Source organism: Lepidochelys kempii, chromosome 1 (assembly GCF_965140265.1).
Source record: "Lepidochelys kempii isolate rLepKem1 chromosome 1, rLepKem1.hap2, whole genome shotgun sequence".
Lineage (NCBI taxonomy): Eukaryota > Metazoa > Chordata > Testudines > Cheloniidae > Lepidochelys > Lepidochelys kempii.
In genome coordinates this window covers 10,180,169-10,241,116 of record NC_133256.1, presented here as the reverse complement: position 1 = coordinate 10,241,116, position 60,948 = coordinate 10,180,169, and the positions used below count along the sequence as shown (strand labels likewise).

At 47.0% G+C, this 60,948-nt stretch overlaps 1 protein-coding gene across 1 annotated transcript; it reads left to right on the top strand.

Moving 5' to 3' along the window:
* The first annotated feature begins 217 nt into the window (after positions 1-217).
* Positions 218-35,376, top strand: CHRDL2 (chordin like 2). Its single transcript, XM_073329130.1, has 11 exons — positions 218-269; positions 597-709; positions 2,008-2,101; positions 3,546-3,688; positions 11,097-11,190; positions 13,236-13,291; positions 15,288-15,459; positions 16,780-16,974; positions 22,410-22,592; positions 27,831-27,923; positions 35,297-35,376. Exons 1-11 carry the CDS (start codon positions 218-220, stop codon positions 35,374-35,376), a joined length of 1,275 nt encoding a protein of 424 aa, XP_073185231.1.
* Positions 35,377-60,948: the final 25,572 nt, after the last annotated feature.

The following is a 60,948-nucleotide window of genomic DNA, read 5'->3' as shown; positions in this document are numbered from 1 at the left end:
GCATCCAGGATGAGAGAGCGTGACAAACAGAGCTGGTCGGAACATTGCCAATGAAATGGAATTTCACCACAAGATCTTGTTTCATTGAAGCCTAAACGTCCAGAGATTTTAGAGTGACAAGGTGGGTGAGATAATATCTTCTATTGGACCAACTTCTGTTGGTGAGGTAAAAGATATGACCTGCCCCACCTTGTCTCGCTAATATCCTGGGACCAACATGGCTACATCACGGCATACGTCCAGAGATATATCGGTTTCAACAGTTTCTGGTAAAAAAGACTGATGTCGCATGGTTGAGGGGTTAAGGCCCTGACCTGGGATGTGGGAGACCTAAGTCCCTGGTGTGCCTGATTTAGAGCAATTTGGGATGGAAAACTCTGTTCTGAAGCAGGCAGAGCAGGGACTTGAATGTTGGTGTCCCACGGGTCAGTGCCCGGACCGCCAGGATACACATTCTGAATCGAAAAGCTTGGGTTTGCATCTTAACACGGACACTAGAAAGTATTGGCTCAACCTTGCTGATTGACTGGGGAAGGATAATGCGTTTCTAAGAGCGCTCCCTTCTCATGCATAACGTCTGCCTGTTTGATTTTCAGGTCCGGATATGTTCTGTGATTTTAATGGCAAGAAGTACGGTCCAGGAGAGAGCTGGCATCCCTACTTGGAACCCCAGGGGCTGACGTACTGCATCCGATGCACCTGTTTGGAGGTATATCGTCACAGTCTAATCTGTCGTGCTGATCTACAATATGAGAACAGGTGTCACTGGTTACCAGACTTGTTTATAGTGGGCTGCTGGGCGTTAACCTTGCTTTGGCGGCCTTTAATCAGCCCAGTTATGATGGCAAACTGCAGTTGGCTTAAGGGTAACCAGCTGCTGGATTAGCCTCATCCTTTCTGGAAACTCATTTCACAACTGAATCCCCCGGATGGCGAAGCTTTATCACTGGCTCTCACAGCTTCGTAAACTGCATTCTCCCGGGAAGCCATGCTGGTGGATTATGGGTGGAGTTGTGGTGGGGTCCTGACCCATTGAGGGCTTTGATGTTCAGGGACAGGGCCCTGGACTAGCAATGGAAGTGGACTGGGAGCTAATGGAGGGACTGGAGAACAGGGGCTGATGGCCTTGCAGTAGCCCATCCTGCTGAGGAGACTTGCTGGAGCTGGAGCTTCTGCATCTTCTGCTATGTTGAGTCCTCCTAAACACAGGGAGAGCCTGTCTGGAGTGACAAACACACGGGTCCCTGGGGCCAGGGCCAGGAGCAAAGGATGACATTCCCCAAAGAAGACTGAGGCTGCATTGTGCTAGGCCCTGCACAAACACATAATAAGAGAGTCCCATAAACCTGACAGTCCAAATAGGCATAAGAACGGCCATGATGGGTCAGACCAAAGGTTCATCTAGCCCAGTGTCCTGTCTTCCGACAGTGGCCAATGCCAGGTGCTTCAGAGGGAATGAACAAAAAATCATCAAGTTATTTATCCCCTGTTGCCCATTCCCAGCTTCTGGCAAAGGGTGGGAGGGGAAGCAATGGCACAGAGACGGGAAGTGCCTTGCCTAAGGTCACAGGGAGAGCGAGGAGTAGATCTCAGGTCTCCTGAGTCCCACAGCAGTGCCCCAGGTACAAGACCATGGAGCCTATTGGATCAGATCAACTTAGTGAAGAGTCAAGCAATGCTGAGGCTTTGCACTGTTTGGATGAACAGGGAGCTCTGACAGGATCGGGGCACGGGGCAGAATGTTTACAGGCCAGCTGGTCCCTCTAGTAACCGGTCAGACAGCCTCATAATCATTGTACTTGTCAAGGATCAGACGCTGGTTAGCAGCTCGCGGTGGTACCCAACAATTTAAATACAACTGCCCAGACCCTAAGCTGGGGTAACTCAGCCTAGTGCCTTCCACTTCTGGCTCAGTCCAAAAGGCCAAATAAGGCAGCATCTTCATAAAGGCCTGGGGGGGAAGGATTTTTGTCCCTGAGCAGCCCTGTTCTCTCTCCCTGCAAACAGAATGTGAATGTGAGCTGTTACCAAATCCAGTGCCCAGCCCTGCATTGTGTAAAGCCTGTCACTGACCCACAGCAGTGCTGTCCTCGCTGTGCAGGTAAGTGGATTTCTGGAGCAGATTTCTTTGTTCCACATTTCTGTTTCTCTGGGAGCTCAGTTTCTGTCGACGCTTCTGCTTCTGGACAGTCAGGGCGTGAGGGAAACAGTAATCATAACAACGCTCTGCACTTATAACATTGTTCTTAGCTCTAAATATTTATATTAGGAGAGGGTCCAAAAGCCCAATCGGGAACGGGCCCCCCGTGTGCTGGGATCTGTACAAACCCAGAGGAGACAATGCCCAATAGAGCCAGATCACCGACTGGTGTCAGCATGGACATTAAGGGAGCTGTGCCAATTTCACCAGCCGAGGAGCTGGCCCACAGAACCCCCTTTGCCCCCAGCGATGTCAAAACACTTGGTGAAAGAGGGCAAAAATGGTTGTCCCCATTTCACAGCAGCACAGGGTGGCCCTGAGACCGGCTCAGTGCCTCACAGCGTGGCAGGGCTGGAAATAGCTCCTGGATCACATGATATTTTGTGAGGAGGCCGTGGGGACACGCCCACCCAGGTGAGGCTGAACTGGGTGCGCGGACCCAGGTGCTGGTCTCCTGCATTAACTCTGCGACGAAGACACACCCTTAGTCTCTCTGTTCCAGTGTATCCCTCTGCAAAGTGGAGACCATCTCTCGGGGGCGCTAGGATTACTGTGTGTAACGAGCTTTCGTGGCCTCAGAGGAACGTTGCTGTAGATGTACAAACTATTATTATTCCACCTCACTACTGGAAACAGACGCGCCGTCCGGGCCGCTGCATGACAGGACAGGAAAACATAGAAATCTGAGCTAAATCCATCAAACCCTAGTGGTTTTTGTCACCCCCCCCCCGCTCCAAACGTATAGCATTGCATTGTGGCTTAGACAACGTGCTCACATAGGGATGGATATGAGGTGTTCAGAATCCTCCCTTACACCCTTGTGCAGGCTACCTGGGGCAGGTGGGCCACATCTGGTGCATTGGTCGGGGTAGGGAGCAGAATCCAGGCTCTCCTCATTCCCTGCCCCCTTCCCTGCATTGTGGGGAAGAAAGTGCTGTCGGGGCAGGGAAGTAGCCTCTCACCACCCTCTGAAGCCAAGGGGAGAAAGGGAAAAAGTGTGGCTTCCTTATCCACAAGTCCTTCCCTTTTACTATGGCGTCTTTGGCAATCTAACTCTAATTTTAAGGTTAGCAATAATCTGACAGAGAGCCAGAGCAAACTGTCTTTATGGGCTTCCTTCCAGCCAGAGATGGCCCAGGCCAGGCTGGATCCGGGGCTGGGCGGGGGGCTGATAAAAGTGTTCCGTGTTTACATCTCCCCTGGAAGATGGTCCCAGCTTCCCATTATTCAGAGCAGCGTCAGCAGAGAGGATCTGTTTAGTGTCAGGGTTTCAGGTCCTGCATGCCGGGCCTGGGAAGCGACGAGACTCAGCGGAGCTGTTGCTGTTCCTCCTCTCTCCCTGTAGAGCCGCACACGCCGTCTGGTCTCCGGGCGCCTGTGAAGTCTTGCCAGTACAACGGGACAACCTACCAACCAGGGGAGATGTTTACCACGAGCGAACTCTTCCCTTCTCGGCAGCCAAATCAGTGTGTACAGTGCAGCTGCTCCGTAAGCTATTTTTGAATCAAAGGGAGTCGCAATGCTTTATCTGTCAGGTGGGCATGGGTTTGAAGGGGGAGGACGTGGTCAGGGAGTGCCAAATCTTTGTGTTTTAATCTTTGTGTCGCTACAACAGCATCACAATAATCTGACCAGCTATTCCAGCTCAGCTCCGTAAGGGGTGCTCCCACTGGGCACGGCTGGCATGGCAATGTTATTCCCCATGAGCTGATTCTGGTAGCCATCCTCATGTTGAATAGTACCTCGCTCCATGAGGAGTCCCATTGGCTTCCGTAGGACTATTCAGTGGCGTCAGGTAGTGTATCAGAGCCTGTCCCTTTGGATAGGATTCTGCTCTTACCCTGGTGTAATCTGGAAGATCTTCCATTGTAGTCAATGGAGTCACAATGGAGTCAAACCTGCATAAGTGAGAGGAGATTTGGATCCTTCCCCATTACATGAGAACGATCAGACTTGATGAGAGACAGGAGTTCTCTGGCCAACCGACACCTAGGGCTGGATTCTGATCTCTTACACTGGTGTCAATACAGAGTAATCCCATTGACTTCAGTTGAGTCTCTCTGGGTTTACAATACTGTGTTGAATCAAGTTCAAGGTCTTAGTCCTTGTCTTCAAGGTGCTCGCTCAATGGCCTGGGCCCATGTTATGGGGCTGGTACAGCCTGCAGTTGAGTCTGGATGTCCGCCCTTGGCTTCTGAGCCGTACAGTCTAATGGTCGGGGTCAATAGGGTGCCCTCCCTTGCAGGGCTGCATGGCCTAGTGGCCAGGGTCAATATGGCAGCCCTCCTCATCAGGGCTGTGTGGCCCAATGGTCAGAGTCCATAAGGCTGCACCTTCTCACAGAGATGTGTGGCCTAATGGCCAGAGTCAATATGGCTGCCCTCTTCATCAGGGCTACGTGGCCTAGTGGTCAGAGTCAATAGGGCTACCCTGGACCAGCAGGGCAGTGTGGCCTGGTGGCAGGAGTGGTTGGAGAGGTGGGCTGTTGCCTGGGGTGGGTGGCAGTAAGGGTAGGGGGATCGGGCCCTCCCTACTCCACTGGGTCCCAACTCAGGGCCCTGGTGGTGGCGGGGTTGCCCGCCACCTGCTCAGCGGGGAGCCTCCTGAAACATGCTGAGCCAAGCCCTGGTTCTTTGACTGTTTCCCTGTTAAGTTCCCCCGGGCTATTTCCTACCCGTTCCTCCACAGCTAGTTGTCTTGGGAGTCCCACGGCCTCTCCTCCCTCTGCAGCGTTGGATGCCTAAGCGTCACTGGTCATCGCTGGCTGGCTGGCCACCGCGAACTGGAGTGTTGGAGGTCCCTCTGCAGGAGCATGCAGTGCACCTCCGTTCTCTTAGTTAGTGAGCCCTGACTGAGCTGAGTTGCTCCCTTTAATATCTAGATTCCAGCTGGAGCATGCCCAGCAGACATGCGGGGGCATGGCCTCCTTGGCACACAGAGTGTGGTGAACCCCTGCTGAACCAGTGTGGGTCTGGTACACCCCGTCACAACCCAGGATATCTAAAAGAGCCTAAAGCTCCAGGATGAAGACCATGGTTGAAAACTTCACTCTGGCTCGATAGAATTTAAAGCTCATCTATTCAGGAGACAGAACTTTCTCAGGCGTTGGTCCGGGACTGTGAGATGAACTCCCCCAGGATCTAAGAGTGATCGCAAACCTCACCACCTTCTGCTCCCAGTGCAAGATGCACTTCTTCCACTTGCCTTCTCTGACATGAACACAGAGCAGCATGGACATTGCAAAAAATGCTCCCATAACACCCCCAAACAAAACACTGCACTGCACACACAATTCTCCCAATGGGGAGAGGTTGAGACAGAGAGAGAGAACGAGTCACACGTGACACATGTCGGTCACATCACTTAATGCACGACTGGAAGGCGCTCAGACACTACAGAGATCAGGGAGGGATATGCATCAAGATAGAACAGAATAGAAATCGAATAGTAACCAAGATCAGAATCTGCCCACTGAGTGTGAAGATATGAAGACTGTATTAGGACCAGATTTTAGCTATCCTGCTTATGCTTAGTATTTTCCTTCCACAAGCAGCCACCATTGATTTCTATGGGACTACTCGTGAAGTAAGGTGCCACTCAGCGTGAGTAAGGATGGCAGGTCTTGGATGGCAGGACTTTTCACCTGGGAAGATGAAGGGCCCTCCAAAAACTTCTGACCACACCCTGACTAAATAATTCCTTCCTAAAAGATACAAAAGATCCACCCTGCTACCAGTGCAAGATTGCTCCCTACTGTCCGTTTTCTAGTGCCTCGTCCATCTAATTGTAAACATCCAAAGTTAAGACCAGCAGAGGGGATGGCTTGGAATCATCCATTGGAGTTCACCACAGAGACCTTGCTGGGCTAGAAGCATTACTGTGGAGATGGAAGCACTTGGAAGAGGAGGCTTGGCCGTACACCAACACCTTTGCAGCATGGCTCCTGTGTGCTTAGAAATCCACTGAAGCCATTACATTACCAAGCTAAAGAGCAGATTTCATCCAGGAGCAAGTTACTGAAGCCCAGAGCAGCACTGCATGCCTTAGTAAGTTACATTGCTACCCAGGGTTTGCCTTACAGCCGTGAGGTTGGGACCATTTGTAGCAGAAAACCCTGCAAGAGTCTGTATCTTGTGCTTTCAAGGCAGATTCTGTAGTGAACTACTGTGATTCTCCTCAACTAGTGACCCCAGTGTTGTGGGTGTTATGACCCACTGTCATTATGAGACATTGGCTGTGAGCAGACTCCTGTCATCAGAGATAGTCTTAGCTACTTTGTGTAATCTCTGTTTAGCTGCTGAAGAGCAAATCATTGGTAGTGGATCATCTTGTTTTTCAGTTTGCAAACATTGCCAATGGGCATTTGATGAATATTTTTCTTCCCAGAAAGCCTGAAAGCCTGGGAGCAGACTCAGACAGGGACTTGGCTCGACTCTGGTAGCCTTCTGCCACAGTGTCTTACCCTGTCTTTGCAACAGATAGTGTTAATGGCCTGTTGAAAACCGTGTCCCAACTCCTGTTTGCTTTTTGAACTCTACTAGACTGGCGAGCGCACAGTTTGTCCATTGTAAGGCCCAAAGATGGATGTCTAATGTGTGATGATTCCAGGGCTCAAGATGCCAGTAAGCTGAGTGTCTGAGGATAGATTGAGTGGCTTCTTCTCATCTTTCCTGTTTCTCCAGGAGTAGAACATAAAACTGCCGAGCAACGACCACTCTAAACTTGGAAGGCGTGTGGTAACATTCCAAGCATCAATAACCTCTCTCTGCATGTCCCAAAGCCATAAAAAGGAGAGTTCTGTACAGAGATTGCTTTCATTCCATTTATTATATAAAGATATTAAAGGGGGCCAGATGGCTTATGGGGTTGTAATTGGGTGTGGAGCCTTTCAACTCCAGATCAAGTTCAGCATGAGAGCGTCCAGAAGTCGTTACTACCAGAAGGTTCTTGGGAAGACTACGTGGAATGAGTTATTGGTCTCAGACCAATTCCTAATGGATGGGTCTCCTCATCACAATGGACACTGGCTCCCTTGTTGGAAGTCTCTGTGGAGGAGCCAAGGATTGAATGAGCCCTGGACAGTGGGGATGGTAAACTAGTGCTAGTACGGCCCGGGGCTTAGTCTTCAGGACTGATAATTTCACATCGATCAACTGCAGTGAAGTCACGCAAAAATTCATTTGAAAAAATAGGAGGGCTTGATTTGTTGTCGTCTTGCACCATGTGTAGTCATTTACCCCTGTGCCAACAGGGCCAAGTCCTCGGTCCTCACTAAGGTGCTTTACACTTCAGCTGACATACTCAACATGAATAAGGATGGCCAAATCTGGCACATAGAGATAGACAGATAGACACGAGTTATACAAAATATATAATTGATGGGGCTGGTTCTTCTCATATTTACACCAATTGTATACCAACATAACTCCTGTTTGATGCCCTTGCTGAAGAGAGGAGACCCAGACCCAAAAGTTTTGTATATATTTGTATGTGTGAAATATAAACAGATGGAGAGGGATGCTTCCGTCAACAATTATATATCACTGCAGAGTTTGGTTTTACTGTCTCATCTGCTTTATGTGACACCGCTGATCAAGAACTCCCAGGTTTGTATGTACTTGCTGGATGCGTTGGATTGCTTTGCTCTGGTTCTCTGTTTATTCAGTGTCTTGGACACTAAGGGGAAAATAAAATGATCACAATGAAGCCAGCCACCAGTAAGATTGTGATTGGTCGTGTCTAATTTTGCCAGTTGCTGAAACAGCTGCACGAACAGCTGGTCTAACTAACCTCTTTGAAAACTGCACCAAGTGCATGGTCTTTGGCATAAATTCTTTTATTTATGGCATTTGCCTCTCTTCCACTTGGCCCATACACACGCAGTTCTAAGCAGCGACCTGACATTCTCAAGGGTAAATAAGGAAACAGTCATCCATGACCTAAAAACAAGCAAGGGCCAAATTCCAGCAGCACTGAAGTCAGTGGAGATAGTCTGGATTTACACCCCTGACCCAAGAGCAGCATTTGGCTCAAGCCTGTCTTTGTTGAGTGGAGTCCCAGGATATTAGAGAGATAAGGTAATATCTTTTATTGGACCAACTTCTGTTTTAGGTTGGTGTAGTTAGGTCGATGCAGTGTCAGTGTAGACGCTGTGTTGACTGTTCTGGCTGTCAGTCCCTGGCACTTGACAGCCAGAGCCCCGCCATCTGGGGCTGACAGTCGGAGCTGGGCAGTGGGGCTCCAGCTCCAGGGTAGCAGCCCGGTGGGGCTCCAGCTGTCAGCCCTGGGCGGTGGGGCTTTGGCTGTCAGTGCCCCGCCATGCTCCACACTGACATCCGGGGCATGTGGGTCGCGCACTGCCGACAGAAGGAGCTAGTGTGGACATGCGAAACCAATTTAATTACTGCGGGGGCTGTATATCGACGTAACAAAGTCAACTTAGTTTTGTAGTATAGACGTGCCGAGTGGTTCAGTTTGGATCCATTGATTCACAAGACTTGCTTCCTTCTTATTTCCATTCACCTACACACAACACCCTTGTCTTTTCTCACCTGGCAGTGGAAGAAGCTGTCAAAGGATCTAGAGACGTTCACAGTTAGTTTAATTATCCTCAGTTGGGATACTATAGGTACAATGAAAAATATCCCTGACCCAATGCAAGGGGGAGAGGTCCCTGATATCTATGGGGTCTGGATGGTATAAAAGCCTCATACCAGCTCTCTCTGATTTCTACCTTGCGTTCTGCATAATGGACCAAATTCAGCCATGGGGCAAATGAATGAAACTCCATTGTCTGCAGTGGAATTGTGCTTGCTTACACCCAGGCTGAAGTTAGCCCATTATTCAGACTTATCCATAGAGCGCTGATCTTTTCCAGGCACCTCCCTACCAATAATAAATATTAGTGAGTCTAAACCACAAAATCCATCTCTGGATCCAGATTACAGATTGTTGGGAGCGCTTGGTTCTGCGGGTTTGGATTGACCCAATTCAGAGATAGAGCAGAGCTGTAAAATTCGGATCCGGATCTGGGCTCAGATTCCAAACTCCATTTCCCATCTGGCTTCCCCACAAATTTGGGGGTGAATGGATATGGAATGAGAACTTGGCCTGCTATGATGCTGGTTAAACATGGCTGTCACTAGCAGGAGTCTAGCCTGGTTTCCCTAGTCAACTGGGCACAGACTGATTTGGGCACAGACTCATAAATATGAGACTCAGTTTTCCCCTGAGAATCATGCTAATCAAACCAGGCTATAATCAATTCCCTTCTTAATCCATAATGCAGTTTTCATAGCATAGTGCTCAAGCCCAAGATCTGACCACACTCATCAAAAATATGCTGGGACCCTGCTAGTGAAATCTGTTTATACAGTCGCACGGTGGCAATTGTTGTTTGGCACTGTTCACACACTGTGGAAGATCAACACTGTCCCTGCCCCAAAGAGTTTACCATCTCAGTGTGGGCTGGGCCCTACCACGCACACTCATTTGAGCATGTGCTATATAATACAATGCAACACTGCTTGATTCTGGTCCTGTCTGGTGGCTGGGGACTGGTCATGATTTCTTTCCCTAGTGGACAAAGACTGCAGAGCCTGATCCTTAGGTGGTGTCAATCAGTGAAGCTCCATTGAAGTCAATAGTGTGCTATCAGTTTACACCAGCTGAGGATCTGGCCCAGGGCCGGTGCAAGGATATTTTGCACCCTAGGCGAAACTTCCACCTTGCGCCCCCCCCCCTTCCTTTCCCCTCCCTCTGGAGCATCGCTTATTATAAACTTTCAAAAATGAATACCGCATAATGGGGCATTGTTCATTAGAATTAATACACGTTTGGCTTGAAAAGTTATTCATTTCATTATTTAGTCTTCATATTTAACAAAAATAAATGAATAACCGGACAGTGTTGACATTGTTATCGTTTTCGCTTTGCACAGCATAGCTACACACGTGTATTCGCACGCGATAAACATGTACACTCAAGTACTGAACATACCCACACAACGGACACACAATAGCAGCGAAATGACGCAGCAGCACTTGCCAGAGTCTTAGATCTGAAACAGCTCAACAAAACTAGTTAACCTCAGTCAACAATCTCCGAAAACGAGTCAGCTTAGCACTATAAACAGCCTGTCAGAACGGGGGACGTCCTTGCCACTTTGTACCCTGGTGAAGCAGTACGCTTGTGCCCGTGACACAGCGCTGGCATAGGCTATAGCTGTAATGTACGAGAGAACGACAGGTTAAAATGCAAGTTCAGCGACGTTTCTCTTTTCTTCATTCATTCGTTTTCCAGCAAGAGCGTAAAAAAACATCGGGGGGCACCGCTTTTTGGCATCCCCAAATCTTGGCGCCCTAGGCGGCTGCCTAGTTCGCCTAGTGGTTACACTGGGCCTGATCTGGCCCAAGGACTGTACACTTAGAGACAAAGCTGGGGAAGGGTGCTCCAATATGACAGTTTCAGATACTTAGCTCTTCTATAGCACTTTTAACCACTAGATCTCAAAATGCTTCACAAAGGGGGTCAGTATCATTAGCCCCATTTTACAGATGGGGAAACTGAGGCACAGAGTGGCAAGCAACTTGCCCAAGGTCATCCAGCAGGCCAGTGGCAGAGCTGGGAATAGAATGCTGGTCTACTAAGCTATGTAGATTGAAGCTGGAATGGAGTAATTGCAAATTATACAACAGCTGCCCTTATTGCTATAGCAAATTGAGGGCCCTATCAATCCAACCATTTTTAAGAACTTCCCACTGAAATCAAATAGTGAAATCTGCTTAAAAATCAATGGCACAATTTGGCCCCTGGCTACTAAACACTAAGGGTCACTGTACTTGTCCGGACATTGTTAATGCAGATGATGCATCAGGTTGTTTTTTGTGCTTTCTAGGAAGGCCAGATTTACTGCGGCTTGGTGACCTGCCCTGATCTGTTGTGCTCCTCTCCTCTAACTGTGCCAGACTCCTGCTGCCAAATCTGCCAAGGTAACATGGGAACCAGTCCCTGCTACTAAGTGAGGTCTGCTGTCAGGTCAGTGGATGGGAATCACAGTCCTGGCCGTTAGCCAGGAGGGGGAATGTCGCACTTATTAAATATGACTTTGAATATCCATGCTGTAAATTGCACAAATCTCTGCCTCCGGGTCACCAGCAATGGTAAGAGAGTCTGACACATGCAAAGCCTCTTGGGCCAAATTCTTCTCTGTTCCAGCAGTGCCCCTCCGCTGTGTCTTTGTGTGGAGTGTAAGTAGGATCAGTGTCATGGCCTGAGTCGAACTCCTTGTTAACTGGCGCTGTTATATTATGTTAGTGACATGAAACCCTCACGGAAGTTCATTTGTCAGGCTCAGGAGAGGCTGCTTTGCTGGTGGAAATCAGACTGGGTATCACTATTATTGTCATCGCTCGGATAAACTGGTGAAAATGCCACAGTGGCATAGTCATTCTCAGGGGATAAGGACACCCTGAGGTTATTAAGAACCTCAGTGGCATTTTATGCTTGATTCTCTAGCTCTAGTGACTTTACTGTCATTCATCGAGATTTACACCAGGGTGAGTGGGAAGACAATCAAGCCCCGTGTTTATATGTAAAATTCAGAGCAGGGAGTCAGACTAGCAGTTTCACATCACGCTGTTGCTGTCTACTAAAATGATAAACAGTTAGAGGCCCAAATTTTGCTCTGTTACACCAGGGTAAATCTGGAGTAACTCCACAGAAGTCTGTGGAGTTCCTCCATATTTAGAGCAGTCTAACTGAGAGCTGAAATTGGCAGACGTGTTGCCAGCAGCCACCAGAAATGGTGTGAGACAAACAGGGTTTTAGACAGAGTGCCACCGTCCCCTTTTCATGTGTAATTATTGGGGTTACTCTGTACCCCAAACTCTTAAGGAGCCAGTAGCGTTCCCAGTGTACCATGTCCTGGCGGCAAGCACTATAGGTGCTTCAGCTAGGCTGTGTAGGCATTAGCCCTGGGGGTCTCCATAACCACTCAGCCACACGGCTCAGGGAAAGGTTTCTGATAGATGGGGCTGGCAGGGAGAAGGCTGTAAATACCCTAGGTGCAGAGGTTTAAAGGTACTGTTCAAAGTGAGCAATAATGGCTCCTGTTTGCGTCCCTGGGGCAGTCCAATTGAGTGAGGGTCAGGGCTTTTCAGGCCTAGTGCTCAGGGAGCCCCTTCCCATCCAGTCTCTATTCAAGCCAATAAGCATTGTGGGTTTCCAAGCCAGGCTCTGTTAGTCTCTCACTGGGGCCCCTTTGCAGTGGTTCCATGCCCATCTGCTGCTGCTCCCCCATAAGTCTCACCCAGACCTGTACCCAGCTGTGATGTCTAGCAGTCACAGCCTGTTCTGTATGTGGCTCTGTCCACAGTTCCTGGGGTCTCTCTCCAGCTCCCTGCTGCCATGCAGCTCCCACCCACAGACAGCCTGGCCACTTCCTGCTTCAGGACCTTTCCCGTCCCTGGCCAAGGGTAGGCAAGTGCTATGGGGATGGGGCTAATGGGAACATAGTCCCTTCTTAGCCAGGAGGAAGGGGATGTACAGTGGGGAGGGAGCTGCAGTCCCCTGCTTTGCAGATCCATCACAAGTGCTTTACTGCACTCCAGTGAGGTTTTGACTAAGGTGACTGTATTTACAGAATCAAAAACCTCTGGGACACTTTAGGGGCAACATTTTCTAAGGTGGTGGAATGCTCGCTATAGCAATACGTTTGGAACCGACTTTCATAGCTAGAAAGAAAAAAAACTACAAAAGTTTGGACTGATGAAATGAAAGAACCAGGACATTTCAGGAGTTCCTGGGATGTGGTGACACAAGGACTGTCCCCAAAACCAGGATATATGGAGACTTTAGTGGAAACTAATATGCCATCCCATTGATGCTCACATTGTATCTGTGCCCTGCGGCGTCCTTTAGTGACTAGAGTGTCGTTCTCGTTTTGGGAGTCTCCTACACCAGAAGCCAGGTACTTGCTGAGAGTAATTCCCATCTTAACCTTCTGCGTTTCCTGTTGTAACTTTGTGTTTTACAGACGGTTCCTATGAGAAGTCAATGGAAGAGGAGCCCCTGCAGTTAAACAGAGGTGTTGTACGTGATGTTTACATTTTAACAATCCAAGTGTCCCTTCTAAAATAAACCACATCGCCAATTCATGGAAATCCATGTTTCTGCAACACTTGCCCTTTAAGCTGTTCTTCTACCAAAACCCAAACCAAACCCCCAACAGTAACAACAACATTTACCCCAGGCAGAGACTTTATCCCAAAAAGGGAGACGTGTCAGAGACTCCATGAAATCCACTAGAGACTCCATGATGCTATTTATTTTACATGGAAGTTGCTCGGATACTGTGGAGATGGGTGGCAGGATACAATCCTGGAACCAACAGTGACCTTCACTCATCAGAAACGTCTGGAAGCCCTTTCTGAATGCAAAGGAGCATAGAGATGATGGCCCAGTTTTAGCTCTGCTCACCACTCCAGACCAATGGTCCATCTAGCTCTGTATCCTGTCCTCTGACCGTGGCCAGTGCCAGATGCTTTAGAGGGAATGAACAGAACAGGGCAATTATCGAGTGATCCATCCTCTATCGTCCACTCCCAACTTTTGGCTGTCAAAGGTTTAGGCTACCAAAGGTGTAGGGACACCCAGAGCATGGGGTTGTGTCCCTGCCCATCTTGGCTAATAGCTATCAATGGACCCATCCTCCAGGAACTTGTCAAATTCTTTTTTTAACCCAGTTATACTTTCAATGTAACGTGGGAGCGGAGAGGTGTAAGTAGTTGCACACGTGGTTACTGGTAGGGCTGGGAATAGAAGCCAGGTCTCCTGACTCCCAGTTAAGTGCCTTACTCACTTTAAAGCGCTGCTGGCCACTGGCATAGTCACCGTAGCTCTGAGCAGGTTTAAATGATATGGTGGTTTAAATGCCAGAGGCAGTCGGAGCCTTGTCTACCTTGGTGCTGCCCCTGTTTTGAGTGGCACCAGGGTTAGCTGCAGAAAACAGCCAGGGGCAAACACAATCTAGTTCCCGGGCAGTGGCAGCAACTGCTTTTGCTCAGAATACTGGTGTCTCCCCTTTCCTTCGTACACATGTAGCCCATTCCCCAGCAGCATGGCAGCCAGAGCCTGAGCGGGATGGGAGCATGTTTTCCTGCTGCCTCGCTGGCTAGTCTTTGTAGCCACACTACTAGGGAGGAAAAAGTGAGCTCCTGGCTCCTTTAGGTTGATTCATGACTACGTTTCAAGTTGGATGACCAATGCCAGGTTTGCGGCATTCGGTCACTTATAGCTTCTTGTCCTTACTCTTTCCAAAGCCCTGTGGATGAAATGCCAGGACCACACCTCTCCAATCTATAAAACTCCAGAAATAGCCACAAGGAAATCCTTTGTGCTATGTGTCTTGTCCCATTTTTCTCTGGAATCCCAAAGCCAGGAGCAAGGTATTCCCATGCAGTGGAGGATTACCAGTCTTGAGAGAACATTGACTTTTCTGCTGGCCTACGGCCTATATTGACCTCGGGGCTGGGTGTGTGTGTGTGTGTTCCGGGATAAACATGGAATATGACCCATTGTCTAGGTTTAGAAGCCAAGAGTAGCTTTGCTAATGTCAGACATGGTATTTGACTTGACATGTCTTGTGGGAGTGGGACTGAGTGGCAGGAATCGAGGAAGGGTAGCAAATTTCAACTCTACCATTATTGAGAGTGTTACGGTCACACTTAGAGGCCCCACTGAAGATCAGGGCCTTATTGTCCTGGGCGCTGTACGCACATAGTAAGAGAGAGTCCCTGCGCCAGAAAGCCTGCAATCAAAACAGATAAGACAGAAGGGGAAACAGAGGCACGGAGAAGTGAAATGATTTGCCCATGGCCACCCAGTGGCAGAGCCAGGAATAGCACCCAGGTCCCCTGATTTCTATCCATCTCAATGCACTCTCCACTAGACTCTTTAGAGGCTAAGCATTTCCCCTTCACAGCCCATGTGCGTGTGACTTGGAGCTAAACTTTCCCATAAAGCGCCGCAGACAGAGCAGCCGAACTGCCTGGTCCTCAGTAGTATCCTTGTTTCCGGCCTTTCACAGAGACATTCTCAAGACCAGTGCTTGGGGGATCCGGTGAGCAAGAGATTGCTTGGCGAGACTGCTTCCGCTGTGATCAGTTCCTCACTGGAGTTCCTTCCCAGGGGCTTCAAGCCAAAAGGAGGCGGAGTTGGCACCACCGTCAAATTCATCTTGAAAGAAAAGCACAAGAAAGGTGACGGGCTGTTTGTTCCTGGGGGCGAGGTTTCTGTGTGTTCCCTGGGAAGAGGGCATGTGACCTCAGCTGGCTTCCGGAGCGCAGCAGAATCCAGTTAATTGGCAGCCACATAAATGGCAGACTGGGTGGTGTAGGGTGGGGGTGTCACGTCTGCCCAGGACGAGTCAGATTAAATGCCATGCCTGGGTGGTGAGCCCATCACATCTCTCTTAAGGGGTCAGCTCATTACTGGTGCCTCCCAGATGCATCTTCCATTCAGGGAACTACCTCTTTCCAGGCAAAAGGAGAGTTTCGGGGGAGGGTTAGCTTCTGTGGCCTCCTGGGACAGGGATCCTTTCAGTGGGGACGAACCGGTATGGGGCACAAGGTCCCTCCACAGTCTCCCTGGAAAACCTGCAGAAACATTTACACAGCCTGGGCTGGGACTGTAGTAACTTTTCTGTGGAACTGCCCCTCGCGTTAGTGGCAGAAGTGGGCTAGTTCCTGTCAGCACAGCCCTGCTTGGGCATCCTTCTCCAGGGGAATCTCTGGGGATACTAGAAAGTGGGGTGAGGGAGTGAGACAACCCTTGCGGCCTCCTGGAACTGTGTGGGAAAACACGGGTAACTTGGGGGTGTTTTCCTTCTCCAGCTCCGTCCTGGGTATTTGTCTCTAGGAGGGGACATTCTGGCCCTTGGATGGGAGACCGCCAAGGAAGAGTCAGAGTCCACAGCAACTTGTGTGGCAATTCAGTAGGTAAAAAGAAAAGGAGGACTTGTGGCACCTTAGAGACTAACCAATTTATTTGAGCATAAGCTTTCGTGAGCTACAGCTCACTTCATTGGTTAGTCTCTAAGGTGCCACAAGTACTCCTTTTCTTTTTGCGAATACAGACTGACACGGCTGTTACTGTGAATTCAGTAGGTGGCGCTCTTCCCTCGGAGTAGTGCTGAACAGATGCATGTTATTAAGGAGCCCAGCATTCTTCTTTCAGATACAGTCCTGACAACTCATGCTCATTAAAGATCTCAATGCACCTGGCCAAATTCCAACTCTTGTGGCTACATTCTGCTGCTTAAATCCCCCTTGCAGTTTCAATGGGCTCTCATTTTCATACTCACCTTCTGTCCTGAAGTATTCTGTGATATACTGCTGCCGTGTTGTGCCCCAGAGGGGGATGCATTGCAGTGGTGGGTGTTGCAATCCCTTTGACATAGTTTGCCTGTTAGTTTGGTAGTTTTGCAAAGTGCTTTGAGATCCATTAGGACGAAAGGCACCGTACAGAGGTACAATATGATTATTATTATTTATTGTTCCCCTTCTCTCTTTCTCTTTCAGCTTGCGTTTACAATGGGAAGACCTACTCCCATGGAGAAGTGTGGCATCCTGTCTTCCGACTATATGGAGTCCTACCATGCATCCTATGTACCTGCACGGATGGGATCCAGGACTGCCAGAAGGTTACATGTCCCAAGGAATATGCTTGTGAATATCCTGAGAAAGTAGAAGGGAAATGTTGTAAAGTATGTCCAGGTACGTGGGAGAACAGATAGACTATCCTCCCCAGCATTTGCTGCTCTCTCCTGGTGTTTTGACTTCATTTATTACTGGCTTCTCTTTCCTTTGGCTAGTTTTAATGCCCCGATCCTACCTATGCACTTGCCGAACTTTAAACAAGAGTAATCATGTGACTTCAGTGGAATAAGCACACGTATGTGTTAACAAAATTAGGGCCTTACTACGTACATGAACACATGGACTTTTGTGTCTCCTGATTGGCTTCTGGTCTTTTTGTGAAAGCTTTCTGGCTTGAATCATAGGGATTAGATGAAAAAGAACTGAGGCCACCTGATCCGCCCTCCCCCCCCTTCGAATGAAGGAGAGTTTCCTAAGTTATGTCCCTCTGTACTTCATTTAGCTTTACAAGTTTAAGCAAGGGAACTTCTCCCACTTCTGTAGGAGTCTATTTGGAACCAAGGAGCAGGAATTGCTGAGTGAAGTTGTATGCGCTGTGTTCTACAGGAAGTCAGATTAGATGATCACAGTGGTCCCTTCGGACCTTGAAATCTATGAATCTCACTGCTAGGAGCTTTTCCCCAGTGAACGTTTACCGCAACTTAAATACTTTGCCGCAGCCTAAATGATTCCTCCGAGGCCCTTCCATTACTCGTAGGCTGTTATCACATCCCTCCCACTTTATCACTGGTTAGCCATGTCATATGATTTTGGTATTGACTTCGGTGAGGAGAGGTTGGGAGCTAGGGTTCGTGGGTTCTAGTCCCAGCTCCGCCACTGATTCATTGTGTTGTCTGGGGCAAGTCACATAATTATTCTGTGCCCTAGGCGCTCCCATTTGTAAAACCACGCTGTGCCTCAAAGGACTGGTTGGGAGGCTTGCTTACTTGTTGGGCAAAAGCTCTGAACGGCACAACAGGGGTGCAATTTGCTATCATTGGAATCAGTGCAGTACAGATGGTGATGCTATGCCTCCTCTATTGGGCCATCTTGGTGAGACATACACTGACTTTAGTGGGGGTTTTGCCTGCTTTAGGACTATGGAGGCCAGTGTTGGCAATGGTGGTGGAGGAGGGCAGGCTGGGTACACCCCTGTTAGCATCATGCTAAATCCAGACAGCTAGCTGAATGCTTATGGTATGGTCATTGCAAAACACCCCTCCGCTGTTCTCTCTCTGTCAGGATGACGATGTCATTTACATCAGTGTAAATCAGGAGGAACTCCACTGCCATGGAGGGAGATACACCAGTGTAGGACTGGTGTGAGAGCAGAATCAGACCCCATATTCTCACTCCTAAAATAAACTCCCTGTGTTTATTTATAACCAGACTTTCTCTGGAGTAGTGTGAAAAGCTTACCAGCCAAAAGGGCGAGAGAACAAGGCTAAATTCAGCGGTGGGAGGGAGCTCCTCTGAGTTCCAGGAACCTCAACCAAATGCAACAAACTGGCTTCCAAATATGAAAGCGAATTCTTAATTACTGCAGAAGCCAAAAATTGACGACGCACGTTCGCTTGGGAGTGTTAAAAATTGCCCAAGGTTGTAAATATCCCTCCAGCCACCACCCTCCCAACTGACAAGGCAGACCAAATTCAGAGGTGACGTGTAAGGGAGAGTGGGTGACACCTCAATAAGTAGGTGTGAGTGAATATAAAGGGGGCTGATTCTGATCTCACTTATACCTGGGGCCTGATCCTGGAGCTACACTGATACTGTCATAAATATAAAGGGAAGGGTAAACCCCTTTGAAATCCCTCCTGGCCAGTGGAAAGCTCCTCTCACCTGTAAAGGGTTAAGAAGCTAAAAGGTAACCTCGCTGGCACCTGACCAAAATGACCAATGAGGAGACAAGATACTTTCAAAAGCTGGGAGGAGGGAGAGAAACAAAGGGTCTGTGTGTCTGTCTATATTCTGTCTTTGCCGGGGATAGACCAGGAATGGAGTCTTAGAACTTTTAGTAAGTAATCTAGCTAGATACGTGTTAGATTATGATTTCTTTAAATGGCTGAGAAAAGAACTGTGCTGAATAGAATAACTATTTCTGTCTGTGTATCTTTTTTGTAACTTAAGGTTTTGCCTAGAGGGGTTCTCTATGTTTTGAATCTAATTACCCTGTAAGGTATCTACCATCCTGATTTTACAGGGGGGATTTCTTTATTTCTATTTACTTCTATTTTTATTAAAAGTCTTCTTGTAAGAAAACTGAATGCTTTTTCATTGTTCTCAGATCCAAGGGTTTGGGTCTGTGGTCACCTATGCAAATTGGTGAGGCTTTTTATCCAACATTTCCCAGGAAAGGGGGGGTGCAAGTGTTGGGAGGATTGTTCATTGCTCTTAAGATCCAAGGGTCTGGGTCTGTAGTCACCTAGGCAAATTGGTGAGGCTTTTTACCAAACCTTGTCCAGGAAGTGGGGTGCAAGGTTTTGGGAAGTATTTTGGGGGGAAAGACGCGTCCAAACAGCTCTTCCCCAGTAACCAGTATTAGTTTGGTGGTGGTAGCGGCCAATCCAAGGACAACGGGTGGAATATTTTGTACCTTGGGGAAGTTTTGACCTAAGCTGGTAAAGATAAGCTTAGGAGGGTTTTCATGCAGGTCCCCACATCTGTACCCTAGCGTTCAGAGTGGGGGAGGAACCTTGACAGATACGCACCAGCCAAAGGTCTAGCCCCTGCTTTACTTTGGGGCCATCCCACTGGTTTAATTGAAACTATTCCTGATTGGCTGGGGAAAGTGAGCTCACAAACCGGTCCAGTGAGTCTGAACTAGTGTAAATGACCTGCCAATGGGCCAGAAGAGAGGGGTGCAGCTGGAAAAGTCCCTACCAGGCAGGTGTCGGGAGGTGCCAATTCAGAATAGCTATGCCCAGGCTAGATTCCCCTTTCAGATACAACTATTTAAATCAGGAGTCACCCCACTAAAGTCAATGGAGTTACCCGTGTAAAGCCAGTGTAAGAAGCCCAGGGGAGGATCTACTTTAATATACATCTTCTGACACCTTCCTCTCATTCACTGATCAGGACAGGAAGATTTGCTTTGTTTTCCTGGAGCCCATGCCCAAAAAGCATGAGTTGCCCCAATAATAACACTGTACAGAGCACTTAGAATCATAGAATCATAGAATATCAGGGTTAGAAGGGACCTCAGGAGGTCATCTAGTCCAACCCCCTGCTCAAAAGCAGGACCCATCCCCAATTAAATCATCCCAGCCAAGGCTTTGTCAAGCCTGACCTTAAAAACTTCTAAGGAAGGAGATTCCACCACCTCCCTAGGCAACGCATTCCAGTGTTTCACCACCCTCCTAATGAAAAAGTTTTTCCTAATATCCAACCTAAACCTCCCCCACTGCAACTTGAGACCATTACTCCTTGTCCTGTCCTCTTCCACCACTGAGAATAGTCTAGAACCATCCTCTCTGGAACTACCTCTCAGGTAGTTGAAAGCAGCTATCAAATCCCCCCTCATTCTTCTCTTCTGCAGACTAAACAATCCCAGTTCCCCCAGCCTCTCCTCATAAGTCATGTGTTCCAGACCCCTAATCATTTTTGTTGCCCTTCGCTGGACTCTCTCCAATTTATCCATATCCTTCTTGTAGTGTGGGGCCCAAAACTGGACACAGTACTCCAGATGAGGCCTCACCAATGTCGAATAGAGGGGGACGATCACGTCACTCGATCTACTCGCTATGCCCCTACTTATACATCCCAAAATGCCATTGGCCTTCTTGGCAACAAGGGCACACTGCTGACTCATATCCAGCATCTCGTCCACTGTCACCCCTAGGTCCTTTTCCGCAGAACTGCTGCCTAGCCATTCGGTCCCTAGTCTGTAGCTGTGCATTGGGTTCTTCCGTCCTAAGTGCAGGACCCTGCACTTATCCTTATTGAACCTCATCAGATTTCTTTTGGCCCAATCCTCCAATTTGTTTAGGTCCCTCTGTATCCTATCCCTGCCCTCCAGCGTATCTACCACTCCTCCCAGTTTAGTATCATCTGCAAATTTGCTGAGGGTGCAATCCACACCATCCTCCAGATCATTTATGAAGATATTGAACAAAACCGGCCCCAGGACCGACCCTTGGGGCACTCCACTTGACACCGGCTGCCAACTAGACATGGAGCCATTGATCACTACCCGTTGAGCCCAACAATCTAGCCAACTTTCTACCCACCTTATAGTGCATTCATCCAACCCATACTTCCTTAACTTGCTGACAAGAATACTGTGGGAGACCGTGTCAAAAGCTTTGTCTTCTAGAGTCTCAGTGCCCCTCTCCCTTCCCTGGCAGGGAGGGCCAGCAGATGACCTGCAGATGGGGACTGATCAATCCTATGTGGTAGGCCAATGTGTTACATTGAAATGAAATGTAAATGAAAAGGCCAGATGAAATGAAATGAAAGGGCCAGAGCCCCAGCTAGTGTAGACAAACATAGCTTTGCTGGTTTCAACGGAGCTGTGCAGATCTACAGCAGCTGAGGATCTGACCGAAAGATTGGTAAATCATCCCCCAAATTCAAGAGTGTTCAGATCCAGGGATTGGGTTTGAGCCCTACTTTATCCCCGCTGAAGTCAATGAGGGTAGGTCGATGCAGCATTTTAGAGCAAGCCTCCCAGCGTGGGTTGACAGACTTGGGCGAGTGGGGCTTGTGCTCATGTGCTAAAAACAGCGGTGTAGACAAACTGTGTAGACAGCACTTGGAAGTTGCAGCTCGGGTTCTGAAGCACACACCCCCCGGATATACCCTAAGAGACCCTTATGGGTAGGGAGAGCGAATCAAGTTGAGCTCCACCGACAGGATCTGAGATAAGAATTTTGCTCCGTTTTGTTTTGGGCAGGTTTTCAGTTTGCTGCTATTTGACCCCTACCATTTTCTGTGTACAACACAGAGGCTGTGAATTGGAAAAATAATGGTTTTTAACAATCCACATGGCAAATAACAGAGAACTTAAAAAAAATCTACCTTCACCATTGCTAACGCTAGGGTATGTCACTATCTCAGCATTCAATAGCAATACGGTCATGGTCTCCGTCCACTTACAGAAAACTCAATGGTCTCCTTTTAAAACTCATCATAATATTCGGTGCTCCTTATTTTCAGATAAGTGCCTTAAGACTCAATTATACTACAGTCAGAGGTGTGATTGGAGCTTGGGTAGGCATACCCATGCTAGTTTTGCTCTAGCTAGCATGGCTAAAATTAGCAGTCAAGACACAGGCATGGATCCTGGCATGGACTAGGCATGCGAGGACATGCTCAGGGTTCTGGGTGGGCTTGGACAGCTATCGGTACGCATGCTAACTAGATCAAAGCTAGCTCAGGTATGTCTACCTGAGCTGTAATCACACCGCTAATTGCAGTGTGGACTTGCTCTGAGTCCTGGTCTACATTCTCTGCGCCGCTCTTATTGGCTACAGAGCTGCGAAACAACTAATGCTGACTTTGTTTGTGTTTAGATGCCAAAGTCAAGCCGACTGATGAAATAAATACCCCCAGATGTGCCCAGAATCTGAATAGGGTATTGGTCTACATGTTTGTGCCACCCGGTTCCGAGAGCCCACAGGAAAACCTGAGAAAAATTGCAATCGAGAAAGACTCTTCTGAAGAGGTGGAAATTTACAGCTGGAAACTGGTAAAAGGTGAATCTGGTGAATGAAACCAGCAAATAATTTTTAAGGGTTATTTGAAGGGTCATTGGCTATACCTGTTTAGTCTCCTCTCTAGCTTTGGCAGGAGAATCATGTTTTTGGCTTCTTTCAGCAATGCTCCTACCTAGGTAATCTCAGTCTGCTGATTTGGAGACATCTCCATGGATAACATTGATTGTAGGTAGATGTGTCTAGTAACCCCATTGTAAGACAGACCTGATGCACAGTAGTTGAGTAAACCAGTCTGGATAAAATCTGACCCTCCTTCAACCACTGCCCTTGAATTCACACCAAACCCAAGGTGAACTCTTTCTGACATTCAGAAGAGTTCCATTCATTCCTTTTCATTTTTGCCTGATCCGTGTCCTCTCCATCTTCCACCCCAAACTGAAAGAGCAAAGATTGCAATACTGCAATAAAACACTTCTCATGGTATACTGACTCAACAGGAAACAGCAAACACTGGAAATCAACATCACACAACATGTCCAGTTCTCCAGACTTGATGGATTTGGATCCAAACTTCTGAATACAGATCTGACCCAAAGCTCTCAATTTTTGAGGTTGAAGTATAGCTAATAAGCAGTAAAATGAGAGGAGACCTCAGATTAAACAATATACATATAGTATGGTACCATGCAGTTTCCTCAGCTGGTTAAGTCAGCATCACTCCACTGATCACTTCACTTGATCTACACTTCAAATGATCTACACCAATTTACAATAGAAGAGGACTCAAAGTCCCCTTTTCAGTCCTACATCCTATGTTCCTATTGACACTGGATCTGTTAGCCACTATCCACTGCCCATTGTAATTCAGATTCTTGATTTAGTAGATGATTGCTCTGTGGGTCACCCATAATAAACTGGAGCGGGCTAGAAGGCTCTGGGTGCTTGAAAATAGAGGGTATTATTATATCAGAAGATCTCCATTTCAGTTGTTCCTTATGGTTCACTAAGCCCATATTCTATCCATACCCATAAACGCCTTCTTTCTTTCACTGGCCAGGTTCTTCTTCCTCAGGTGACCTCTATAATATATAATATAATATGAAGGCTGTACCTATCTAGATTTTAATAAGGACATCCATCACCATGGTATCTGAGCTCCTTCACTGGAGTACCCATCCTTCCTAGGCCTGGCTCTGTTTCCAGCCAGGGCTGCTGAGATTCACAGGCACTGAAGGACTGTCACAGTCTGAGACATTGACTCAGGATATCAGGCCAAGTTCATTAGCAGACACTAGCTGCTCATCATTGGTTGGCAGGGGTCATTACCAAAACAGTGCATGGTGTGGTCTTCCCACCTACCAAGGCCAAATGCTTCATGCCTCCAGGGAGCTTCCAGCCCTGCCAGCCAAGACAGGGAAAGTCCTCATCCAAGAGCCCAGCTCTGCTCTTTTGCTTGGCAGCACAGAGTGTTACTGCTGGGAGACTGTGTGAGCACAGTCACGTATGGATTCCACCACGGCACTGTATTTCACTTGAGTAACAGAAGAAGACTTGTGGGTGGAGGGAGGCTGGGAGCAGACCACTGGAGTTCATCCACCTCACTATTGTGTGTGACCTATAGTATTTCTCACCCCTAAGCGGCATTATCTATTCCTGCTTTGGTACAGGCTGTGTCTATACATCACTTCAATGATAATAGTACAGGGCCTGATTCTGGGCCTGTGGAAATCAGTGCAAACTTTGCCATTGATTTCAGAGGGCGCAAGAGGACACTCTTCATGTGTTTCATCTGAGGATCTCAAAGCACTCTGTAAATATAGAATCACAGAACTGTGGGGCTGGAAGGGAACTCCAGAGGTCATCTAGTCCAGCCCCCGGTGCTGAGGATTAAGTACACCTAGACCTAACATCATCTTAATTTAGTAAGCGTGGCAACACCCTTGTGAAGCAGGCAAGTGCTGTTATTTCCTAAGGCATTATAAAGCACTGACATTGCTTTTTAAATCTGTTTCTATGCACTGGGGTGGGGCTTAGAGCTGGGGGCAGAGAACAGGAAGAAGTGGACTTTGAGGAGACCTTCTCTTAGCCCCCTGCCGCCATTGCTGTCACTCCGTAGCCGGACTCCTGGGGAGTAGATAGATGAGCTGAGCCCCGTAGTCATGTCACAGGGTGGCATGCACATACTGGCTTTTTCTGTCCCTGTCTCTTTTTATTCAGGCTGTTGATAAGACAGTTTTACGGAGCATTTTAGCAGATTTCTCTGTCTCCCCCCCCCCACGCATGTATGCTGCTGTCAGGACTGTGTGGCACTCTCTATAGACACACACTCGGAGCTGTGTCAGTTCACAAACAGACACGCACATGGTTTTCTCACATGGCTAGGGCTGTTGCCTTTGCCCATTAGGAAAGGTGAATGAAGGAGAAAAGCAGCAGCAGCAAGGATCCCCTCAGGAAGCTGAGCTCCTTAAGAGGACAGGACATCTGTCTCTCTCCACCTATCTGCTAACCCCGCTGGATCCTCTTAGCCCCTCAGACAGAAGACTTCTTCTCTGTGAAGCCCCTCTGGGTCCTACTGAAATGGATGCTCCAGTGTGATCCATAATCTACTCTGATCTTTTATAGCTAAGGAAGTTCAATGTTTTCTAGTCATCTAACTAAGGTACTTACATGGCCCCCATCACCAGAGTATCCGAGCAGCTTCAAACTCCCAACTGTGAGGTAGGGCAGGGCTGTTATCCCCATTCTCCAGATGGGGACCTGAGGCCCAGAGTGGCTAGGTGACTTGCCCAGGGTCATATGGGATGTTTGTGTCAGAAGAGGAATCAAACACAGGTGTCCCACAGCCCAGGTGAGCACCCTATTCACTGGACCATACTTCATCAAGTCATTAATTAAGCCTCTAAGCACTCCGGTGAGGGAAGTATATCCATTTTACAGAGAACGCACTGAGGCTGCCCAAAGCCACAGATCAATTCAGAGGCAGAGCCAGAGCCAGAACCAGAAATGGAGCCCAAGAGTCAGGGCTAAGGCTGGGTGACTTTTTATTTTGGCTAATAGTAAACTCACCAGAAAATGCATTTCTCTGGGCGCTGAAACTATTTGTGAATTTAGGTCAAATTCGGCAAGTAGCTTCAACTGAAAAAAACTGAAAACAAGAATTTTGGAAATGTCCAAAACGGTGATCTGAAATGACATTTTTAAAATGTTTCATTCGACCAGAAGGAAATGTTTTCAGGTTTTTTATTTCATTGAGAAGAACTGAAAAAAAACCCCAAGACCTCAATTTGGATTTGAAATTAACCGTTTTTTTCTTCGATTTTTCAATTTGGCCACTAAATCGAAAAATCAGACATGATTCCCTCAGTTCTAGTCATGCCTTTGAGTCTTCTGCTTCAACCACTAGCTGACACTTCCTCTCACATACCAGACCAGTGGAAACAGAGGTTGCCCTTGGCTGAAGAGAGGCTAAGTGAGAGGGTGAAGAAGGATGTTCCAGGCATACCTGGCATGTTTGTCAGTAGTTCACTACTTAAGATGAATGTTATAATACCTAATCCATCTTAAAGGTCATTTCCATTGCTAAATACATGTTCTGGTTTTCTTGAATTAAACAATTGACTCAAACGCCCCCGCTCGCAGTCTGACTCTGGCACAAAAGAAGCATAACTCTATGTAGAAATATTTTTATATTTCCTAGTCAAGCTACATTGCTAAACTGGGGGATTAAAAGAAGTGTTGGCTGCTGAATGCCTAGAAAAATGAAATATGGATCAGCACCAGCCAATGCCATGGACACGGGAACGAGGGGCTCTGAAAGGAGGGGTGCGGAGATGAGGCTGGAGGTGTTTGTCAGAAGGGCCATGAGAGAGAGGGTCCTGTTGTCATATTGTTATTGTCTGTGTTATGGTAGTAGCTAGAGGCCCCAGGTGAGATCAGGCGCTAGGTGCTGTACAGCACAATGGGGCCTGGGCCTTGGCCTTGGCTGCGGTCTCCAAGTGCTACTGTTATTAGTTATTCCTATTATTACAGAGATATTTTGAAATCATGATAACTCAATGGAAGGGTTTTTGTACCTTCCTCTGAAGTATCTGGTATTGCGATTCTCGGAGACAGGACTAGATAATGGGGTGCGAGGCATTACAGAGGGATCTCTCCAAACCGGGTGACTGGGCAACAAAGTGGCAGATGAAAGGCAATGTTGATACGTGCAAAGTTAGGCACATTGGAACAAATAATGCCAACTATACGTATACAACGATGGGTTCTAAACCAGCTGTTACCATCCCAGAAAGAGATCTTGGAGTCACTGTAGATAGTTCTCTAAAAACTTCTGCTCAGTGCGCAGCAGCAGTCAAAAAGGCGAACAGACTGTTAGGGACTACTGGGAAAGGGATAGATAATAAACCAGTAAATACTGTAATGCCGCGATATAAATCCATGGTGCGCCCACATCTTGAATACTGCTGCAGTTCTGGTCGCCCCATCTCAAAAAGGAGATAGTGGAACTGGAAAAGGTTCAGAGAAGGGCAAGAGAGATGATCAAGAGTATGGAACGGCTTCCATATGAGGAGAGACAAAAAAGATTAGGGGTGTTCAGCTTAGACAAGAGAGGACTAAGCGGGGGATCTGATAGAGGTCGATAAAATCAAGACTGGTGTGGAAAAAGTCAATAGGAAAGGTTTATTTACTTTTTCCCACAATACAAAAACCAGGGACCACTTGATGAAATTAATAGGCTGCAGGTTTAATACAAACAAGAGGAAGTACTTTTTCATACAATGCACAACTAACCTGTGGAACTCATTGCCATGGGATGTTGTGAAGGCCAGATGTATACCTGGGTTCAAAAAAGAACTGGATAAGTTCATGGGGACAATGGCTGCTAGCCAAGATGGTCAGATGTGCAACCCCATGGTTGCGCTAACCCTAAACCTCTGACTACCAGAAGTCAGGGGTAGAAGACAGCAGTAGATCTTTCCATAACTGCTCTGTTCTGTACATTCCCCTTGAAGCTCTGGTAAAGGCCACTGTTGGAGACAGAATACTGGGCGAGATGGACCATGGTCTGACCCCGTATGGCAACTCTTGGCTTTTTATTAGATGGACCACAGGTCTGATCCAGTCTGGTGCTTCCACTGTTCCTATGCTTTTACCTTTCTAATTAGCTAACGAAAGAGAAGGTTTTTTTCCTTGGTGGTGGTGGGGTTGTTCTGTTTTAAAATGGAGCTAAGATCGAACTAGCTGTAAAATGTTCATGCCGATCATCTCTGTCCCCAGGAATATTTCATTTGATACAGGTCAAGAAGATCAGGAAAGAGGAGTTCAACCCAGAAGCGCAGAACTTTAGGCTGGTCACCAGAACAAATGAAGGTACAAATAAAGGGTAAATCTTTACTTCTGTAACCTCCTGGCAAGAGCAGACTGGGTTCATCAGCCATCCCATAAAGACCTTTTGTACCCCCCTGAGCAAAGAGGGGGAATGAAATGTGGTGCGAGCAACCTGATTTGTCTACGCTTAACAAGGGGCACAGACTAAATGTCTTTAAACATGCCCAGTCTGCTCTGTTACCAGTCACTCTTTCACTTTATGACGTTTGGAAAGACCAGCCAAATTCCTTAAAGTGGACATGCAATTACGCAACCCAAAGGTCACATCTCTCCAAAGTCCGTAAAACTGTTTGATTTTTATATCTAATCCATCTGGCATTACCGGAAAAAGTGATGCAATGGCTTTGAAAAAAATCTCCCCAAAATATTGAAGCTCTCCTTCGTGTTCCTGGAAGTGTGTAAATGTTGTAATAATTTGGCATCACCAGGCCACATACTGACAGAGAGTGGTTGTGGCAGGCTTGAGCTGCGTAGTCATTCACCGCTTGGCCCATGCCAAGACTGATCGTCTGATAGCTGCTCAGCAGCCTGTGTAACATGAAAGTGAGGGTCTCAGCTCAGTGGAGCCGTGGCAGAGAATCATAGAAACGTAGGGCTGGAAGGGACGTGAGTCCAGCCAGGAGTGGAGGGAGCTTCCTAAAAGCGGCCACCGGCGCCCGAACCATGGCCCTGCCCCCTAAGGCTCTGCCCTCACACCATCCCTTCCCCCCAAGACCCCACCCCCTGCTTTCTCATCTCTGGCCCCCTGTTGCTCGCCCTTACGGCCAGTGAAAAGTGGTGGGGCTGTGGCCCCCTGGTCCCCCCGCTCCAGTGCCTTGCTTTGTGGCAGGACCTAGTAAACCTAGACAGTCCCTGACAGCTGTTTGTCCAACTGTAGCGAGGCGCAGCTGGGCCCCTCTAGCTTCTGCCCCGCTGCCCTCACAAACCAGTCAGGGACGCCTCGGGTTGATGCAGTCGCCAGTGTATTTTATTTATATCTATTTCCCACCACCACCTTACTATCTATATACAGGATTTTACAGCCAAGGTTCACAAGCAGCAGACCAGAGCCACCAGTCCCTCTCAGCCTCTGCCTCCCTCCCTCCCAGCCTTTATAACCCCAGCTACTTAGGTTGGCAGGTGTTTCTAGTTGCCAAGCAGGCAGGGCTATTCAGCCAGTCCCGATCCATTCCCCTTGATTGGGGCTGGCGTGGCAGGGGGCTGATTAAGCACTTTGTGCCCAGCACCCTGTCACACCAACCTGATCTTAAAAACCTCCAGACTTCAGAGGGTTTTGAAGCAGGGTTGTGTGGGACTACTTGCCATCTGTTTGGTGGCTAACTAGAGGACTTTAGTCTCTGAGGCCATCAGTCCATGGTTCCCTCCTGGTCATTTCACGTATCCAGGTAGAGTTCCCCTAGGCATCGTCGACTGACTCCATGAACTCCATTGCAGAGCAGTGATGCTGTCGGGAGAGCTCGTTTTAAACCTTTGATCCTTGCTCCTGTCTCTGATTTTTATTCTTTGTCTCCAGTGCGCGCTTAAATCCTGGGTTATCTGGCCCATCCCTCACCTGAGGAGACAGGGTCTTTTGTTGCTCTGGTGAGCTCTGCTCACAGTCTCTGGATTTAAATAGACTGGCACCTTTTGTGAGCACTCACATTCTTGAGTCATGCATAATGCACCATTGTTTAAAGTCACGCACAGTGTAGATTTCAAGAACAAAAATTAATTGGGCTGCAAAATGTCCAAGGCAGACATGCCTAAAATAACTGTTTAAAATTCCTTTTGTTCATCCTTATTTCGCCCACACAAGGATTAACACCATGTCATTGTAATCCTGTTTTTCCCGATGAAGCTTCCGATGACCTAAACACCCTGCTCTCTGCAATTTCACAAGTGCACTGCTTCGAAAGGGACTGTGGTGTGAAAAAATAGCAATGTTGTGAAATCACCAATTACAGTTACCGAGGTTTCTAGGAAAGCCTTGGCCAGCAATTGTCCAGTGACAGGAGACTAATTCAGCTAGAAAATATTCCTCCTGGAGATGACAGCATTAGGGATACACAATCCTTCCTGGGATTAAAGGTGCTGAGATCAGCTACTGGGAGAATAAGGAAGGGTTCAAAGTACTGTATAGAATATTGGAATCAGAAACTTACTAGCAATACAAAAGACAGCTTCCCCAGCATCTTCCGTGGCTGATTTTTCGATGGGTGTACAACAATTATTGTAAAAAGAAAAGGAGTACTTGTGGCACCTTAGAGACTAACCAATTTATTTGAGCATAAGCTTTCGTGAGCTACAGCTCACTTCATCGGATGCATACTGTGGAAAGTGTAGAAGATCTTTTTATATACACACAAAGCATGAAAAAATACCTCCTCCTACCCCACTGTCCTGCTGGTAATAGCTTATCTAAAGTGATCACTCTCCTTACAATGTGTATGATAATCAAGTTGGGCCATTTCCAGCACAAATCCAGGTTTTCTCACCCCCCCCCCCCCCCACAAACCCACTCTCCTGCTGGTAATAGCTTATCTATAGTGACCACTCTCCTTACAATGTGTATGATAATCAAGGTGGGCCATTTCCAGCACAAATCCAGGGTTTAACAAGAACGTCTGGGGGGGGGGGGTAGGAAAAAACAAGGGGAAATAGGTTACCTTGCGCTATATTGATGACATCTTCATCATCTGGACCCATGGAAAAGAAGCCCTTGAGGAATTCCACCATGATTTCAACAATTTCCATCCCACCATCAACCTCGGCCTAGACCAATCCACACAAGAGATCCATTTCCTGGACACTACAGTGCTAATAAACAATGGTCACATAAACACCACCCTATACCGGAAACCCACCAACCGCTATTCCTACCTACATGCCTCCAGCTTTCACCCTGACCACACCACACGATCCATCGTCCACAGCCAAGCTCTGCGATACAACCGCATTTGCTCCAACCCCTCAGACAGAGACAAACACCTACAAGATCTCTACAAGCATTCTTACAACTACAATACCCACCTGCGGAAGTGAAGAAACAGATTGATAGAGCCAGAAGAGTTCCCAGAAGTCTCCTACTACAGGACAGGCCCAACAAAGAAAATAACAGAACGCCACTAGCCGTCACCTTCAGCCCCCAACTAAAACCCCTCCAATGCATTATTAAGGATCTACAACCTATCCTGAAGGATGACCCATCACTCTCACAAATCCTGGGAGACAGGCCAGTCCTTGCCTACAGACAGCCCCCCAACCTGAAGCAAATACTCACCAGCAACCACACACCACACAACAGAACCACTAACCCAGGAACCTATCCTTGCAACAAAGCCGGTTGCCAACTGTGCCCACATATTTATTCAGGGGACACCATCACAGGGCCTAATAACATCAGCCACACTATCAGAGGCTCGTTCACCTGCACATCCACCAATGTGATATATGCCATCATGTGCCAGCAATGCCCCTCTGCCATGTACATTGGTCAAACTGGACAGTCTCTACGTAAAAGAATAAATGGACACAAATCAGATGTCAAAAATTTTAACATTCATAAATCAGTCGGAGAACACTTCAATCTCTCTGGTCACGCGATTACAGACATGAAAGTTGCAATTCTTCAACAGAAAAACTTCAAATCCAGACTCCAGCGAGAAACTGTTGAATTGGAATTCATTTGCAAATTGGATACAATTAACTTAGGCTTGAATAGAGACTGGGAGTGGCTAAGTCATCATGCAAGGTAACCTATTTCCCCTTGTTTTTTCCTACCCACCCCCCTCCTCAGGTGTTCTTGTTAAACCCTGGATTTGTGCTGGAAATGGCCCACCTTGATTATCATACACATTATAAGGAGAGTGGTCACTTTAGATAAGCTATTACCAGCAGGAGAGTGGGTTTGTGTGTGTGGTGGGGGTGGCGGGGTGAGAAAACCTGGATTTGTGCTGGAAATGGCCCAACTTGATTATCATACACATTGTAAGGAGAGTGATCACTTTAGATAAGCTATTACCAGCAGGAGAGTGGGGTGGGAGGAGGTATTTTTTCATGCTTTGTGTGTATATAAAAAGATCTTCTACACTTTCCACAGTATGCATCCGATGAAGTGAGCTGTAGCTCACGAAAGCTTATGCTCAAATAAATTGGTTAGTCTCTAAGGTGCCACAAGTCCTCCTTTTCTTTTTGCGAATACAGACTAACACGGCTGTTACTCTGAAACCAACAATTATTGTGATATTTAACAGTAAAATAAATCCGAACCAATATACAACAGCACTTATTTGTTATAGTGTGTCCCCTAGCCATCTGAAATATATATATAAGGCCCCTTTTCCATAGCCTCTGAGCACCTCACAATTTGTAATGTATTTATTCCCTTAGCACACTTGTGAGGTAGGGATGTTTTATTATCCCCATTTTACAGATGAAGGAGTAAGGCACACAGAGACTAAATGACTTACCCTAGGTTATACCGAAAGTCTATGGCAGTACTGGAAGTTGAACCCAGCGATTTCGGATGTCGGCCTACTGTCCTACCCACTGGACCATCCTTACTCTCTGACTCAGCTGACACTCTGTATGAGTTTAATGACAATAAGAGCTAGGCAAATACTTAAAAATATTTTCCACTTGAATATTTAATCTAAGGTCCTTCCCAGCCCTTTGTACAGCCGCATGCCAAGGTTTTACTAGCAAGAGTGTTTGCCGAAAAGGAATTTTAAATTTGTAATCCAGAAATCTAGAAGAAAAGGAATTACACTTAGCCAATAAGAGGCCAGAGAAAAAACCCATCACAGGGGGGTTATGACCAATCACAACAAGGTTGTGGTTTGTGACCAATCACAACGAGGTAACAGAATGTGAATTTCAGATTTCCAATGATGAGCTGGAGAATTAACAAATTTCACCCCCAAAATGTGTTGAATCAGTTTTAATAATGAATACATCTGAGAAAACTGTGATACTTTCTTGGATGCTCCGTGAACACAAAAAGAAGTGCAATTCTTCCAAAACCCACACAATACGAATGATTAGTACTTAACTAATACGATTAATACTTAACACTTCTATCACTTACCATACTGAAAGTGCTGTATGAAGGTAAAGGGCCAGATCTTGAGCTGGTGTAAACTGCCTTCACCAGCTGAGGATCTGGCCCTAACTAATTAAACTGCCCAGTACTTTTCGGAGGTAGATGAGGATTATTCAATCCCCATTTCACAGATTGAGAAACCTTGTAAATTGGGCAATTTGCCAGAGATTACACCAGAAATCTTGGGCAGATTGAAACCACATCTCCTGACACCCACACGCTATTTTGCGTAGCTGTATTATAGTAGTGCATAGAGGCCCCACTGACATCATGGCTCCATTATACATGCATGGTAAGAGACAGTCCCTGCCCCTAAGAGTTTATAGTCTAGATAGACAAACCAGAACTAAGAGGACGAGGAGAAAGAGGCACTGACATGTGAACTGACTTGACCAAGGTCACACAGCAAATCAGTGGCAGAGCCAAGAATAGCATTCAAGTCTTCTGAGTTCCAGAACAGTACCCTAGCGCCACACTGCCTCAAATCTGCCCTTCCTCCCAAGGATCATGGAATAGGTTGGAGGAAGGTGGACGATTTTAAACTGGAATGACCGGGAGCCGCTGGAGTATGGGTATGGGGGGGATGTGATTGTTTCGTATTGTGGGTGTATTTCTGGGAAGCAGCTTGCTATATATGCTTGATTCTAGAGGGTGGGGATCTAGGGGGCCCAGAGTGGGAGGAATCTGTGCATAGCAGTTTATTTCCATGACAATCATGCATCGCCTCCATCGCTATTCAGGTTGAAAACAGGAAGAAAACGGTAACGACATAAGGACCCCTGGGGTGCTGGTTTTCTCTCGATTTCCTTCCTTATCTAACCCCAACACTAACCCTAATCCTAAACCTTTCACTGTAGCTTTTGGGCAGGGGGGCTAAGGTCTTTTTCTATTTTGGGTTTGCGGTTCCAACTGAAAATCATAATGGAAAACTGATGTGGAAAGCCCCTAAAATCACCCCTGCAGGGATGGTTTCAGCATCTCCCCCCTGCGTTTGAAATCCCCATGCTCTGTGGAATCCCAAAATGGAGTCAGGGTTGATGGGGCACTACGCTAATGCGAATAAATAAAAACTAACGATAATGTAAGTTCACTGTTGGCAGGTCTCTCTGGTGAGATCTTACAGACGTAAACATCCTCGATGTAGCATGGATTGTAAAGACCCCAGAGCACAGATTAGGAGTTTAGCTCTCATCTTCCTTAGCCACCTTTCTCCCAACGTAGTTTTCTGAATGCTACCCTCTGCCCTGTGGACGGCTGAGTTTCAGAGGTGATGTGATCCATGGAGATATTTGTCTTTACTCAGACACCACTCCCCTTGTGCCTGAGCACAAACTGCAGGATCAAGTCCATAACTTCATCGATTTTAAGGCCAGCAGGGATCACTCTAGTCTGACCTCCTGCTCAAAACAGGCAACAGAATTTCACTCTGCAGTGGAAGGAACTATTCTTCTATAACCGAATCCTTTGCAAAGTCCTCTCCTTTAGGATCTTTCAGGATGGAAGGTGCGACATTAATGGTCTCATTGTTTCACTGCTAGGGCCCTACCAAATTCACAGTCCATTTTGGTCAATTTCATGATCATAGGATTTAAAAAATAATAAATTTCATGATTTCAGCTATTTAAATCTGAAATTTCGTGGTGTTGTAATTGTAGGGGGCCTGACCCAAAAAGGAGTTGGGGGGGGGGTCACAAGATTATTGTAGGGGGGTTGCGGCCCTGCTAGCCTTTACTTCTGCACTGCTGCTGGCAGGGTGCTGCCTTCAGATCTGGGCTCCCGCCCAACAGCTGCTGCTCTCCAGCCACCCAGCTCTGAAGGCAGAGCAGAAGTAAGGGTGGCAATACCACAATCCCCCCAGAATAAACCTTGTGACCCCCCTGCAACTCCCTTTTGGGTCAGGACCCCCAATTTGAGAAACTCTGGCCTCCCCTGTGAAATCTGTACAGTATAGGGTAAAAGACTAGATTTCATGGGGAGGAGATGAGACTTCACAGTCTGTGATGTGTTTTTCATGGCTGTGAATTTGGTAGGGCCCTATTCATTGTACTCCCCCATCTGTCTCTTGTCTTATACTTAGACTGTAAGTATAAGATAATACTCTCTTTTTGTTCTGGGTTTGTACAGCACCTAGCACATGGGGTCCTGGTCCATATCTAGGGATCCTGGTGCCATGATAATACAAATAATAATTATTTATTAGTATTACATTCCCAATAGGGCAAGTTTCAGAGAGTCATCTGTAGTGAATATACATCTGTCTTCTCTTCTCATATAGGTCACTGGAACAACTTCAGAGCCCAAACATCAGGGCTTAAGATGACAGAGAGTCCAGAGAAAGAAACAAAGAACTTGTAAAAAAAAACACAAACAAATATATATATATGAAAAAGTTGCATTATTAAATAAACTCGCACAGCAATAAAAGGAAAAAAAGACGGATGTAAACTAAAAACTCAAGCAATCAAACCAACGACGACAACAGATCTGAGTCTGAAACACGGCTACAACCATGGATGTGACACCCTTTGGAATGTTCCCAGAGATGGGTTGGGGGACTCAACCCCTTGTCTCTTGCTCGTCAACGATTTCAGGTGTGCCAAAAAAGGAGGAGAAGACAGGAGTGGTGCACTGTGAAGAGAGAAAATACGGGCTCTGGTTCCTATCTGTTTTGTATCTCTAGCCAGTATCATGGGCGACCAGTGAAACAGTACAGGAGTCTTATTCCTTCTACCGTTATCATCTTAAAGGAAACCTGCAAAGAGACAAAATCGCCTTTGTTTCCTTTTTAAGCATCGTTGTGATGTACAAAGCATTTGTTTTGTTTAAAATACAAACCAGCTATATTACTTTAGAAATATCAGCTCTTGAATCTGTTTTAGCTGGAAGACTCCTTGGAGGACTGGAGAACTAGTGATGTTATAAACCCATCATGGCAAATTTCCCAGGGATGTAGCCTCTTTGCAGACTGACCTAGGCCCTAATTCAGCCAGGAGTTCAAGTACAAAACATTAATCCCGTGAGTAGTCCCACTTCCTTCAGTGGAACTATTCATGTTCTTAAAGTTAGGTGACATGCTTAGGGTCCTGGCTGAATCAGGGTCCTAAATAGGGACAACAGAGAGGGAAGAGGATTTTTAGTTCAATTGTTTACAGAGCTTTATATTTCCTTTGATTTACTTACCACCTATTTCACTCAAACTCCTGACAAAGAGGAAGGAGGGAAAACCCTCTTTGTGAAGGATTCGAACATCCTTCACCCTCTGTCTTCAACTGAGAGACAAAGAAGCTCCCACTCCAGTTCTCTCGTCCTCGAAGGAGACCTCCAGCGACAAAATAGAGATGACAAGAGTTGACAGTCCTGATGTTTCTAAGGTGGGAAAGGGGCATATTTTTCTGGAAAACACTACGGGTGGAAGTGGCTAGGCCTCCTTTCTGCACCACATAGAAAAAAATGCAGAACCAACAGATTATTTTTTCTCTTTGCAGGCCACATACATTTACTTTTCAAGGCCATACGGTGATGGGCACCTTCAGGCTCTAAAAATTAAAACCCATTCATTATAGTGCTTAGAAAGCCCCAGGATATCCAAGGGCCCAATTCATCCCTAGTGTAACTGCACCACCTTCAACAGATAAATTGGTTAGTCTCTAAGGTGCCACAAGTACTCCTTTTCTTTTTGCGAATACAGACTAACATGGCTGCTACTCTGAAACCTTCAACAGGGTTACCCCAGGGTTGAATATGGGCCAAGGTGTGAATTTCCAACCCCCTATGGTTTCCCTGTGCTCATTTTTTTACTCTCCCCATTGAGAATTGCCACTGGCCTAGCGCTTTTGTTTGGTTTTATGAACTGTAGGGAGTTCCCTGCATAGCTGCCCTCCCAGATAGACATTATCTAGGCAAAGCACCGGCTAACACAAGGATGGGCCCCTGATCCTTCACACAGCTTTTGCTCCGGTAATCCGACAAGAATGTTCCCCCACCGCTGGGGTGTGGCCAGGCTAACCAGACACCATTGTCACTCCTTTATTGTCAGTAGGTTCCTTTGTGCACCTTTCGCACCCCCCTACTCCCCCCGAGCACACAGGTGATACAGTGCAAACCATACTCTGCTGTCAATGACACTTGTGTAAATCCAGAACAAACCTACTGAAATCAATGGAGCCACTGCAGATTTACACCGGCGTGGCTTGGAGGAGAAGCAGGGCCATCACCTGTGCAGTGCCTATATGGCTCCTAGGGTAGTAGGTGAAGGCACTTGACAAAATGAATGTCGCTGAAGTTCCTCTGCGGTTGTTAAGTCCAGACCGTGAGAGGGCAGCAGAAACAGTTCCTTGTATCCATCGGCTGGGAGGTACACGTGGTAGAATGGGACTTAATCAATTAGCACAGCCTTCCACGTGGTAGCCAGACTTGGATATTAATAATGCCAGTATAAAGCCAGGGCAATGACATTGGCAGTGAGTCTGGCCCATTGACTGTAGCGGGTACATTACCAAAGCCTCTTGCATGGATGCGGTGTCAGCCAAAAATGTTCAAACTTGAGTGCCTAAAGCCAAGCACCCAACTCCGGGTGTTCAGGAGTGCACAGCACCTCTGCTTGCTATTGCATCCATGTGCGGGCCAGAGGAGTTAGCACTGCACTAGTCGTATCAGGCAGGCTCCTAGGTTACTGGGGTTGCCTTAAATCACCAGATCCATCTCACTGCAGTTCTAATCCCGACTTCAAATTCTGGGGAACCAAAGGCAGTTAAAGGCACCAAAATGAGCAATAAATGCCTCAGCACCTGCCAGCGATTCCCTGAAAAATTCAGCGTTTGCCAACGATAGTGCTTCCTGCTACTATCTACCGCATTAGGCTAAATCCTGAGGCATGTCTGATACCGCTGGGTGGTCACTGGTGGCTTCTTACTGGGAACCACAATACCCACCTGAATGCATGACAGCAATTTAGACACCTTCGCAGGTTCTTGCTGGCACATGTTTGCAAATGAGACGAACAGCACCACCCTGAACCAGCCCCATATTTCACCCCCTTATAGTAAGGGTCTCTGGGAGTTCCAGTCCCCGCTTTCCCCTGGCTCCAGGGGAGCAGTAAACTCGACCAGCCTTTCTCCTAGTGCAGGTTACTCCCCACTCCGGGCAGTGCTGGCCATTGCCCTGGGCAGGGGCAGCTAAGGCTCTGCCTACTCGGGAGAGATGGGGAATTGAGGACCATCAGTAGCTGCCCTCCCCTCTTGCAGGGTCAGGAGACATGTAGACAGGGGTGTGAGGGGGGAGCCTTACATCCCTTTCCTCCCCTGCGGGGGCTTGCAGCCAGGCTCACACTTGAGCCCTGTCAGCTTGCAGGTGGAAGGAGATGGCGCTTTGCCTGACACACAGTAGCTGAGCGTGAAGCGCTTTCCCCTTGTCCCCAGCCTCAGGAGCTGCCTCTGACGGTAACCGCAGCCCCATACTGACGACCTCGCACACAAGGAGCATAGTCATCCCAGGTGCTCAGAGTCAGTCGGAGCTGAGGGTGCTCAGCGCTTCACGGGATCAGGCCCTGTGGAAGAAAATGCTGCTTCCCATCCCCATCGCCCATCCCAGTCAAAATGGCCTGGAGGTCCCTGCTGCTCTATCTTGTTGCTTAGGAACTGCCAGGAAACATTAAGGGTGGGGCCAGGGAAATCCTTCCTGGCAGGGGTGCCCGCAGTATGTGAAGGGGGCTGATGCAGCCCATGGTGTCATATAAAGTGGCACCCAGCCGTGCTCTCCCTGTGGCGGCTGGGTGAGGACTAAGCCGATCAGCAAGCAGGTTTGCACTGCTGACGACTCCAAGCAACAAGCAATTGCTGGTCCTTGATCCAGGCTGATCGGGGCAAACGCTATGGTTGTACTTATTTTCTATTGAAACTTTATGTTAATTTATAGGCAAATTAGGGGGCTGATCCTGCTCCCACCGAAATCAATGGCAAAGCTCCCAGTGGCAGAGGCACTGAGCCCTAGGCGTGGCCCCAGGGAGCCTGGTAAAATGCCACAGCCCTTGATGCCACACAGATTGGACATCCTCTCTTGGCTTATACTTACACGTCAATGAAAAACATTTCCTTGCTAACATAGCCTGCAAAGATGTAACCTCTGGAGTTCTCAGAGCTCTGGGGCTGAGATCTAAACAATGCACTAAGGTAGCTCTTAAACACATTATTATGCCGGCATATATATATAATCTATCTCTCTCTATATATCTTACATAATATCTACTGACTATATTCACAGGAGGGAGCATCTCCCAAAGGGAAAGCGGAGCCATTTCTTCTCTGTCCATACAAGGATGGTGCTCGGTAGCACTGACGTGTACACTGACCGGCAATAGCTTTGGGGGATTGTCAGATGGTTTGGTATAGGTATTTATCCCTGGGTTTGATTTTGTTAAATCTATTTATTTGGAGATCCATATCTGTCTGATGAATCTGATTAAAGTGTTTCTAAATCCACATTCCTGGCACCTTCTTTTGTTTTCTAGGGTTGCTACGGTATTTTTCACCTATGCATCATAGACTCCACACTGCCTCTATTTAGCCAAGGCTCCCGTTGCCATGGTACCTGAGCACCTATATGACACCATTGCTATAGTATCCCCATTGTACAGATGGGGAACTGAGGCAGATAGAGTCTAAGGCCCAGATCCTCAAAGATATTTAGGTGCCTAACTATCATTGAAATCAGTGGCAGTTCAGAGCCTAAATGACTTGCCCAAGGTCACACAGGATGTCTATGGCAGAGTCGACAACTGAACCCAGGTCATCTGCATTCCAAGCTAGTGCCCTGCTCACTGAACCATCCTTCCTCTTTATAAAATGTAGATAACAGAGACTCTCCTTTGCCGCATGTGGTGGGGGCTTGGTCCTGGGTGGGGTGGGTGGTTAAATTCTTTCCCTGCCTCTGCTTTGGAGTTCAGAGTGGCCTACATGTAACACAGCAAGATCACTGAAGCTCTAAGGGCTGCAGGGCTTTGCTGCAGTATTTTGAATAAAGAACAGGAGAACTTTATAAAGTGTGCAGAAAACGAGCACGGTGCATGGCATGTCCATTGCTAGCAAGGGAAATCTGGCTCAGGATTACAATTAATTATAATTAGTATTAGAGGCGCTGCAAGCGGCCCCACCCCAGATTCAGGATGCCATTGTGCTAGGCACTGTACATATGCAGGAGACAGGCCGCGCCCCCAAAAGCTTACACTCTACAAAGCCATGACAGACAAAGGCTGGGAAGGGGAAAAGAGTCTCAGAGAGGAAGTGGCTTGGCCAAGATTACACAGGACGTTATTGGTCAAGCCCAAGACTAGGACCCCAGTCTTCTGCGTGCTAGGCTAGGAGGATGCAGTACTGGGCATACAGTCTGATGTGAGGAATGGCAGGAGCAAGCTGCAGTGCAAAGGACACATGATCCATTCCTCAGTGACGCCTCCCAGCATGCTGGCAAGGGGAGGAAGATTTGCTTAGCCCATTCTACAGATGAAAGAAGTGGGGCATAGCCAGACTCACGGTCTGAACCTTCCACCACTTCTTAACCTCCCAGCAGCATCAAGAGTGACGTGTGTCCCTTGTCAGTTCTATGCACCAAGGAGGTCCTCTTCACTCCAGGGCCAGCCAGAACTCCTCCCCCTCGGGGCTCTCACTGTGACCATCCGTATGAGGGGCTTCTACAGCGCCCATCACCTGAGTATCTAGTTTGTTGAGATACTAATGGATAATAATGGAAATGAACTAGTAATAATGACAAAGAAAAGACAGCGTATGCTTTGAAGAGAAAATTGATCCAGGGTCTGCTGCATTAGCCATTGCCTTGGCCATGGATCTCAAACTCAGGCCCGTGGGAGTTGTAAAGTAAGAGCCTTACCATCTGCATCGCCGCCTTATATGCTCAGATGAGGAAGCTGCAGCAGGCATCCCACACCCGGGGGCTACAGCCCTTGACTCAGTGGGATCAGCTGACTAGCAGCAGACTGCTGATTGGACACCTCTTAGTATAAAGCTTCCTGTACTTGCCCCACCCCTTGTCTGAACAACTTGTCTCGTAGGCCTGTTGCTGCCCACCCATCCCTCATCTCCCAAGACCAAACTCCTGCTCATCAAAGCCAGTCTTCTGACCTGCCAGAAGCCCAGCCTGCCAAGCCTGTCCTGGGGTCTGCCCGTTCCCCATGTTGGCCAGCCTGTCCCTGCGCCTTGCCTGCTCACCCACTGCCTTTCGCTCCTGGACTGACACCCAGCGGCTGAACCTGTCTGCACCCCGGACTGTGCAACCCCATTCGCCCTTCAAACAGCAACATCTCACTGATCTCTTGATGAGCCCCAGCTGCTCCCTACCCACATGCATCGAGCATGCCCACCAGCCACCTGGCCTCAGCCCAGGGCTCAACCCCATGACCCAGCCTGCTCCTAGTGAGCTGTGACAGTGGACGTCACCGTTGCTGCACTCATCCATGAGTGTACGTAGGCCTTCTGGGGGCATGTGCCATTGGTCCTCGCGCCCCAGTCCGCTGAGCCACTCTATGATTCTCTCTCAGTGAATGGCAGGAGAATGTACGTGTCTTTTGGGGCACCTGGGGGGAATTGTGGGAAGGAATAGGAGGACTATCAGCCCTCGAGTGGCTTAGCTATGTCCTCACTCCAACGTGGGTGGGTTACCAGTCTGAGTGAAAGCAGCACCCCAGCTGTAACCCATCCCCCCAGTCAAGGCAGCTAGTCTGGGTTGAAAGTCCCAAACTCAGGTGAGAAGGTTTTGTGTGGGGACAAGAGGGGGATTGCGGGCAATCCCCGAATCAGAGCCCAGGCTAACTCTGCAGTGAAGACAGACCCTCAGGGAGAACAGCTGAGACCCACAGATTCCAAGTCCAGAAGGGAGCATGGTGATGATCTAGACTAACCTCCCGCATAACCCAGGCCATTTCACCCAGTGATTCTGCCTCCAGCTCATTAACGTGTGTTAAACTAGAGTCACCTAAGTTTGATGTAAAGGATTCCAAGTGGCAGAGAAGCCACCCCAATTCCTAGGAAAGCTGTCCCAGTGGTTCATTTCCCTTGGTGCTAAACCTGTGAGCTTTGGGGCTGCACCAAGCAGGCTGAGGGCTCGTCTACACTTAAAGCGCTGCACCAGTGCAGCTGCGTCGCTGGGTAAAATGCAACCTGTGCTGAAGGGAGTGCTTCTCCCATTGGTGTAGGCGCTCACCTCCCTGCGAGGTGGGAGCTGTGTCGACGGGAGAAGCCCTGCAGTAGACACAGCACTGTCGACACCGAGAGTTTGGTCGATATAAGTGTCTCTCGGGGTTTCTCCACACGCCTAAGCAATGGAGTTGTACCAACATAAGTCTGTAGTGTAGACCAGGGCTAAGTCAAGATCTAGTTTGCTGGGAGCCGCGTGTGAGGCTGAGGTCCCGGGACAGGGACCCCGCCAGCTCTCTGTGCGAAGACAGCTCCTCGCAAGTAAATCTAGTCTAACTCTCAGATTGGACACTTCAGTAATTGACACTGAAGTAAATGCCAGTTTAAAAAACGTCGTAGCTGACATTTGAAAACTGGGTTTCCCGTTTGACTCCCAGGTGTAGTCTTGTAGCCAGTGGAGAGTCAGCACAAACATTTAGCTGTTTGATCTAAATGAGATGTCCAGGGCTGCCACACAGCACCTAACGACATTCTGTACCTGAGAAGCAGGGTGCTCTTTCTTTACTGGGTAGCCCTTCATTCGCTCAGTACAGTGTGACATTTTACTCATGGCTTCTGAGGTAGCCTTGCAGGGTACAGAGCAAAACACGCTGTACGGGCCTTGCAAACTCCAGGTCATCATGTATTCTAATCCACTCAGCAGATCCAAAACTAACTGCCCTTTGCTCCAGAAGCCAGTAGTTTCAGATAATGCTATTTAATGTCTAAACACATGCTCCATTCCATGGAACTACAATGCCACCGTCTGATGTATTCAATTGGAGATACAATAGGAGCGTAGGAATGGCCAGACCAGACCAAACGGGTTGTCCATCGGGGCTTGTATCTCTGACAGTGACTGGTAATCCACAGGAAGTTTGTAAGAAACCCTGCAGTGAAAAATTATAAAATAACACATCCATAGAGGAAATTTCTTCATAACCTCCATCATTTAGTGGCTAGTTTATTCCACCAAGCGTGTGGCTTTATATCCCTTCTAAACAAAAATATTGTATCCTGTCTGGTATACCTGTGGAGTCTCATTATCTGTATAAATGACAAATCCTTCTCAGAAACCTGCTAAGCTTTTGTCTTCATTAGCATGTGGCAGTGAGTTCCCCAGGTTAATTATGTATCGTGCAGCAAAATATTGCCTGCTATCCATTTTAAATGTCCTACCTTTCAATTTTGTTTGGCGCCCCCTTATTCTAGGGTAAATAGGAGAGCATGATTTACCTTCTTGTCCCATTCATTATTTTCTCTTCTTATTTAGCTCCTCTCTTAACTAAACAGTCCTGTGATGAAGCAGAGAAACTGCTTGCCAGCACAGCAGGGGTTAAAGAGAGCCTTTGGCCCCAGCTAGCCCCGTCCCAGTTCTAACTGGAACCAATGCCAAGTCTGGAGGGGGAGAAAAGGAAAGAGCCGGGCTCAGTTCGGGGCTGACTGGCAAAGAGGCAGGAGCTAGCTGCCTCCCTGCCTGAGGGGAAGGATCACTAGCCTGCCGGCCAAGGCAGGCCCTGGGCGTAAGCCCTGTCTCCCCAACCGAGGGAGACTATGGAGGAGACGGAGCAGCCTCTGACAGTGAAGACAGAGACACTGGGGGGCTTGGCCTCACCAGCTTGCGGCTGCCCCACTCAAAGGAGTCCGGGACCGTGGCAGGGCGCTGCCCAAGATCCACGAGAGGGCGCTGTGGGATGCAAGCCACTCAGCGAACGGGACTAGAGGGGCCATGCCCCAAACTGAACAGACACTGGTAGGAAGTAGCCCAAGTCCGTGGATTTAGACTCCCTGCCACTCCCTGGTCAGAGGTTGACGCACACAGAGTCCTGAGCTGAGACCCGGTGGAAAGGGGGGCCCGAGTCCACCTATCCTCCCCGGCCTTAAAGACTGAGCTCCTTGACCAAGCAGGGAGCTGAAAGCCAAGCACTCTAACCACTAGGCCACCCGGCCCTCCAAGCCCCCTGTCACAAGTCCCAGTCTTTTCAGTCTCTCTTCATGTACCATACACCCTGCATGGAACATTGCACAGAAATTCAGTGTCACTCCATGGTACATTCCATGGAAATACAATGCCCCTGCATGGTATATGCTATGGAAATAGATGTATCTATTATTAATTATTAGTTATTATTATTGATTATTATTATTGCAGCCCCAGCCCTGGACCAGGACCCCATTGTGCAAGGCATTGCACAAATGCAGAACAAAAAGTCGGTCTGTGAAGACTCTAATCATGACTTTTGCACTATGTAACTGATGCTGTAACTAGCCCATATTCCCTCACGGGTGGAGCTTTCTTTATTTTCTAGCTTCATTGCACGGCCATTTGCTGACTACCCCAAAATTGCATAGTGCTTTCTGTGTCCCCGGCTAACAGAAACCTGCCTTGGGACCCTTGCAACGCTGCCGCCAGATCTCTGTTGCCTTGACCTCAGCTGCTGTGATGTGTTTTATTTATCCTTTTATTGCAGCCATACCTTGGGATGCTGTCATAAAAGCCACCCCATAAATTTTATATTGAACAGTAAAACACTTTCCTTTTGGCGGCCGTTCCCACCGTTCTGACATGGTAAGGCAGGCCAATGAGCTTGCGCTGTGGTGCACACATTAATCATGGACCTGTGCTCGCCCCCATAAACTGCTATAGTTTTGCTACTTAACAGCTGGCAGGTTATCTTGAGCCTCGACTCACGCTGCATTTGCACAATGGAAAAAAACCCAAGACATCTCTGGGGTTTTTTTTAGGAGCAATCCTGACAGCTAATCACTTGGCACCAGGCAGCTATAAAATGGAAATTCAATGCAGGGAATCATCTTGCTGCACCAGTAGGGTTACGGACTGCCCCTGGAAGAGTACACAGATGAGCTCTGTTTCTCCCCACTTGGCCCCTTTGCACTGCCCTACTTCATTGGAGCTGGGGCCGTCCCTGTTATAATAATGATCAGGCCACGCAGACATACAGAGACAGCAGACGGGTGTTCATCTGTCATCAGAGCACCGTTAACGGGCTAGAGTTATTTGGATGAAAAATTCCTGAAGTGGGGCACCCCCAGGGACACACATCTCGAAGGACCTCAGTTCCTGCACAAAGTGAGTAACCTTCTCTTCTTAAACAGGGAATGTACTAAATTAAACTGAAGACGATCACCACGTGCAGGCCGGTAAAGGCCTTTAGGTTCCTTAACAACTAGGTGGTTCACTAGCTCATTGATACTATCTTAGTAAATAAATAGTCTCAGGAACGGGCTAGAGAATATGCATAGCTCTGCCCTCTAGTGCATGGAGGCAGAACTGTACAACTGTATGTGTATGTCATAGGCTAGTGGGTTCTCAGTCTTCTCCATGTGCAACCCCTCTTCCGTACTGGGACCCCACAGCCTCGTAGCAATATGGGATGGGTATGCCGGTTGTGATCCTCTGACACCTTTTCAAGATCCCCCGGGGCAAGAATCCCAGTTGTAGACCACACAGTGCTAGCAGTTAATGACAACTCTACAGGAGCTCAAGTGTTAGGGAGTCAATGCTTTTACAGCCAGAGGACGTGGGTTTTATCTCCATTGCCACCATGACGCTCCAAGTCGCAAAGGGATCACAGGTTTGACACTATCTTGAAGCTAACATGCAATGTCACCGTGGACACCGACTGTTACTGGAGACCCTCCATTTCTCTCTTGACTACAAAAGTGAATTCAGTGCTACTTAGCTCGTACACAAGATCAATAGAACAGCAAGTTTCCCCCATAGCTCTCCCTCCCCATGGGTAGGGTTGCTGTCTTATAGGATTTTTTTCCCAGAATGCTTTTCTAGGGACTAGCCCTTTAAATCTGGCACATATCAGCATCTGTAGTTTTAAAGTAGCCATTTTGCAGCCTGCTGTATATCCCTCCCTTCTAGCTGGTCAGTACTTTTGTTATGTCCCCGTTATATTTTCCATTTCTTGTTCCAACAAGAACTGGCACATACAATGCTTAGCAATTAATTAATTTATCGTTAAATACAGTTAACACTCAATATTAACAGGCCTTTGGTCAACTGAGATTATAAATTCTCTGAGGCAGGTATTGTCTCTTTGTTTTGTGTTTGTACAGCACCTGACACAATGGGGGGCTAATCCGAGAGTGGAGCTTGTTACTGCAGTGCAAGTGATTATTAATAATGATCACCTTATCAAAAAGGACCTAAAGCAGCATTTTCAAAATGAGCAACCTGTCCTCTGAACCTGCCCCCACCTCCCACAAAGCCATCCTACATTCCTCATGTATTGATTATTGTTGTATTTAGAGTAGAGAAAAATGGAAGGAAAAATCTTGCTCTGCCCACCCTACCATCCCATCTCATTCAGGTCTTGGCCGCTGTGTGTCTTGTGTACAAATTTTGAAGCAAATTTTGTCTTTAAAAACCTTTTTGTGGCTCTGTTTCAGCCAGCTCTTGTTACTATGGGGGGGGGGGGGCACAGTGAGAATACAGGGTAGGCGTGTGCATCTTGAGTAATAAACAGTTACACTTTGATAGCACTTCTAGATCCCAAACCATGTTCCAGACGTGAGTAAGCATCATGATCAACTCCCTTTTCTTTCTTACACCGGTGGGTTAACTGTAGCACACAGAGCGTAAGGCCAGTTGTTTCCTCAAATGGCCACTGACTGTCTCCATTTTTGGGTGCCCAACTTAAGACACCTGGGGTCCGATCTTCAGCACTGCGGAGCACCTGCTGCTCCCATTGACTTCAATCAATATGGAAAAAGAATAGCCAACCCTGGATCTGTAGCACTGCATGGAAGGGATTTGCTGCTTTGCTTTGAACTAATTCCTTATCTTTTCTTGCTACAAAATTCAAACCTAGATCTGGATTTCCAGCAACCCAGCATTCCAGTGCTTCACATTTCGGCTTTTGAGTCAGGCCCATCTCTCGTCTGTCTGTCAGTGTGACGAAAATGACACTTCAAAGCCTGTCAAAGTTCATGGAGGGGGCTGCTTAGGGAACAGAAGCGGTCTTGTGGTTAGAGCATTAACCTAGGGCTGGAAAACCTTGGGTTCCATTCTTGGCTTCCACTTCCTTGACTGTGGAGAAGCCCCATGATTGCTTTGGGCCTATGTTTCCTCTCCACAAAATGGAAATAAAGCCACTTCCTTTCTCTAGTCTGATGTCTTGTTTCTTGAGACAGTCGGGTCCCTGGCGCAAGGGCCATTCTTATTGTGCTTTACATACAGAACCAGGTTCATTGGTGCCTGTAACACTGTGACAGCTGCCCTCTTGGCAGACACACAGGGATTGAACCTTGGGTACCTCCAGAACTAAAAGCATGAGCTGCTCTAGCTTGAGCCAAGGCTTTGTAGCTAGGGGTTGTAATAATTCATATCCACTGCACATTGGTACAGGTCCTATAACATGCTCACCAGAGGGGGGTTACACTATCATAATACAAGTATTTCATTTTTAGCTAGTATAAAATACTGTAATAAATCCATTAGCCTGTAGGAGCTCTAAAGTCATGTTATTATGCTGCACATCACTGTCAGTTAAAACTTTCAGGCAACAGCAGTGATCAAACTTATCTCTTCTTGTGTTCATAGATTCCAAAGCTATTGTGATCCTCTAGTCTGACACCCCCTGCCCCCCGCCGTAGAACATAGACCACAGAACTTCCCCAAAATAATCCCTGGTTGAACTAGAACATATCTTAAAAACAAAAACAAAAAAAAATCCATCCAATCTTGATTTAAAATTTGGCAGTCATAGAGAATCCATCACAACTCTTGCGAAGGTGTTTCAGTGGTTAATGAATTCCCCTCACTGTTAAAAAAATTCACCTTATTTCCAGTCTGAATTTGTCTAGCTTCAACTTCTAGCCATTGGCTCTTGTTATACCTTTGTCTTCTAGGCTGAAGAGCACATTAGCAAATACGTGTTCCCCACGTAAATACTTATAGATTTTGATCAAGTCACCGCTTAACTTTCTCTTTTTTGAACTAAATAGATAAGGAAGTCATTCACTGTAAGGCAGGTTTTCTAATCTTTTAATCAATCTCGTGGCTCTTCTCTGAACCCTCTCCAATTCATCAACATCCTTTTTGAATTGTGCCGGCCGCAGTTGCACCAGCACCAAATACAGAGTTAAAATAACCTCTCTACTCCTACTTGAGAGTCCTGTTTATGCAGCTAAGGATCACATTAGCCCTTTGGGACCCAAAACCACGTTCAGCTGATAATCCACCATGACTGCCAAATCATTTCCAGAGTCACTGCTTCTGAGGATAGAGTCCCCCAACCTCTAAGGATTACCTACATTCTTTGTTCTAGATTTGATTTTGACAAATAGGGAGGAACTGGCTGAGAATTTGAAAGTGGAAGGCAGCTTGGGTGAAAGTGATCATGAAATGATAGAGTTCATGATTCTAAGGAATGGTAAGAGGGAGAACAGCACCATAAAGACAATGGATTTCAAGAAGGCAGACTTTAGCAACCTCAGGTTCCAACTACAATACCCATCTGCTGAAGTGAACAAACAGATTGACAGAGCCAGAAGAGAACCAAGAAGTTACCTACCACAGGACAGGCCCAACAAAGAAAATAACAGAACGCCACTAGCCATCACCTTCAGCCCCCAACTAAAACCTCTCCTGCGCATCATCAAAGATTTACAACCTATCCTGAAAAATGATCCCTCACTCTCACAGGTCTTGGGACACAGGGCAGTCCTTGCTTACAGACAGCCCTCCAACCTGAAGCAAATACTCACCAGCAACCACACACCACACAACAAAAAAAAAAACACTAACCCAGGAACCTGTCCTTGCAACAAAGCCCAATGCCAACTCTGTCCACATATTTATTCAAGTGACACCATCATGGGACCTAATCACATTAGCCACGACATCAGGGGCTCGTTCACCTGCACATCTACCAATGTGATATATGCCATCATGTGCCAGCAATGCCCCTCTGCCATGTACATTGGCCAAACCGGATGGTCTCTACGCCAAAGAATAAATGGACACAAATCTGACATCAGGAATCATAACATTCAAAAACCGGCAGGAGAACGCTTCAACTTCTCTGGCCACTCAGTAAAAGATTTATGGGTGGCAATTTTGCAACAGAAAAGCTTCAAAAACAGACTCCAATGAGAAACTGCTGAGCTTGAATTAATATGCAAACTAGATACCATTAACTTGGGTTTGAATAGAGACTGGGAGTGTCTGGGTCATTACACATACTGAATCTATTTCCCTAAGTTAAGTGTCCTCACACCTTCTTGTCAACTGTCTAACTGGGCCATCTTGATCATCACTACAAAACTTTTTTTTCTCCTGCTGATAATAGCTCATCTTAACTAATTAGCCTCTCACAGTTTGTATGGCAACTTCCAACTTATCTGTATGTGTGTATATATATATATCTATATATCTTACTATACGTTCCATTTTATGCATCCAATGAAGTGAGCTGTAGCTCACGAAAGCTTATGCTCTAATAAATTTGTTAGTCTCTATGGTGCCACAAGTACTCCTGTTCTTTTTCGGATACAGACGAACACGGCTGCTACTCTGAAACCTGTCAGAAATGATTAAAGGTCTAGAAAACATGACCTATGAGGGAAGATTGAAAAAATTGGGTTTGTTTACTCTGGAGAAGAGAAGACTGAGGGGGGACATGATAACAGTTTTCAAGTACATAAAAGGTTGTTACAAGGAGGAGGGAGAAAAATTGTTAACCTCTTAGGATAGGACAAGAAACAATGGGTTTAAATTGCAGCAAGGGCGGTTTAGGTTGGACAGTAGGAAAAACTTCCTAACTGTCAGAGTGGTTAAGCACTGGAATAAATTGCTTAGGGAGGTGTGGACTCTCCATCATTGGGGATTTTTAAGAGCAGGTTGGACAAACACCTGTCAGGGATGGTCTAGATAATACTTAGTCCTGCCTTGAGTCCAGAAAACTGGACTAGATGACCTCTCTAGGTCCCTTCCAGTTCTATGATTCTATGATTAATGAAACTTGTAATCTCATCAAAAAAAGATATCAAGTTAGTTTGATAGGTTCTATTTTCCATAGAGAAAAACAAATACCTATGCATAGCTTTCATTGATCTGATGAAGGCGTTTGATACAGTCCACAGACTGAGCCTTTTCATTGTTCTGAAGAAACTGGGGTGTCCCCACAAATTGTTGAAAATCATTTGTTCATTATATGAAGGTATGAAGGCAACTATAGCCTATGAAAACATGGAATCAAATGCCTTTGACGTCAACAACAGGGTGAAACAGGGCCCGGGGGTTGTCTTAGCCCCAGTGCTCTTTAATATCTACATTTAATTCCTGCTTTTTCATGCATTTAAGGACAGTAGTGATGGTGTTTATCTTCAAACTAGTTGAAATGGAGGTTTGTTCAACATCTCAAGGTTTAGAGTGAAAACCAAGGGGAAAGAGTTCTTAGATTGATTGGTTCTGAGAGATTTCCTGTTTGTGGATGAGGCAGCCTTGGTTGCCCACAGTGAAACTTGCCTGCAAAATCTCTTGGGTAGATTTCCTGTGTCATGCAAGTGCTTCAGGTTGACAATTAGTTTCAAGAAGACTGTGATCATGTACCAAGGGGTGGAAGAACCAATCCTTGATGTCACTCTGGAGGGTAAATCTCTTGGCATTGTCGACAGCTTTTGTTACTTGGGTTCTACGATCAGCAGGAGTCTTGACCCTTCAGACTGAACTGACGAACAGAATCGGAAAAGCAGCTAAGAATTCTGAGCTATTACAAAAATTAATATGGAATAACAGCAAATGATTGACTAAGCTGAAGATGCGAATCTACGTGACTTGTGTGCTGTCAGCCCTGCTTTATGGTTCAGAAACGTGGACTACATATGCTAGGTACATCAGGAGACTGAACAGCTTCCACATGAGATGCCTGCCCAAGATCCTGCAAATAAAGTAGGAAGACAAAATACTAAACACAGAGGTGCTGGAGCATGCAGGACTGACACACTTAGAAACTACTATCAAGAAGAGGAGGTTGCGATGACTCGGTCATGTCAGGAGAATGGGTGGAGACCATACCCCCAAGAATATTTTGTACAGAGAGATTAGACCTGGCTCTAGAAAGCAGGGTTGGCCTTCCTGGCAGTACCAAGATGTGTGCAAAAATGATATGAACTCGTTCAGCATCAATGTAGAAAGCTGGGAGGAGTGCGCAGTATCCCGTCCAATCTGGAGGGAATATCTGGCACAGGTTGCAGCTCAGCATGAAGGCTTTGATCCAGAGGATGGAAGCAAAGCGATAAAGAAGAAAGCAGCATGCTGTAATCTTGGACTCCAACTCAGACAACACATGGATCTGTGAAATTTGTAACAAGCTGTGTCGCTCCCAAATTGGTCTTGTCAGCCATAAGTGGACTCATCAGGCACCTGAGTAGACCTTTCATGTGTACACCATGATCCAGTAGATCCATGGTTGCCTATATTTTCCACAAACCCATGTTGATTGGCATTAATTATATTACCCACCTTTAATTTTTTTATTAATCAAATCACACATTAGCCTCTCTATTATCTTGCCTGGGATCAATGTCAGACTGAAAGGTCTATAATTACCTGGCTCATCCCATTTATGGGCATATCACCCTACTGCTTTAGCTGAAGGGGAAATGTCTCTGTCAGTAGTGTGGGGCCTAGCATGTGTATTTGTACAATTCTAATTCCATCCAGCAGAGGGTACACGCTAGCCAGCTAATTAGAATATTTATTTGAAATTTGCAGCAAAGTGAAACATATCTGTGTAACTTGTACAAGTTGGTGTTTTCTGTCTGTCAGGGCTAGTTCTTGCTCCTGAAAAATCAGCCCTGCCTGTCCAGTGGTTCTGCAACAGTGATTCTATTAGTGCCTTACTCTCGCACCTTTCATTCCCAAAGGTCCCAAAGCATTTTGCAAACTAAAGAAGCAAGTAAAACAGGATTATGGGGAAGGGTTTGGGAAAATGGGATCTTATGTCACCCTAAATTATCTTGGTGGGAGGAGAAGCAACCTGTCTCTCACCGCCCCCAGTGTTACCAGAGGGACAGGCTGGGCCTGGTTCCCCACCTGTGAGAAGGGTTGGGACATCAGTAACTCCAGGGCACTTCCTTTCACCCTGTCTACCTAATGAGATTTCACCAGCAGGGCCTTGTCTACTGGCTCCCCAGAACACCTTGGGATTGGGTTTAAGGCTGCAACCCAATTACCCTCCCTCTCGAGGGACATCACAATTGCTGGTGAGTGGCCAGGACTGAGCCTGAACACTGGAGATCATGGCAAGGGAGCTTCCAAATCATCTTGCCCTCTCACCACGGTACCTCCTGCCCAGTTGCTCCTCTTACCTGCATCAGTTCTGTCTGTGAGGTGAAGTGCTCCCACCTGACTACTAGGTAGATTCCCAATAAGTAACATACCTCAAACAGGGTAGTAGCTTTAGGTGGAACTAAACTGTTAAAAAGGGCACACACACACAAACTTCCAAATCCAATAAAACTGATTTCTCTGTCTCAGGAACAGCCTGAAAATAGGAAAAAGCTTTTAAGCAGGTTTCAAAATACTCTAAGCAGTTGAAAAGTTTTAAAATATACTACAGCAGCACTTCCTACGCCCAAATGAAAAGACATGCTAGACTATTTACTCTCTATGTGTACATATAAAAACCACTTGCAACAGCAACAGTCTCTTCTGTGGGTGTGATGTTCCCCTCTGGTGTTATCTGGACCAGTGATCTGCTAGGTCACTCCAATCCTTGATTCTGGGAGCCAGCCTTACCCTGCTGTCCTGTGAGAACCCCCCACTCCTGGGCTGTTCACGCACAGCCTCTGGCATGTAAGCTTCTCCTTGGGTTGTGCAACCGCATGACACTAGCCAATATCTCCAGTCCCAGACACAACCCTAAGAACCTCCATCCTGCAGTGCCCAGTTATGCCCACTGGACACTACAAGCTTATATGAGTTCATCAATTTAACAAAGAAATAGATATGCACCAGGCTTATTATCCCAAGGGGAGCCTCTGACACACTTCAAACTGCTTTAGGTAGAATAAACAAACAGATTTATTAACTACAAAGATAAATTTTAAGCGATTTTAAGTCAAAGCATAACAAATCAGATTTGGTCAAATGAAATAAAAGCAAAATGCATTCTAAGCTGATCTTAACACTTACAAACTTGGCCTTACAAACTTAGATGCTTCTCACCACAGGCTGGCTGGTTGCCTTTCAGCCAGGCTCTCCCCTTTGATCAGTGCTTCAGTCACTTGGTGTGGTGTCTGTAGATGTGGGTGGAAGAGAGAGGGAGAACATGGCAAATGTCTCTCCCTTTTATCATGTTCTTTCTTCCCTCTTGGCTTTCTCCCCCGCCCTTCAGAGTCAGGTGAGCATTACCTCATTGCAGTCCCAAACTGGCCAAAGGAAGGGGGGGGTGACTCACTCAAGAGTCCAACAGATCCTTTTGTTGCTGCCTAGGCCAGTATCTTTTGTTCCTGTGAGACTGGGCTGGGTTTATTGCATGCCTGCCCTGATGAGGTGTGAACTGCCTCTCTGCTTTTGGAGAGCTTTTGCCTGGGCTTATTTTAAGCCATGAGGATATCTTTTCATCCTCATAACTACATACATGAAATTATAACCTATAACATTACTATAATATCACTATGACAACAATGCTCAGTGCATCATGAACCTTCCAAAGATACCTGACATGACAAACTTTGCATTGGATACCACATAATCATTTTACAAGGATGAACATGGGGGTGCTGGGTGTTCCCCCGAGGTACAGAGCATCACAGTGGGATCATGAACTTGGCACGTTGGTTTGATAGTTCTGGAAGGGGTGTGTGATGAGGGTAATGACCCACCCAGCAGGTGATGGCTTCACTTTCAGTTCCACACAAATTATCACGGCAGTGTCCAGATCACCCCTTTTTCGTTTTTGTGCAAGCCCCAAATCTCCACCTACAGCAGAGACCCTTGTTCGAAAAGTCACTAGATGTTGTTCCCCAGTGAACTTTAGTGAATGAAGAAGACCCACCTCCCACGCAGGTGGATGCACTGGCCGTACTCAGCGGGGCAGGGCGTAGTCCGCTCCCTGCCTTCCCCCCACTAATCAAGGGTCAAGTGAAAAGGAGAGAAAGAGACAAAGAAAAAGCCACTCTCCCCTGAGCTCTGGAGTCCTGTAGCAGAGAGGCGTGGCCGCCCTTGGAGATTGACAGTGAGGGATGTCTAGATACCCCCTGGTGGGTGGAACCGGAAAGGCCACGCTCACTATGCTGGAAACAGAGGGGCGGGACAGGAACAGGGAGTATAAAAGGCAGACCCTGTAGCTCAGTTGGGCTGGAGCTGTCAAGGTAGATGGATGTGTTCTCCCCACTGCTGGCACAAGAGCCTGCAGAAGACTTCTGCTGCCCTGAGGACTCTCCTGAGCTACCAAAGTTGCCAGACCTGGCCGACGCTGAGGAGCTGCTGGGATTGCCACTCGCAGTGTATCCCGGGGAGTCTTTGCCCATGTCTCCTGTTGTTTGCCTCCTCTCTAAACGAAACAGTTCTAATCTTTTTCAGCTTCTCCTCATATGGAAAACTTTCTGTATCTTTAATCATCTCTGTTACCTGTTGCTGGACCTTTTCTGTTTCTCCCATATCTTTAGATGAGTTGCAAATTGTATCTAATCTAGTGTGCTCATCATCATACTATCTAGTAGATCTGTTTTGGAATTTTTGATTTTTTTTTTTCCTGGTGAAAATTTCAACTTTTTGCCAAACCTTCCCCCACCTTCCCCCCCCACAAAAACCCTGAAAACCCCAAATCATGTCAGCTGAAAAACTGTCAAAAAACAAAATAATTTTGGTTTTCAGCTTTAAAAAAAATTAATTGAAATATAGCAGATACTTTCCAGGAAAAAAATTATTTTATTTGAAAACCTAATTTTCTATTTGAAAAAAGGTTTGATGGAAAACTTCTCACCAGCCCTAATATCAAAACATAATATGGGCTGCACCATGTCAGCTAATGGCATCTCCTGTTGTTAAAAGGGAGTTGCAGAGGGTAGGGGGTGGTTCTGCTGCACTGTGTGATCATATCTAACCCCAAAAAACTCTTTAAAAGCCCTGGATATGCTACTCTTGACCTACTGCCACTGCACATCTGCTAGTCTCAGCGGGCTTGAAACTGGGTTATTGTTTCTGTGGGGTGAATCATGGGCCAGCTGAGATTCGATGCGGGTCTGTTTCATGACAGAATGGAGACTGGTGCTTTGTATATACCATAAATAGATTATATAAAAAATAATTAGAAAAGCATCACGTGGCAGTGTAGCTTGGATATTACCCATATGGATGCCTCTTCCTTTGAATTTGATCTGTATATTTTTATACATACAGGATGGTATTATACATGTGAGGTCAGCTCCTCCGTGGCTTTACATTGATGGAATCAATGCAGCTATGTAGATTTGCACCAGCTGAGGATGTGACCCAACCCACGTGTGTATTCTATACAAGTGAAGGGTTTTAGAACAAGCTTGGGGTATTTTTTGGATGAGGCGGCTTCAGAGGATGAAACGCTTCGGAATTGTTAAGAGTGGCACACAACAGGTTTCCCTCTTGTTCTTGTGCTTTTGGGTCGATCACCTTGCAGGCCTGGGAGCTGGTACAAAATAAGACTGCCCCAGTGACGAGAATGCTGTGTGCGCACCCTGGATAAATCCAAAAGAGGCTGTATGCAAGTCCTTCTCACCGGCCTTGCCAAAAGAACACGATTCAGTGCTTTTTGCAGAAATGAATTAGTTCAGGGCCATCACAATTATCTAACTCAATGAGCACAACAATAGCCCACTGTTTAATAGTCGTTCATGGTCATTTAGTGCCATCTGGGTCATCTGATCAGTGGCTTTGAAACATTTGAAAATGAAGCAATAGAGATTGTTTGGCCTGTACTCCCCTTCCTACCTCCCAGCTGCACAGATACCAGAAGTCATTCGAATAGGCACATTAGACACAGAGAGGAGGAATATGTTCTGCAGGAGGCAAAGAGGCCTACGCTGCTGAATATGCCCAACTCCCACTGGAAGCTGAAAATGAGAGACACGTTGCAGGACTGGGCCCATCCAATCTGACTTGCAACTAAATCCTAGCTGTGTGGGTGACACTTACATGCAGGAGGACAGGTTCAGCTACTCCGACAAAGGCTATTGGGGGCCTAAAGTGAGGTCCTGAGGAATTCCTCCCAAGGAACTAGCACTGAATATTTTGAGGAGCATCCCTCTTCCTCTAGAGCGTCCGTCACCAGGTACTGTCAGACACCAGACTAGATGGACCATCATCCTGTTCCATGTGACAAGTTGTATGTTACCCAAGCTGGACTCTGGGCAAAATGTTGGCACTAAGAACAGTCCCAACACCAAAATGCTCGGCATGGGGTGCGGGCAGTTCCCCCTCATCTCCACCCCCAGACTTTTCAAAACTCCTTGTCCGCTGGCACTGCTGTGAGGTGTGCCAGGCCGGAGCTTGTAATTACTATGTTGTCAGCACTGTCCCCTTCTCCGCCGTCTGGATGGGAAGCAGTAGAGGTGGCAGGGGTTAAAACTGAGCATGGAATCAGCTGGGCTCCAGTCCCTGCCCCAGGGTGGCCATCGGTGACACATACGCCCTCTTTACTGCCCCCCGCTCCCCGCACCACTCCCAGGGATAAGACTGTCCCGCCACCTCCCTGCCCCCTCTAGGATGGGACCCAGCCTGCTAACCCCTCACAAGTAGCAGAGAGGTGGAAGCAGTATGTTGACACAACTTTGCCCTTTCGCCCCCAAATTTTTCTGCAGTGACACCCCGATCTTGGGGAACCTTTTGTGATCACTTCTTGATGACATGAGCTGGTAACAGAAGATGGTAGGAAGGCAGAGATGCTCAATGCCTACTTTGCTTCAGTCTTCTCACAAAAAATAACATGTGACTGGATGACGAGCGCAGTTACCATAGACAATAAAGGGGAAGGGATGCAGATTGGGATAAGTAAAGATCACGGCGGAGATCTTCTGACCAATTTGAATGAATTCAATCACCGGGGCTGGATGTTATTCAGCTGAGGGTACTGAAGGAATTAGCTGACGAAATTTCGGAGCCCCGGGCAATAATATTTGCAAATTAATGGATGAAAAGAGAGGTTCTAGAAAACTGGGGAAGGGCTAACATGGGGCCCATCTTTAAAAAGGGGGGAAAGGAGGAGCCGGGAAATTGTAGACCTGTCAGCCTGACTTCAATACCTGGGAAGCTACTAGAGCAAAGTATAAAACATTCCATGTGCGAATACCTGGAGGACGATGGGGTGATCACTAGCAGCCAGCATGGATTTACCAAGAACAAATCCTGCCTAGCCAGCCTGACAAGGTAACTGGTTTGGTGGCTAGGGGGAATGTGGTGGATATAATATACCTGTCCCCCATGACGTTCTGATAAGTCAGCTGGAGAAATGTGGACTGGACAGAACTACCATTAAGTGGACACATAATTGGTTAAACAACCGCCAACGAAGAGTACCTATTAATGGAATGATGTCATGTCAGCTTGGAGGGGGGTCTCAAGTGAGGTTCCACAGGGAATCTGTTCTGGATCCAGTGTTGTTTAATATCTTTATTTACGACCGGGATGTAGGCATAGAGCGCACATTGATCCAGCCTGCAGGTGACACAAAGCTAGGGGCCATTGCCCGCACTTCGGAGGATAGAGCTAAAATTCAGAGGGATCTTGATAAAATGGAGAACTGGGCTGTAGACACCAAAATGAAATTCAACAAAGACAAATGTGACGTGCTGCATTTAGGAAAGAAAAACCAAATGCACAAATACAGAACGGGGGAGAACTGGCTTGGCAGCAGCACTGCTGAGAAGGGTCTGAGAGTTGTCGTGGATCACACTCTCAACATGAGTCAGCAACGCAATGCTGTTGCAAAAGAAGCAAATGCAATTTTAGGTTGCATGAACAGAGGCACAGTTACTGCTCTACTTGGCACTGGTTAGGCCTCAGCTGGAGTTCCATGTCCAGTTTTGGTCACCAAGGATGTAGAGAAACTGGAACGGATCCAGAGGTGAGCGACAAAGATGATCAAAGGAATGGAATGCAAGCCCATAGGAGCAAAAGCGGAAGGAACTGGGTATGTTTAGTTTGGAAAAGAGGAGATTAAGGGGGGACATGATAGTAGTCTTCAAATACTTGAGAGGCTGCTACAAAAAAGATGGAGAAAAGTTGTTCTCTTTTGCCACAGAGGGCGGGACAAGAGGCCATAGGGTCCAACTACAGCAGAGCAGTTTTAGATTAAATCTCAGGGAAAACTTCCTAGCTGTAAGAACAGCAGGACAATGGAACAGACGCCCTGGGATGTTGTGAAAGCTTCTTCACTGGAGGTTTTCAAAAGGAGGCTGGAGCCACCTGTCTTGTAGGGTTTAGACACAACAAATCCTGCATCTGGACAGGGGTTTAGACTAGCTGACCATTGCAATCCCTTCTAGCCCTCTGATTTTATGATTCTAGATGAGTGCTGTGCAGACTAAAAGTGTAGCTCACGTCCTCTGAAGATGAAATAGGCCAGCCAGAGAGAAAGCGATTTCTTTTAGAATAGAATATAGATATAGAATAGTGCCTAGGGGGCTCCATCAAGCTCAGGGTCTCTTTGTGCTAGGCACTCTGTGTATGCTGATGGTTGTGTTTAGATTATCACTTGACACTGATCAGGCAGTTGATGGGCTGTAACCATTTCTTAGCATACGCATCATAATGCTCTTACTCTTCCCTTGTGCACCATCTGTCAGTTGTATCCATCTGTTGCCCCATCCAATACTTATGTAATGCTCGTCGGCGGGCAGCATCGAACCAGGGACCTCTGGAGCTTAGTGCATGAGCCTCTACCGCATGAGCTAAAAGCCAACTCCCTCTTAGCTAAGGCTGTAGAGCAGACTCATTTTCTCTCACTCTCTAAGGGGTCTCGGGGCCACTAGATGGGACAGAACCCCACACCCAGGAGGTGTGTGTGTTACATGCTTCCCCAAGCTGAGGAAGTGCATCCTGAGCTTCAGAGACTTCCCACTTGAAATCCTGGATGAGCCCACATTTGTAACACCGACAGAGCCCAGTCACTGGCAGGCAGGATCAAACCGGGGACCTCTGGAGCTAAGTGCATGAGCCTCTATTGCATGAGCTAAAAGCCAGCTGGCTGTGAGCTAAGGCTGGAGAGCAGACTCATTAATCTCTCTCTCTAAGGGGTCTCGGGGCCACTAGATGGGACCGAACACCACACCCAGGTGGTGTGTGGGTTACACTTAGATTGTAAGCTCATTGGGACATGGACTCTCTCTTTGTTACAGCACCTAGTATAAAGGGGCTCTGATCCTTGATCGGGACAGTTAAGTACAATACGACCAATAAATAACCATCAGTATATGCTACATTTTTTCCAGAACAAGGTATAACCCTTTCCAGGGAATGGTCTGTTTGGTAGCTGAAGCTACCTCCCTCCGTGCTTATTTTTTTATTACAAAGCATTTTGCTTTAATTAGGAAACCAGTTGAGTAAATTTTCCGAGTTGCTTTCCCCTCTTCCCTGTGGTCACACTAAATCCAGAGCCGGGGGCTGATCAAAGACAACAGGTGACCCCTTGTGAAAATGGATTGAAATGCTTGGAAGAGCTCATGACTCCATAGGCAATGCGTCGAGTTGCAATGAAAAGTTGTTGGGCTCACACTGCCTCGGAGCAAGCACACCTTTCAAAGCAAACCTCACAGGGGTAGGGAACAGCTTTGGCTGAATGATAGAAAAAATAATCAGAACTAGAGGTGGGCTCAAGCAGAAAACTTCAGGTCCAGATTGCAGACAGCCCAGTGTTCTGACCCCAAATGCAAACACCGTCGCACTAATCATAGCCTGGTGTGAACCCAAACCGATGTTCAACAGGAGAATGATACTGAGGGGTTTCTCAGTGTTACTGCTTTCTAAGGGACACACTGAAGTGCAGTCATGGCTGCGGAAAGAGCTGCAGATACATGGGGCAGACCACTGTATGGTATCAGCAAGACCTAACGTTCTTATTGTTTGTATTAAACATTTTTTCTAGTCCCATCACTTGGCCTCGTGCTTTATAGAGATGAAAAAAATGACTTAGGTCAACATAACTTGGATGCCTAAAGTTAGGCTCTTGGTAAAAGTGGCCTGTTATCTCAGAGGCACTGAGCAGCGTGCATGCTTCCATTGAAGTTACATGACCTGGAGATGCTTAGGCCCAGATCCACAGAGGTATTTAGGCTCCTAACTACCATTTATTACAGTGGAAGTTAGGTGCCTAAATATCTTTGTGGATCTGGGCCTCAGCTCCTTTGGAAACCGGCCCTTTCTATTTACGTGCCTAAATGTAGATTGTAGAGTCTAACTTCTGGCACCTGGGTTTGAAAGTGTTGCCCTGAAAAGCTTCCCAATTAAAATAGCCTAACTTGGAACATGAGGGTAATGGAACGACTAGGAAAACGAGGGAGGAGAGAACAACGTTTTTTAAAAAGAGTGATTTGGTGAGTGATTATTGTAGTCAGCTCTAGACACCACAATAGCCAGAGAGGAGTTGACAGCCTGCAGGAGCTTCAGGACAGAGCAATACTGAAGGGGGTCAGAAGGACTGACTGGATGTGGAAACATTTAATACTTAAATGCACTAGATCCTCAGCTAGTGTAAACCAGTGTAACTCATTTGGATCTAAGGATCCAGCC

What these genes read in the sequence shown, in the direction of transcription:
- CHRDL2 (XM_073329130.1), top strand. Translation starts at nt 218, where the DNA reads ATGGCTACATCACGGCATACGTCCAGAGATATATCGGTTTCAACAGTT. An exon ending in TCCGATGCACCTGTTTGGAG is followed by an intron (nt 710 to 2,007) that starts GTATATCGTCAC and finishes CCCTGCAAACAG; the next exon opens with AATGTGAATGTGAGCTGTTA. An exon ending in GGTCACCAGAACAAATGAAG is followed by an intron (nt 27,924 to 35,296) that starts GTACAAATAAAG and finishes CTTCTCATATAG; the next exon opens with GTCACTGGAACAACTTCAGA.